We start from the raw sequence: 68,703 nt of genomic DNA, 5'->3' as shown, positions 1-68,703 counted from the left end.
TGGGCATCTGAGATCACCAGCCCCAGGCCCCACCTCTGTCCATTGTCTTCTCTCCAGGTAAACAGGGTCGTAAACCAGGTTGCCTGGGCCTCCTCTCCTCTCCGCCCTCCTCTGGCCCCTCAGGCTGGAACCGGCTGGTCAGGTCACCGGGGTCCCTGCAGCCCATTGTCCTCCCACTGGCCAGAACCAGCTGCAACTCCAGAGCTGGGCCTCCGGGTCACCAGGTCACCGGTCGCTGGGGTCTCCATCCTCCAGGGCATTGGCTGGGGTCCCACGTTCCCTCTCCAGTCCTGTGCAACAACAAACTCCCTCTCCCCTCCCCTCGTTAAACCAGTAACACCCAGGGAAACTGAGTCCCACCCCCTCTGCATGCAAACCATTGGAAACCCACAGAGAAAACAAGAACACCCCCACACACACACTTCGTCACACAGGGCCCCAATCTCGGCTTGGGTCTGGGCAGTATCCGGCACAGGGGGGGACCCTGGACTCGATTGGGGTCTGTGTGGTGCGTAGCACAATGGGGGCCCTGGTCTTGTGCGAGGTTGGGGCAGTACCCAGGGGGTCTGGCCAGTGCCTGGTGCAAAGCGGGCTCCAGTCTTGTTTGGAGTCTGGGCCGGGCCCCCATCTCTCAGCTGATCCCTAGGACCAGAGGCAAACCCCAGATGCTCCCATCCCAGGCACCCCCCTACAAGGAGAGACAGTGTCATCCAGTGGTTAGTGCACTCACCTCGGACACAAGAGACCCAGGTTCAACTCCCTGCTCTGCCCCAGACCCCTTGGGTAAATCACCCAGCCGCTCTGTGCCTCAGTTTCCCTGCCCTGTCTCCCAGGGGAGTGCGGGGATGAAGCGGCAAGGACGGGGCTAGCGAGTCCTGGTCCAGGCAGGGGGGAACACGCTGAGTTGTGCCCAGCCCCTTGGGGAGCTCTCCTCCACTGCCTGCCCCCTCCTTGAACTGCACTCATGGGCGGAGATTGGGGGGCAGGTGCATTAGCCACTTTTTGTATTTCCACACGCCCATGCAGTGAATAACGCTGGATCCTAAAGTCTGGATCCTAAATCCAGGATCCTACTGAGATGGGGCTGCCTCCGACCTTCACTGGGCGTTCTGCAGGCAAGTCCCTCCTGACCCCAGCGTGGGGGTGGGAGGAGAAAAGCAGTGAGCAAAGGAGGGAGGGGGAAGAGGCGGGGCAGGGGTGGGGCTTTGGGGGGGAGAGGTGGGGCAGGGGAGGTTCCAGCACTCCTGTTGGAGTGTCCAGTTTTTAAATATTACTAAGTTGGCAACTCTAACAGACAAGCCCTTAGAATCCAGGAGGCTCACACCCACGAACCATCCCAAACCAGAGAGAGACAAAGCAGGCTGCTCCCTAAGGCAGTGAGGCACAGCTCACCGCCTCACCTTTCTCTAGGCTGGCTCTCCACAGACTGACTCAGGCCATGTCCATCCTTCCAGTGCCCCCAAGCCTGCCAGCTGCCAGCATGACTGGGAAACCCTAGCATTGTTTGGGGAATTATGACATTTTGAAACGTGAGTGTTACTGAAATACGTGGTGAGGTTGGGAACACCCACAACCAGCCGTTCAGGTACAACAATGGAACAGCCAGACAGTGTTGAGGGAATCCACACTCCCAAGGACGACCCAGGAACTGGATACGATGAAGACGTCTCAGGGAGAGTGGAGGCTGCTTGTCTCACATCACAGCAAAAGCTCTTTCCAGCCAGCTGGAGGAACCTGTAAAGGGGGGAAGTGACGTCATCCCCTGTCCTCCCTCCCCCCAACCCAACACCTGGGACCACGTCTGGAAGACAAAGACTGACCGGGGGAGGTGGTCCGGGCTGCAAAGGAGAATCCCAGCCTGTGTATCAAGGAACCATCCCGTCAGGGGGACACGGCCCCATTCAAACCCTGGCTGGTTTCTAGAACTCAGACTGCGATTTTCCTTTCATTTCGTAGGTGACCGGCTTGGCTCTGCTCACTCACCGCTTATAGCCAGTGAACATCTGGAACGATGCTGCCTTTGGTGGGACACTTCTGAGACATTCGACAGACATTTAGAAACATCATTCACAGACGAACAGCTATTTCCCACCAGGTTAGAGTCCCCCTCCCCCGGGTCATAGCACAATGGGTTAAACTGCTCCTAGTAATACAACATCCCAACATTGTTACAAACTGGACTTTCAAGAGGATACAGTTTCTGCCGTTCTTCCCTTGCGTTTGTGTCTTCGAGCCTAAGTGTGGCAACCCTCTCAGCAGCCAGCCGCTCCATACGCCCCCTACGAGCCCTCTCCTCTCTCGCGGCAGCCTCCTTCTGTCTGTTAGCAGCTTCTCTTTCCAGTTTAGCATTTCTTTCCTTCTCTGTCTTTCTTTCTCCAGCTGGGCCAAGGCTTGCTTCTCTCTCGTTTGCCTTTCTGCCAGTTTCGGATCACGTTCAGACTGCAGGCTGTCGCTCAGGGCTTGCAGCTTCATTGCTTCTGCTGATGCTTTCCGGCTCACGGTCACTGATCTTTAACCAACAAAACTCTCAATCCCAAAATTCAAATGTGGATAGCGCGGGGTTCTGAGCCAAAGCTTAACTGACCTGGTTCTGGGGATCCGGCCGACTACGCCACTGGAACGATGCTGCCTTTGGTGGGACACAACGGAGAGTGTCAATTCAGGACAAATTGCTCAGAGCAGGGCACTCACAGCCCCAGGCTGGGGTCTTTTGCACACCAAACCCACCAGAGAGGACTTTGGTTTTACCCCACTGGCTAACCACAAGTCACACAAGCCATTCCCTCAGACACTCCAGTGTCCCAGTATCCCCACTAGTGCCACTCGTTATGGGAATGAATGGCTCTGAAAACCAATACCCCAGTAAAAGAATAAAGGTTCTCCCGATCCCAAAGGACCAAGCCCCAGGCCCAGGTCAATATATAAGTCAGATTTTACCCACAAATCACGCTGCTGCCAATCCTTTAGAATCTAAAATCTAAAGGTTTATTCATAAAAGAAAGAAATACAGATGAGAGCTAAAACTGATTAAATGGATCAATTACATCCAGTAATGGCAAAGTTCTGGGTTCAGGCTTGTAGCAGCGATGGAATAAACTGCAGGTTCAAATCATGTCTCTGCAACATCCCCCGCTGGGATGGGCCCTTCAGTCCTTTGTTCAGAGCTTCAGTTTGTAGCAAAGTCCCTCCAGAGACCAGAAGCAGGATTGAAGACAAGATGGAGGGGTTTCCAGGGCCTTTTATATTCTCTGCCCCTGGAAGGACGCCCCTTTGTTCTTACTGTGGAAAATCACAGCAGCAAGATGGAGTCTGGAGTCACATGGGCAAGTCACATGTCCATGCATGACTCAGCTTGCAGGCCAATGCCATTGTTTCCATGCTTTATTGAACATTCCCAGGAGGACTTCTTCTGTGGATTGGGGTCTCCCGAGGTCCATTGTCCGTGAAGTGTTTCTTGATTGGACACTCAATTTGCAAATTCCTTTCTCAAGAACCCGACCAAATGCTTCACTGATGCTATATAGAATCAAACACACTGAGATACAAAAACCACGAGGAGTCCTTGTGGCACCTCAGGGCCTGGCTACACGTGCAGATGTAGAGCGCTGGGAGTTACACCCGCCCTCGTAGAGCGCAGTAGGGACAGCGCTGCAGTCGGTGCACACTGACAGCGCACTGGCCTGGCCACAGTTTCGACACTTGCAGCGGCATTGGGAGCGGTGCATTATGGGTAGCTATCCCAGCATGCAAGTGACTGCAACGTGCTTTTCAAATGGGGAGGGTGGGGGGGTGGAGTGTGACAAGCAGGGCCGATGAGGGGGGGAAGCTGGTAAAAATTACCGGGGCCCGGTGGTCCGGAAGGGGGCCCAGGGCCCATCTTCCCCCCCCTCTTTGGCCCTGTTTAGCCAGTCCACCCTTGCTGGGGGGGCCGAAAAAATTCCGGGCCCGGCTTCCCCAGCTCCCCCCATCCCTCTCGTCAGTCCTGTTTAGTCGGTCCGCCCTTGCTGTGAGACCTGAAAAAAAAATTTCACTGGGGCCCGAACCCGCTCTCGGCGGCCCTGGGGGGAGGGTGTGTGTATGTGAGGGGAGAGAGAGTGGGTTTTTGGGGGGCTGAGAGCATGTCAGCATGCTGTCTGGTAAGTTCAGACAGCAGCAGACCTCCCCCTCCCCGCCTCTCTCTCTCAAACAGCATTCCACAGTAATGGGTGCTTTGTCTCGCAGCAGATAAGCAGCCGGCTGCCAGAAACGGAGCTTTGAAAGGGCATTTCCGCAGTCCTGCAGTGATTCCCAAACAATGACAAGAGTGGCCACTTGACTTAAGGGGATTATGGGACGTTTCCAGAAGCCGATCAGAGCGCAGTAATGCAACACCCCGTTCACACTGATGCCCGGGCATTGTAGCCAAGGCGCAGCAAACGTTATTCCACTTGCTGAGGTGCAGTACCACCAGCGCTCTACGTGCCTTGCCAGTGTGGACGGGGAGTGAGCCAGGGCGCCCGGGGCTGCTTTAATGCGCTGGAACTCGCAAGTGTAGCCAAGCCCTTAGAGACGAATGAATGTATTTGGCCATAAGCTTTCGTGGGCTAAAACCCACTTCATCAGATGCATGGAGTGGACGATACAGTAGGGAGGTATAAATACACAGCACATGAAAAGATGGGAGTTGCCTTACCAAGTGGGGGGTCAGTGCTAACGAGCCAATTCAATTAAGGTGGAAGTGGGCTATTCTCAACAGTTGACAAGAAGAAGGAGTGAGTATCAGCAGCGGGAAATTAGTTTTTATAGTGACCCAGCCACTCCCAGGCTTTATTCAGGCCCAATTTGATGGTGTCCAGTTTGCAAATTAATTCCAGTTCTGCAGTTTCTCATTGGAGTCTGGTTTTTAAGTTCTTTTGTTGAAGAATGGCCACTTTTAAGTCTCCTATTGAATGTCCAGGGAGATTGAAGTGTTCTCCGACTGGTTTTTGAATGTTACAATTTTTTATGTCTGATTTGTATCCTTTTATTCTTTTGCGGAGGGACTGTCCGGTTTGGCCAATGTACATGGCAGAGGGGCATTGCTGGCACATGATGGCATATATCACATTGGTAGATGTGCAGGTGAACGAGCCCCGGATGGTGTAGCTGATGTGGTTAGGTTCTCTGATGGTGTCCCTCGAATAGATATGTGGACAGAGTTGGCACCGGAATTTGTTGCAGGGTTTGCTTCCTGGCTTAGTGTTTTTGTTGTGTGGTGTGTAGTTGCTGGTGAGTATTTGCTTCAGGCGGGGGGGGCTGTCTGTAAGCGAGGACTGGCCTGTCTCGGGGAGAGAGAATTTGGGGCGGGGAAGGGCTCTTGCATCTAGCAGAGGAAGGCAGGGCAAGGGGCGAGCGCGGTGTCGTGCCATGGGTACTGGGCTCTAGAACTGGTTATGTTTGGGCTAGGTACAGTGTGTGTTTTATACTAAGTGTTAGAATAATGAATAGGATAGTGGATACTAGCATTAGCCATTTCCTTTTCATTCATGCCTTGCAAGTAACAGACAGGAAACTGAGGCACAAACTCAAACACTAACGGAGAAAGTTTTGGCATTAGTTCAGGAAACGGGGGTCAAAGTAGCCTGAGACAAGGCTCCATTGGTGCTACCTCAGGTTACACACCTGGGCGCAGTCGTTGGACAAGAAGGAGACAGGTAGATCAGAGGAAGGTCAGGGCACTGGTAGAAATGCAGGCCCCTACCGACGCCCACTCTTTAAGAGTTCTGCTAGGGGGATTCCATTTCCTTAGCCCAGCCATTTATACATACGCTGAAATCACTCACCCCTTGTGGCGATGACTAAAGGAAAAGGCCAAATGGGAGTGGGGAGAGGAGCAGGACGCTGCTTTAAGGTTTTAAAGCAAAAGGCTCTCGCAGCTCCAGCCCTCCGCTTTCCCGAGGAATCACAACCTCTTGTTGATCGCTCGGCTGCCAGCAATACGGCCTTGGCTGCTTCGCTATTGCAAAATATCGAGCGGGAAAACTGGAGCCGGTAGCGTCTGAATCCAGGAAATTGCGAGGAGCTGAGATAAATGTTGACCCCTGTGAACACGAATGTCTGGCAGCCGCCTGGGCAGTGCAAACTTTCGAGCCCCTCACAGGGACACCTCCCATCACTGTTCAGGGCACCCACACGCCACTGAACTACATTTCGTCAGGTAAACTGATGGGAGGGAAAGTCTCTAATGCCCGACTGGCACAATGGCCACTGATCCTAATTAACAGAGGGGTAACACGGAAACTGTATCTCAACCAGACGGGCTCACCCATGCGTTGATTGAGAAAGGAAACAAGCCCCTGTCCGGAGGTCACTCTGGAACAGAGAATTGCTCCAGTGGAGGCAGCTTCACTAGAGGAGTTAGACACCGTAGGGCAAGAGACGCACGTCTGGTTTACTGATGGGAGTGGGAAAAGGTGGGTAAAATATGCAGCAATCCATGAAGATCAGGAGATTATTCAGGGCCAGCTGGATCATGGGTCAGCCCGACATGCTGACTCACACGCAATTGATCAGGTTTTAAGGCAATATGAACTTTCCCCACGGCCCGCGTATATTGACACCGATAGCGATTTTTGCGTCAAGGGGATGCAGTTCTGGGTGCAGGACTGGAGAAGGGATGGGTGGAAAGCGGCGGAACTCACTGCATATCATTGGGATGATGTTTTTACAGGCTGGTCACCCACTTCCAAAGGCATATTGTCCACTAAGCTTCATCCATTGTTAATTGGATTGGTACTATCCTCGACTTGCCTAACTGGGATGTTTTGTAGGCGCTGTTGGACAAAAAGAATGTTTGTTAAGTTACAACCACAAGCGGTTTGGGGCCATCGAAAGAGAACACCCACTGTGGAGTAACCGGTCATAAACGGACACAGCAAAAGCCATAGATGTCAACGATGAAGAAGGTCCATAGGAACAGGGTGCTCTGGCACGGGGCTTTGGGTTCGTCTTGCCAACAACTCCAGGAGCATCGGCTCGCGACCGACAGAGCCCGGCTCCCCTCTGCGACCAATGTGGCTGGCCACTAGATTGATCCAGACTCTGGACTGGTAACTATAACATCGACTGGCGGGAGGGACTCTGTGTGTGTGTGTGTGTGTGTGTGTGTGTGTGAGAGAGAGAGAGAGAGAGAGAGTGAAAACCATATGCTAACTGCTGTATTCTCAATAAATGCGGCGTGTTGCCTTTTCCCCTATAAAAAGATCTCGTGTGCTTTTGGTAAGCATGGCAGCGGGGACGTTAACGCCAGGCACAGGTTGGGATAAGGCCCCGTTGTAACGAGCTCCCGCGGGCTGGGCTGGGTTCGCCCCCCGTTGTGTCCTCTCTGGCAGCTGCGTTAGTGGAACACAAGTCCCTGAGCTCCGGGCCGGGGGAGACTCACCGGGGCTCTGCGGGAGGGGAAATTAGCCAAGAACCTTGTGGAATTAAAATGCAGGTAAGATTCAGAAGAACAACCTCCCCCCAGGAAATTCCCCACCCGCGGGAAAGCTCTGGAAAGCTGGCCAGGCGGAGGGTGAGGTCCCGGCTCCGTGCAAGCCAGCCAGGTGAACAAACTGACGGAGGTGAGGTCCCCGGCTCGGGGCCGGCCAGGTGAACCGACGGGGGTGAGATCCCCAACTCGGGGCCGGCCAGGTGAACCGACGGGGGTGAGGTCCCCGGCTCGGGGCCAGCCAGATGAACCGACGGGGGTGAGATCCCCAACTCGGGGCCGACCAGGTGAACCGACGGGGGTGAGGTCCCCAGCTCGGGGCCAGCCAGATGAACCAACGGGGGTGAGGTCCCGAACTCGGGTCCGGCCAGGTGAACCAACGGGGATGAGGTCCCCAGCTCAGGGCCAGCCAGGTGAACCAACGGGGATGAGGTCCCCAGCTCAGGGCCAGCCAGGTGAACCGACAGGGATGAGGTCCCCAACTCGGGGCCGGCCAGGTGAACCAACCGGGGTGAGGTCCCCAGCTCGGGGCCGGCCAGGTGAACCAACGGGGGTGAGGTCCCCAGCTCAGGGCCAGCCAGGTGAACCGACAGGGATGAGGTCCCCAACTCGGGGCAGGCTGGACAGGTGTGTGGCGTGAGTTTCTGGGGGTCTAATGGATTAGATAAGAGCTGTAGTAAAAGAAAAAAAGAAAGACAGTTCCCCACACTGAGCCTTAAGGTGGCTCTGTGTAATTAAACTGTCACTTTCCTAAGGGTACATAAAAACTCTGTGAGCACAAAAGAAACAGTTACACCGTATGTAACAATTGATCTGGCTAATGTTCTAGAAGTTAAACTATGGAAGGAACGTGCATTTTTTCCCAGGACATGTGCAGTGTATAGTGTAGAAGGGGTAAAAGAAACGCGAAAACATTACAAACTTGGTCTGGTGTATAAAAAGGGGAAACTGAGGCACAAACTCACTAATGGAGAAAGGTTTGGCATTAGTTCAGGAAACAGGGTTCAAAGTAGCCTGAGACAAGGCTCCATTGATGCTACCTCAGGTTACACACCGGGGCGCAGTCGTTGGACAAGAAGGGAGATCAGAGGAAGGTCAGGACGCTGCTTTAAGGTTTTAAAGCAAAAGGCTCTCGCAGCTCCAGCCCTCCGCTTTCCCAAGGAATCACAACCTCTTGTTATTCGCTTGGATGCCAGCAATACGGCCTTGGCTGCTTCGCTATTGCAAAATAATGAGCGGGAAAACTGGAGCCGGTAGCGTCTGAATCCAGGAAATCGCGAGGAGCCCCTCACAGGGACAGCTCCCATCACGGACTCTCTGTGTGTGTGTGTGTGTGTGTGTGTGTGTGTGTGTGTGTGTGTGTGTGTGACTGAAAACCATATGCTGACTGCTGTATTCTCAATAAATGCGGCGTGTTGCCTTTTCCCCTATAAAAAGATCTCGTGTGCTTTTTGTAAGCATGGCAGCGGGGGCATCAACGCCAGGCACAGCCCAGTCAGGGGTAAGGCCCCGTTGTAACGAGCTCCCGCGGGCTGGGGTGGGTTCGCCCCCCATTGTATCTTCTCTGGCAGCTGCGTTAGTGGAACACAAGTCCCTGAGCTCCGGGCCGGGGGAGACTCACCGGGGCTCTGCGGGGGGGAAATTCGCCAAGAACCTTGTGGAATTAAAATGCAGCTAAGATTCAGAAGAACAAAAAAAACCCTAGCGAAATTCCCCACCCGCAGGAAAGCTCTGGAAAGCCGGCCAGGCGGAGGGTGAGGTCCTGGCTCGGGGCAGGCCGGCCAGGTGAACCGACGGAGGGTGAGGTCCTGGCTCGGGGCAGGCCGGCCAGGTGAACCGACGGAGGGTGAGGTCCTGGCTCGGGGCAGGCCGGCCAGGTGAACCGACGGAGGGTGAGGTCCTGGCTCGGGGCAGGCCGGCCAGGTGAACCGACGGAGGGTGAGGTCCTGGCTCGGGGCAGGCCGGCCAGGTGAACCAACAGGGGTGAGGTCCCGGCTCCGGACAGGCCGGCCAGATGAACCGACGGGGGTGAGGTCCCAGCTCTGGGCAGGCTGGCCAGGTGACTGTATGGAGGGTGAGGTCCCGGTTCAGGACAGGCCGGCCAGGTGAACTGACGGGGGTGAGGTCCCCGGCTTGGGGCAGGCTGGCCAGAACCACCAACGGGGGTGAGGTCCCGGCTCAGGGCAGGCCAGCCTGGCGGAGGGTGAGGTCCCGGCTCCGGACTGGCCGGCCAGGCTCTGGTAGCCCTGGGACCTGCCTCCGGGGCACCCTGTGGCCGGCAGTGTGGTACCCGGGACCCACAGGGCCTCCCGCCTGGTGAGCTGCAGGCGGTGGAGGGGGTGGGATCAGGTGTCCCCGTCCCCTCAGCAGGCAGGTGCCCGGCGGAGTTTGGTGGCAATCGAAGCGTCTCAGGGGGCTGTTCCCAGGGGACTCTCTGGGGCGTGATCCCCCCGGCGACGCCCTTCTCCGCTCTGCTTTCAGGCACCCGGAATTACACCTACGCCGTGCGCGGCTGTGCCACGAAAAGCACCTGTGCCAGCAAGGTGGGGGGGTACAAGCTGCCGGGGTGTCGCGGAGTGCGGGGGAGTCAGGGCCCTGCACCCCTCTTCCTGGGATTCACCCTGACTCTCAGCCAGCCAGTAACACAGAAGGTTTATTAGATGACCGGAACACCGTCTCAAGCAGAGCGTGTAGGTACAACCAGAACCCCTCAGTCAGGTCCTTCTGGGGGGTTCAGGGAGCTTAGACCCCAGCTTGGGGTTCCCTGTGTTGCACCACCCAGCCCAAACTGAAACTAAAAATCCTCCAGCCACTTTCTCCCCCCTCCCCTCTGCCCCTCCTCTCCTTTGTTCAGTCTCCCGGGCAGGTGTCACTTCTCCCAACCCCCCTCTTGGCTCAGGTAACTTCCTTCAAGGGAAGTCCCCCATCCCCAATGCAACCCCCCTGCAACCTTCCCAGGTCAAATCCACCCCGCTCCCTGCCCCGCTCCCTGCTCCGTCACACGGGGGTCTTCACCGACATCGTGATAACGTCCGAATGCAGCCCGGCCCCCACCCCCGGCCCCAAGCAGAGCACTTAGCCCCCAGCGCCGCCACCAGGCCCCAGCCCAGCCGCAGTCTGGGGCACACGGAGCCCGGCTGGGGATCGCTCCTGTTGCCGTCGCTCTCGGCACAATCCAGGATCGGGATCCAGCGTCGGGCACGAGCCACAAACTGCTGGGGGGGGGGAGGGCGGCAATTTATTTCCTGTGAGAACGTCCCTGAATAAAGCATCACCAGCGGGTGAGGGGGGAAAAGACGTGTGATTTTTTAACACTGTTGCAAAACTGGCACAACAGGGCCCCAATCTCGGCAGGGGTCTGGGCAGCGCCTGGCACAGGGGGGACCCTGGACTCGATTGGGGTCTGGGCAGCACCCAGCACAGGGGGGACCCTGGACTCGATTGGGGTCTGTGTGGTGCGTAGCACAATGGGGGCCCTGGTCTTGTGCGAGGTCTGGGCAGTGCCCAGGGGGTCTGGTCAGTGCCTGGTGCGAAGGGGGCTCCAGTCTTGTTTGGGGTCTGGGCCGCGCCCCCATCTCTCAGTTGAACCCTAGGACCAGAGGCAAACCCCAGACGCTCCCACCCCGGGCACCCCCTAAGAGGAGAGGCAGTGCTCTGCAGTGGTTAGTGCACTCACCTCGGATGCAAGAGACCCAGGTTCAATTCCCTGCTCTGCCCCAGACCCCTTGGGTAAATCACCCAGCCGCTCTGTGCCTCAGTTTCCCCATGTAGACAACGGGGCTAGCAGCCCTGCCCTGCCTCCCAGGGGTGTGTGGGGATGAAGCGGCAAGGATGGGGCTGGCGGGTTGTGGTCCAGGAGGGGGGGACACGCTGAGCTCTGCCCAGCCCCTTGGGGAGCTCTCCTCCACAGCCTGCCCGCCCCTCCTTGAACTGCACCCATGGGCAGAGATGAAGGGGCAGGGGCATTGCCCCCCAAACTGGACACGTCGCAGAGGTGATGTAGGGGGATGGGAGCACCCCCTCCCTTAGCCCTGCTCCCTCCCTGCGGAGCAGCGTGGGGGGAGTGGGGAAGCCAGGCCTGGTGCTGTGCGCCTGCCGGTCCGTGTGCCCAGGGGGGCTGCCTAAGGGCGGGTCGGAGAGCCGCTTCCTTCCCCCATCACTCCTCAGCCACGGGGGGGGGGGGAGTGTCACTGTATGGAGAGCTGCCCCCCTCCCCCAACCCCTTCAATTCAGATCCTCCCCCACACGCACCCCGAACCTGCCCCACTGAGTACCCCACACACAGACCCTCCGGCGAGCCCCGTGCAGAACTGGGGAAATCAGGACTCACTCCACTGGGGCCCGTTCCCCCATGTAAATCAGGAGTCTCTCCACTGGGGCCCGGTCCCCTGTGTAAATCAGGAGTCTCTCCACTGGGGCCCGGTCCCCCGTGTAAATCAGGAGTCTCTCCACTGGGGCCCATTCCCCTATGTAAATCAGGAGTCACTCCACTGGGGCCCGTTCCCTTGCGTAAATCAGGAGTCACTCCACTGGGGCCCGGTCCCCCGTGTAAATCAGGAGTCTCTCCACTGGGGCCCGTTCCCCGTGTAAATCAGGAGTCACCCACTGGGGCCCGTTCCCCCGTGTAAATCAGGAGTCACTCCACTGGGGCCCGTTCCCTTGCGTAAATCAGGAGTCACCCACTGGGGCCCGTTCCCCCGTGTAAATCAGGAGTCTCTCCACTGGGGCCCGTTCCCCGTGTAAATCAGGAGTCACTCCACTGGGGCCCGGTCCCCCGTGTAAATCAGGAGTCTCTCCACTGGGGCCCATTCCCCTATGTAAATCAGGAGTCACTCCACTGGGGCCCGGTCCCCCGTGTAAATCAGGAGTCTCTCCACTGGGGCCCGGTCCCCCGTGTAAATCAGGAGTCTCTCCACTGGGGCCCATTCCCCTATGTAAATCAGGAGTCTCTCCACTGGGGCCCGGTCCCCCGTGTAAATCAGGAGTCTCTCCACTGGGGCCCGGTCCCCCGTGTAAATCAGGAGTCTCTCCACTGGGGCCCATTCCCCTATGTAAATCAGGAGTCACTCCACTGGGGCCCGTTCCCTTGCGTAAATCAGGAGTCACCCACTGGGGCCCGTTCCCCCTTGTAAATCAGGAGTCTCTCCACTGGGGCCCGTTCCCTTGCGTAAATCAGGAGTCACTCCACTGGGGCCCGTTCCCCGTGTAAATCAGGAGTCACCCACTGGGGCCCGTTCCCCCGTGTAAATCAGGAGTCACCCCCCTGGAGTCCCTGGGCCCATTCCCCTCACTTCCCCCAGGGTAAATCAGGAGTCACTCAGCGAGGCTGCTCCTGTTCACACCAGCTCCGGGGGCCGCCCTTCAGCAGGGGGAGGACGGGGGAGGGCTTTGGAGAAGTGCCCCGGCCTGGCATGGTGCCCGCCTGCCGCACCATCTATTTAACCAGCCCGCCCCTGCCCACTCCCCAGCCAGCAGCTAACCCCGGCATCTCCACGCCCAGGGACAGAGCTGCAAACCCACCCCCGAGCCCTCTGCTGCCCAGGTGAGAATTCCCTCTCCAGCCGACCCCGCCGTCCCTGCCCCGCGCCAGCCCCTGCCCCTGCCCCTGCCCCAGCCCCTGCCCCTGCCCCAGCCCCTGCCCCTGCCCAGCTGGATTAAACCCAGTGCTTAGGGCAGGGGGAAGCCAGGCGGCGGGTGCCAGGGCCTCTGTCTAACCGGGGGACCACTGGGCAGAGTGGGAAGAGACTGGCTCTGGGGTTGTCCTTGATCCATGGCTGGGCTCAGCGGGCGACGCTGCCAACCCTGCTCGCTCGGGCGGGCACTCCCCAGAGACTGCTGCACAATGCCACGGCCCCCTACAGAATATCGGGGCTTCCTAGTGCAGGGGAGGGGGGTTCTCCCAGAGCTCAGGAGAGAACCCAGGAGTCCTGGATCCCAGCCCCCCTCCCCGCTCTAACCACTGGATCCGAATCCCCTCCCAGAGCTGAGGAGAGAACCCAGGAGTCCTGACTTCTGGCTTCCCTGCTCTAACCACTGGATCCGAATCCCCTCCCAGAGCTGAGGAGAGAACCCAGGAGTCCTGACTTCTGGCTCCCCTGCTCTAACCACTGGATACGAATCCCCTCCCAGAGCTGGGGAGGGAAACCAGGAGTCCTGGCTCCCAACCCACGGCCCTCGCTCTAACCACTAGACCCCACTCCCCTCCCAGAGTTGGGGGCAGAAAAGCAGACTTTGCTCTGTGATCTCTCCTGCGTTCCAGGTTAAGTGGCTCTGACACCAGCCCCCTGCTCTCTCCAGAGCCATGGACGTTCGTCTTGTCTTGTGTCTCCTCTGGGCTCTCCTAGCTACGGCCAACGGTGTGTGGTGTGAGTTTCTGGGGGTCTAATGGATTAAAGTGGGGGTGGGGAGAGCCAGGACGCCTGGGTTCTATCCCAACTCCTGGAGGGGGAGTGGGGTATAATGGGTTCTATCCCCAGATCTGCCAGTGAGCAAGTCCCTGCTCCGTGCCTCAGTTTCCTCCACCACTCTGTCTAGTTGACCGTAATCTCTTTGGGGAGGATCTGTTTTTCAAGGTGGGTCTGTGCAGCACCTGGCACGACGGGGAGCTGATCTCAGACGCGGTCTGTGCAGCTCTTAGGAAAGCATCACGTGGATTGTTCCCCTGAGAAAATCACCATGGGAAACGTTCCCATTTTCCAGACAGGGACGTTCCTGGTCTGGCTGCTGGAGGGAGTCAGCAGAAATGGCTCTGCCTCCGCTCTCGAAATAACTCCCAGGGGGGCCAGCCCAGCCGAAAGGGTCCCTGGGGGCCTGAGAACCTGGCTCACGGGATTTGAGCTGCCCCGGTGCCAGAAAATGACCTGCCATGCCAGTAAATGGTGGGCAAGGCTACAACTCAGGAGAAATTCCTTTCACAGCACGTCCTTCCAGCTGTTACCGGAGACTCCCCGGGGACAGCAGCCGCGAAGAGAGGAGCTGTAGCAGTGGGGCAGATGCTTGCATCGCTGTTCATGAAGAGAACAGCTACGGTACGTGCCGTGGCGCCGTGACCCAGAGCAAGGCGCGGGCTCTCGAGGCTGCACATCGTGAAGCAGCAGATTAGAGCAAAATCGCGGCGTTCAGCTAAAACCAAACAGCAGCTCTCAGGCCTTCATAGTCAGTGTGACAGACGCAGCGACATGCCTGGGTCTGCTCAGAGCCTGAGCCGATTGCCAAGAAGAGAGAAAATTTCCCCAGGCATCTCAATGGGGTTTTAACTCCCAGCCCCTTGGCCCTAGGGGGACTCTGTCAACTCCCCCCCCCCGCACCCAGCTAGGGACCCTGCATGAGGGGCAGAGTACAACAGGCCTGCCCTCCCCCGCCCCCCCAAAGTAGAGAGCCCCAACTGCCAGGCTAAGGCCCGTGGGATCCCACCCCTGCCACCAGTTTGCACACACCGTCACTCCGGGTAGGGGGGTTGGATCAAACACTGAGGCAGAGCCATGTGGGGTGGGGTGTGTGGCCTTAATCCAGCTGTAGGGAGCTGGCGGGAGTTTGGGGTTCGGGCGCTATCTTGCTTTCACCCCTTGACAGCCGTTCCTTCCCCTCCCCACCAGGGGGCGAGGTGCACAGGGGCATCTCACAGTTATGCGTCCTCAGCCGGTTGAGCCTGGAGGGTGACCTGGACTTCGAATTCGGGGGCGGCGTCTACGTGAGGATCCACTCTGAGATCTGCAGAGAGACCAACTGCAACACGGGGGAGATAAGGGAACGTACGTACCCGGCCTGTGCCCGCCCCCACCCTGGCACCTCTCACCTGCCCTGCCCTTTCCCTCCGCTGCCCTGCACCCTTGGAGATCAGGGACTCATTGCACCGGGCGCTGCCCAGCCCCCCCGACCGAGATCAGGGCCCCCCATCATGTCGGGCGCTGCCCAGACACATAAGGACACACAGCTCCTGTCCCAACGAGCTTCCAATCTGAATGGACCCAGGCAGGATCATTCTTACCATGTTCCCGTTGGGGAAACTGAGGCCCAGGAAAGTCCAAGCTCCCCCGGCCAGTCAGCGGCAGAGGTGGGAGGAAGAGAACCCAGGCGTCCTGACATCCAACCCTGTGCCTTCACCGCAGTCTACCCGCCCTGGAAACGCCGAGATACAAGGAGCTGCGTCCCGCTTCAGCCCCGATTCTGATTCCCCGCTCTTTGTCCACAGGCTCCAGACTCAGCACCTTGCCCAACGGAAGACAGTGCCCGTCGTGCTTTGCCATGGGATCCCCCCGCTGCCTCCAGAACGACATCCTGCACTGCCAGGGGGGCGCCAACCAGTGCGTCGACGTCGTTGGGATGCTGTCAGAAAGTGAGTTCCCCATAGGCCCCCCCCAGGCCAAACCTGCTCAGGAGATGCCCGGGCATGCCAGCGGGCACTGGACCAAGCACCCCCCCCCCACGAGTGGGGCAGGCTGCAGGGCGCGTGGGCGGGGCTGGGGGGAGAAACAGCCTGTGTTCAAAATCTGCAAACGAAAAAGGGGTCCAGCGGGTGGATGGTTCAGAACGACTTCATCTTCTCCCCCTTTTCTTCTTCCGCTCTTCCCGCCTTCCCCCTCCGTCCTTGGGGTCGCTGCCCCGTGGCAGGGGAAGCCCCAGCACCCGGACCCCGCTGCAGCCCTGGGACTGCGGGAGTCTCACTCCCTGTGGGGCCGTGACGCGGGGACAGAGCTGCTCCGGTCATGGGGCCACAGTGGGGGCGGGGACAGAAAGGAGCAAACGAGTTGTGGGGTAGGTGGAATATGGGGGAGGGGAACCTGGGGGAACAGAGGCAAGGCCCAGGGTAAGGGGCAGAAAGGGATGGAGCTGTGGGCAGGGCCGCAGGCAGAAGGGGCGGAGCAGGGGCAGGGCCGCAGGTGGACGGGGTGGGGAGAACCCCCCCCCACCCACTTGCTCTGGCCCAGGGTCCCAGGAAACCTTAATCCACCTCTGACGTCTTTTCTTGTTTGTTCTCCCCTTTCTTTTCCTTCTGTCCGTCTCTTTCCTCTTGTCGTCTCTCCTTCCTGTCCGTTTCCTCCTCCTTCCCCCTTCCTGACTTCTCCCTTTGGGAATCCCCCCCCCCCTTTTCCTGGGGCTTTTTGAAATGGCCCCATCCAACCGGAATTGTCGCCTTTCCTCGTCTGTCTCTCCCCCCCCCCCCGCTCCGGCCAGTCGTCTGTCTCCTGCTAGTGTCTCTTCTTTACCCTGAGACTGGCAGATCTGGGGGGCACGGGCCGTCTCTCAGCTGCTTTGCCAGCGCCTGGTGCAGTGAGTCTCTGTCCCCCCTGTGCCAGGAGCTCTGTGCCCCCCGTCAAGGTTCCCCCCCACTCTGAACTGTGGGGTACAGATGTGGGGACCCACATGAAAGACCCCTTAAGCTTATATTCTAGCAGCTTAGGTTAAAAACATCCTGAAGGCACAAATTCCTTCCCTTGTCCTTGGACGGTATCGCTGCCACCACCAAATGATTTAAACAAACATTCAGGGTAGGGTCACTTGGAATCCCTATCCCCCCAAAATATCCCCCCAAGCCTCTTCACCCCCTTTCCTGGGGAGGCTTGAGAATAATGTGAGTACCAACCAGACCCTTTGTCTCTAGGACACTGAAAATCAAACAGGTTCTTAAAAGAAGAACTTTATTTAAAGAAAAAGTAAAAGAGCCACACCTGCCAAATCAAGATGGAAGGTAACTTTACAGGATAATAAAAAGATTTAAAACACAGATGATTCCCCCCTGGACTCAACTTCACAGTTACAAAAACAGGAATAAAACTACCTCTTAACATAGGAAAAATTCACAAGCTAAAACAAAAGATAATTTAACACATTTCCTTGCCCTGCTTACAACTTTTGTAATCTTAGATGAATCGTTCCAGGTATGTTTTCAGGAGATGTTGTCCCTGCCTGGTCTCTCTCTCAGTCCAGAGAGGGAACAAAACAAAAAGAGCACAAACAAATCCCCCCTCCACCCCCAGATTTGAAAGTATCTTCTTTCCCCATTGGCCCTTCTGGTCAGGTGCCAACCAGGTTAGTTGAGCTTCTTAACCCCTTACAGGTAAAGGGATTTAGTACAGCTGCCAAGGAGGGTTTTTATGTTACCGTATCTATGTTTATGACACCCCCAATGCCAGGGGCTCTGTGCGCCTCCCTCCCATGCCGGATAATAACAACAATTTCTCTGGGCAGGAGGCATCGAAATCCCTTTTGCGGGAAGAGGATGTGCCACCAAGGATGTGGCCAAGATCAAACCCGGGTTCCCCCTGGTGTCGGGCGTATACATCTATCAAATCAAGAAGATCCAGTTAAGCCCGGCCCCCTGGGTGGAGACTGTGGATGGCTTCTGATGCCCTGCTGAGCTGCATCCCAGTGACACGGACCCGCTTCGAGCTATTCCCTCCCACCCCTTCCCAGGCCTGTCCGTGGCTTCACCCCCAGCTGTGACTCAGTTTACCCCCACCCCAGGCGGGGAATAACGGTGCTGAGCTGCCTTCATAAAGCGCTTTGAGACCCATCAGTGCAGGGCCCAAGCCAGAGACCCATTATGGGCTTTGCACTGAGCGTGACGGGCTTAAAAACAGGCCTGAGTATTAGAGACCCATTAGCAGCTTCTCCCCAGAGAGCGCTCTGAGGGGTAGAACCCAGGAGTCCTGGCTCCCAGCCCCCACTTCTCTAACCCACCAGCCCCCACTCCCCTCCCAGAGCTGGGGAGAGAACCCAGGCATCCTGCCACCCCTCTACCCTCTGTTCTCACCTTTTGAATTTCCACACACTAATGCATTGAATAAAGCTGCATCATAAATCCAAATTCCCTGCAGAGCACATGAGTCTGTACCGCTGCCCCGTCCGCACCGGACCCAGGAGTCCTGGCCCCCACCCCCACCTCCCAGAGACTAACAGGGAATCTTGAGTCACTCGACGTTATTGCCGAGGGCAGCTCTACACTAAACACCTGGGGCGATGGGTCGCATCCTGCATCGCTCCGGGGTGTGAAACATCCACACGCTGGGGGCTGTAAGGAAGCTGACCTCGCCCCGGTGTAGCCAGCGCTGGGTCGATGGGGAGAAATCAGACGTCCCAGCTCTCAGGAAGATGGACTAACTCCGGCAACGGACACACCCGCCCCTCGGTGTAGTCGTGTCTACACTGAAGCGCTACAATGGCGCAGTGTGGCCGCGTTTCAAGTGGACACTAGGGTGGCCAGGTGCCTGGTTTTCAACTGGAAAGTCCAGTCCAGTCGAAAAGGGAACCTGACAGTGTCCGGTCAGATCTACTGACTGGACAGCCAAAGTCTGCTTATGGGGGAGGTGGGGAGGCGCTGGGTCATCGCCCGCACCAGCCCCTACTGAGCCGGGGCTGCCTCCGACCTTCACTGGGCGGCTGCAGCTCCCAGCCCCGGTTCTGCAGGTGAGTCTCTCCTGACCCCAGCCGGGGGGTGGGAGGGGAAAAGCAGTGAGCAAAGCAGGGAGGGGGGAAGAGGAGTGGATGGGGTGGAGCCTCGGGAAGAGGCGGGGCAGGGGTGGGGCTTTGGGGGGAAGAGGCAGGGCAGGGTCGGTTCCAGCACTCCTGCTGGAGTGTCTGGTTTTTTAATATTACCAACTTGACAACCCTAACAGACAACCCCTTAGAATCCAGGAGGCTCACACCCAAGAACCGTCCCAAACCAGAGAGAGACAAAGCAGGCTGCTCCATAAGGCTGAGAGGCCCAGCTCGCCCCCTCCCTATTCTCTAGGCTGGCTCTCCACAGACTGACTCAGGCCACGTCCATCCTTTCAGTGCCCCTGATCCTGCCAGCATAACGAGAAAACCACCGGAGCATTTCAAGGAGGGCTTGTCACTGTAACCCTGTTTCCAACCAGCCCCAAAAGGGGGAATGGAAGGAACGTTGGACAGGTGAGCTCCAGCCTCCACGCCCCTGGGTGCAGGTCCGGGCGGAGTGTGAAAGGGACAGCAAAGAAACAGTTGTCTGGAAAAAGCGAGCTATTCCGCTGGGTAGGAAAGAGAGAAAATGGGGCAAAAGACCAGCTTGGCTTAACCACGAGATCTCGCATGATCTAAAAACTAAAAAGGAGTCATGTAAAAAATGGAAACTAGGACAGATTACAAAGGATGAATATAGGCAAACAACACACTGCTCAGTGAGGAGGGAGAACAAGTTAAAAATCACTTAGAAAAATTAGATGCCTGCAAGTCACCAAGGCCTGATGAAAGGCATCCTTAATTACTTGCTCCATTCTCTTCCCTGGCACAGAAGTTAAACTAACTGGTCTGTAGTTTCCTGGGTTGTTTTCATTTCCCTTTTTATAGATGGGCACTAGATTTGCCCTTTTCCAGTCTTCTGGAATCTCTCCCGTCTCCCATGATTTTCCAAAGATAATAGCTAGAGGCTCAGATACCTCCTCTATTAGCTCCTTGAGTATTCTAGGATGCATTTCATCAGGCCCTGGTGACTTGCAGGCATCTAACTTTTCTAAGTGATTTTTAACTTGTTCTGTTTTTATTTTATCTGCTAAACCTACCCCCTTCCCATTAGCATTCACTATGTTAGGCATTCCTTCAGACTTCTCGGTGAAGACCGAAACAAAGAAGTCATTAAGCATCTCTGCCATTTCCAAGTTTCCTTTTACTGTTTCTCCCTCTTCACTAAGCAGTGGGCCTACCCTGTCTTTGGTCTTCCTCTTGCTTCTAATGTATTGATAAAAAGTCTTCTTGTTTCTCTTTATTCCCGTAGCTAGTTTGAGCTCGTTTTGTGCCTTTGCCTTTCTAATCTTGCCCCTGCATTCCTGTGTTGTTTGCCTATATTCATCCTTTGTAATCTGTCCTAGTTTCCATTTTTTATATGACTCCTTTTTATTTTTTAGATCGTGCAAGATCTCGTGGTTTAGCCAAGGTGGTCTTTTGCCACATTTTCTATCTTTCCTAACCAGCGGAATAGCTTGCTTTTGGGCCCTTAATAGTGTCCCTTTGAAAAACTGCCAACTCTCCTCAGTTGTTTTTCCCCTCAGTCTTGATTCCCAGGGAGATTTTAAGAGTAGGTTAGATAAATGTCTATCAGGGATGGTCTAGACAGTATTTGGTCCTGCCATGAGGGCAGGGGACTGGACTCAATGACCTCTCGAGGTCCCTTCCAGTCCTAGAATCTATGAATCAGCTCTCTGAACTTACCAAAATCCGCCTTCCTGAAATCCATTGTCTCTATTTTGCTGTTCTCCCTTCTACCCTTCCTTAGAATTGCAAACTCTATGATTTCATGATCACTTTCACCCAAGCTGTCTTCTACTTTCAAATTCTCAACGAGTTCCTCCCTATTTGTTAAAATCAAGTCTAGAACAGCTTCCCCCCCTAGTAGCTTTTTCAACCTTCTGAAATAAAAAGTTGTCTGCAATGCAGTCCAGGAATTTGTTGGATAGTCTGTGCCCCGCTGTGTTATTTTCCCAACATATAGCCGGATAGTTGAAGTCCCCCATCACCACCAAATCTTGGGCTTTGGATGATTTTGTTATTTGTTTAAAAAAAGCCTCATCCACCTCTTCCACCTGGTTAGGTGGCCTGTAGTAGACTCCTAGCATGACATCTCCCTTGTTTTTTACCCCTTTTAGCCTAACCCAGAGACTCTCAACACTTCCGTCTCCTATGTCCATCTCTACCTCAGTCCAAGTGTGTACATTTTTAATGTATAAGGCAACACCTCCTCCCTTTTCCCCCGTCTATCCTTCCTGAGCAAGCTGTACCCATCCACACCAACATTCCAATCATGTGTATTATCCCACCAAGTTTCAGTGATGCCAACAATGTCATAGTTGTATTTATTTATTAGCACTTCCAGTTCTTCCTGCTTATTCCCCATACTTCTCGCATTTGTATATAGGCATCTAAGATACTGGTTCGATCTTGCCTCCCAGTTTTGCCCTGACCCTCCTTTCTCTCTGCCAATATAGCCCACACTCCCTCTCGTTTCCGACCCATCTCTCAGGTCTCCATGTTTCCCACTTACCTGTGGGCTTTGCTCACCTGTCCCCGTCGAACCTAGTTTGAAGACCTCCTCACTAGGTTAGTCAGTCTGTGTCCAAATAGGGTCTTTCCCCTCCTCGAAAGGTGAATGCCATCTCTGCCTAGCAGTCCTTCCTCAAATAGCATCCCGTGGTCAAGGAAGCCAAAGCCCTCCTGGTGACACCATCTTCGCAGCCAGGCATTCACCTCCATGATGCATCTGTCTCTGCCCGGGCCCCTACCTTTGACAGGAAGAATTGAAGAGAATACCACCTGCGCTCCAAACTCCTTCACCCGTACTCCCAGAGCCCTGTAGTCACTCTTGATCCGCTCAGTGTCACACCGCGCAGTATCATTTGTGCCCACATGGATGAGTAGCATGGGGTAGTAGTCAGAGGGCTGGATAATCCTCGACAATGCCTCCGTAACGTCTCGGATACGGGCCCCCGGCAGGCAGCATACCTCCCGAGATGAAATGTCAGGGCGACAGATGGGCACCTCCGTCCCCCTCAGCAGAGAGTCTCCGACCATCACTACCCTACGTTTCCTATTCGCAGTGGTGGCAGCAGACCTCCCAGCCTTAGGGGTACGAGGCTTCTCCTCCTTTACTGTAGGGGGTGATTCCTTCTCTCCTGTATCAAGAAGAGCAGAACGGTTTCCTATTACCACGGCGGGAGGGTTCAGAGCAGGGGTGGAGCACTGCCTGCTGCCAGAAGTAACCAGCTGCCGGTGTCCACCCTGAGCCACCTCCTCCTCCATCAGTGGTGTGTCAGCAGTCCTGTGTACTGGGACAGCTCTTAGGGGGCTTATTACTTTACCCTCTTACTTCCCTGGTCCTTTTCGCATGAGCAACAATACCCAAAGGCACAAACAATTCGATGTTTATTGGGGTGAACTTTCAGCAAGCATGATTCCAGCTTCATTCCTCAGTGTTCCCCTTCCCAGCTCTGACACCACAGAGCCATCCCTGTTCCCATTCCCCCCTTAGCAAAACATGATCCCAATTCCCCCACCCCAAGTCCCTGTTCCCATTCCCCCCCGCTTACTTCCTGATTGACTGCAGACTATATAGTAAAACTTGAGTTCTGCTCAGCTAGACCTTAACCAATCATTTTACTGAAATTTAACTAACCAATCCTAACATGGTTATTTAACCAATTATATTCCACCACCTTAATTGGTTTACACCCAACAAAATTAATTATACAGCAGACAGAAACAATCACAGAACCAGACAGAGACCATGCAAATAAACATACAAAACAATACAGAAGTGAGGATTTTACAAGTAACAGAGGGGTGATCCATCATCTACAGCCAAGCACTGAGGTACAACCGCATCTGCTCCAACCCCTCAGACAGAGACCAACACCTACAAGATCTTTACCAAGCATTCTCAAAACTACGATACCCACACAAGGAAATAAGGAAACAAATCAACAGATCCAGACATGTACCCAGAAGCCTCCTGCTACAAGACAGGCCCAAAAAAGAAACCAACAGAACTCCACTGGCCATCACCTACAGTCCTCAGCTTAAACCTCTCCAACGCATCATCAGTGATCTACAACCCATCCTGGACAATGATCCCTCACTTTCACAGACCTTGGGAGGCAGGCCAGTCCTCGCCCACAGACAACCCGCCAACCTTAAGCATATTCTCACAAGCAACCACGCACCGCACCGTGACAACTCTAACTCAGGAACCAACCCATGCAACAAACCTCGATGCCAACTCTGCCCACATATCTACACCAGCAACACCATCACAGGTCCTAACCAGATCAGCTACAACATCACCGGCTCATTCACCTGCACGTCCACCAATGTGATATATGCCATCATGTGCCAGCAATGCCCCTCTGCCATGTACATTGGCCAAACTGGACAGTCACTACACAAGAGGATAAATGGACACAAGTCAGATATCAGGAATGGCAATATACAAAAACCTGTAGGAGAACACTTCAACCTCCCTGGCCACACAATAGCAGATGTAAAGGTAGCCATCTTACAGCAAAAAAACTTCAGGACCAGACTCCAAAGAGAAACTGCTGAGCTCCAGTTCATTTGCAAATTTGACACCATCAGATCAGGATTAAACAAAGACTGAGAATGGCTATCCAACTACAGAAGCAGTTTCTCCTCACTTGGCGTTCACACCTCAACTGCTAGCAGAGCACCTCACTCTCCCTGATTGAACTAACCTCGTTATCTCCACACTGATTTATACCTGCCTCTGGAAATTTCCATTACTTGCATCTGAAGAAGTGAGGTTCTTACCCACGAAAGCTTATGCTCCCAATACTTCTGTTGGTCTTAAAGGTGCCACAGGACCCTCTGTTGCTTTTTACAGGATTTTACAACTACATCTATACAGACATAAGGGTTTTCCAGCTGTGTCTATTGATAAGTGAGTTCTTACCAGACAGAAAACTATCAAACTAAATTTCCTTTTACATCTTCTAGGCTCTTCCCTTTCTCTGGAGGTGACAGGACTATCAGGACAGGATTGTATCCTAACAGCCCAATAGCCCCTTGTTTCCATGTGGCTGGTTTGGGATGTGAGGATGTGACCGTTCACTTCTTAGCTTATGGCTTCCTCTGCTGCTTAGACAAAGGCCTTACTTAGCTGAAGAACAGAGCCTCAGACTGTCTCTTTCACAGAGAGGGATTTTGATTCTCTCTTTTATGCCTCTATGTAACCCTTCTGCCCGGCTGAGTTGGCAGCAACAAGGGCCGGGTTCTGTATCTAGGGGTTCTGTTTCAATAACGTAATGCAAAACCGGCTCGAGCCCCCACCCAGTGACCTGGGACAATTACATACCACCCCCTGGGCACCTCTAAGAGACAATACTTCCCCTCTCGCAAGCACGGAGTCTGAGTGTGACAGAAAATGTTTAATAACATGAGGTAAATGACATCAGCATTAAATTGGAAAAACACCACAAACAGGATTCATAACACAAACCATGAGCAAAAAACCCACCCCAGCAAATTGGGCTGTGTCCTTTCCCTTTGGTTCTTGAATCCAGCAACCCAAAAATCACCCAGAGTCCCCAAAGTCCAACAGACCCCAAAGTCTCTTGGGTCCAGCAACCCCCCAAAGTCCCAAAAGTCCAACAGACCCCAAAGTCTCTTGGGTCCAGCAACCCCCCAAAGTCCCAAAAGTCCAACAGACCCCAAAGTCTCTGTCCCTGGTCAGTGCAGCCCCAGAGTAAAAGGGGGGGCACACAGGGTGTTAAGGAGCACCTTTTCTCTCCATGGGGTTCTGCCACAGCCTACACCACAAGCCAGTCCACTTCCTGCACTCCGTTCCTTGGGCCGCTCCAACCATCCCTGCACCAGTCACTGCTCCGCCAGCCACTTAGCAATATAGCTTCAGGCTCCCCCACTAGTTAACACAGCCTCAGTGGTCTCAGCTCTTTTGTGATTTCAGCTCTTAGCAATTTCAGCTCATAGGGGAGCCCCAGTGCTAGTGCACCATTGGCCCAAAGTGAATTCAGCTCAGCAGTCTGTAACTAGACTCCTAATGGAATCAAAGTTAGCTCTGACATTCACCAGTGGAGAGAGGAGATGGTGCAATTGGTGTTTCAAACCCTCAAAGTGAACCCACACCATTGGGTACAAATACCTACCCCCATCTGCTCTCTACTCACTAAAAAAAGAACAGGAGTACTTGTGGCACCTTAGAGACTAACAAATTTATTAGAGCATAAGCTTTCGTGGGCTACAGCCCGCTTCTTCGGATGCATATAGAATGGAACATATATTGAGGAGATATATATACACACATACAGAGAGCATGAACAGGTGGGAGTTGTCTTACCAACTCTGAGAGGCCAATTAATTAAGAGAAAAAAATCTTTTGAAGTGATAATCAAGCTAGCCCAGTACAGACAGTTTGATAAGAAGTGTGAGAATACTTACAAGGGGAGATAGAGTCAATGTTTGTAATGGCTCAGCCATTCCCAGTCCTTATTCAATCCTGAGTTGATTGTGTCTAGTTTGCATATCAATTCTAGCTCTGCAGTCTCTCGTTGGAGTCTGTTTTTGAAGTTTTTCTGTTGTAATATAGCCACCCGCAGGTCTGTCACTGAATGACCAGACAGGTTAAAGTGTTCTCCCACTGGTTTTTGAGTATTTTGATTCCTGATGTCAGATTTGTGTCTATTAATTCTTTTGCGTAGAGACTGTCCGGTTTGGCCAATGTACATGGCAGAGGGGCATTGCTGGCACATGATGGCATATATCACCAGACGAGTACCCAGAAGTCACCTCCTACAAGACAGGCCCAACAAAGAAAATAACAGAACACCACTAGCTGTCACCTTCGGCCCCCAACTAAAACCTCTCCAGTGCATCATCAGAGATCTACAACCTATCCTGAAAGATGATCCTTTACTCTCACAGATCTTGGGAGACAGACCTGTCCTCGCTTATAGACAACCCCCCAACCTAAAGCAAATACTCACCAGCAACCACACATCACTGAACAAAACCACTGACCCAGGAACCTATCCTTGTAACAAACCCCGATGCCAACTCTGTCCACATATCTATTCAAGTGACATCATCATAGGACCTAATCACATCAGCCATACCATCAGGGGCTCGTTCACCTGCACATCTACCAATGTGATAGGATACCAGTGGGGAGAGGAGCAGGACGCTGCTTTAAGGTTTTAAAGCAAAAGGCTCTCGCAGCTCCAGCTTTCCCGAGGAATTACAACCTCTTGTTATTCGCTCGGCTGCCAGCAATACGGCCTTGGCTGTTCGCTATTGCAAAATAATGAGCGGGAAAACTGGCGCCGGTAGCGTCTGAATCCAGGAAATCGCGGGGAGCTGAGATAAATGTTGACCCCTGTGAACGCGAATGTCCGGCAGCCGCCTGGGCAGTGCAAACTTTCGAGCCATCCCATCTGGACAATGGGGCTAGCAGCCCTGCCCTGTCTCCCAGGGGTCTGCGGGGAGGAAGCAGCAAGGATGGGGCTGGTGAGTTCTGGTCCAGGCGGGGGGGACACGCTGAGCTGTGCCCAGCCCCTTGGGGAGCTCTCCTCCACAGCCTGCCCGCCCCTCCTTGAACTGCACCCATGGGCAGAGATGCCCCCAAACTGGACACGTCGCAGAGGTGACGCGGGGGGAGGGGGGCGCCCGTATTTCTCCCTTAGCCCTGCTCCCTCCCTGTGGAGCAGCGTGGGGGGAGTGGGGAAGCCAGGCCTGGTGCTCTGCGCCTGCTGGTCCGTGTGCCCGGGGAGCTGCCTAAGGGCGGGTCGAAGAGCCGCTTCCTTCCCCCATCTCTCCTCTGCCGCGGGGGAGGGGGGGGTCACTGTATGGGGAGCTGCCCCCCTCCTCCCAACCCCCTTCAATTCAGATCCTCCCCCACACACACCCCGAACCTGCCCCACTGAGCCCTACACACACAGACCCTCCGGCGAGCCCCGTGCGGAACTGGGGAAATCAGGAGTCACCCCACTGGGGCCCGTTCCCTCGTGTAAATCAGGATTCACTCCACTGGAGCCCGTTCCCTCGTATAAATCAGGAGTCACCCCACTGGGGCCCGTTCCTCCATGTAAATCAGGAGTCACCCCACTGGGGCCCGTTCCCCCGTGTAAATCAGGAGTCACTCCACTGGGGCCCGTTCCCTCGTGTAAATCAGGAATCACTCCACTGGGGCCCGTTCCCCCATGTAAATCAGGAGTCACTCCACTGGGGCCCATCCCCTCGTGTAAATTAGGAGTCACTCCACTGCGGCCCATTCCCCCGTGTAAATCAGGAGTCACTCCCCTGGAGTCCCTGGGCTCATTCCCCTCACTTCCCCCAGGGTAAATCAGGAGTAACTCAACTGCCCGAGTGGGGCAGGCTGCAGGGCGCGTGGGCGGGGCTGGGGGGAGAAACAGCCTGTGTTCAAATCTGCAAACGAAAAAGGGGTCCAGGGGATGGATGGTTCAGAACGACTTCATCTTCTCCCCTTTTCTTCTTCCGCTCTTCCCGCCTTCCCCCTCCGTCCTTGGGGTCGCTGCCCCGTGGCGGGGGAAGCCCCAGCGCCTGGACCCCACTGCGGCCCTGGGACTGCAGGAGTCCCACTCCGTGTGGGGGCCGTGGCGCGGGGACAGAGCTGCTCCGGTCATGGGGGCCACAGTGGGGGCGGGGACAGAAAGGAGCAAACGAGTTGTGGGGCGGGTGGAATGTGGGGGAGGAGACCTGGGTCGAACAGGGGCAGGGCCCTGATGAATGGGCAGAAAGGGATGGGGGCTGTGGGCGGGGCCACAGGTGAGAAGGGGCGGAGCAGGGGCGGGACTACAGGCAGAAGGGGGCAGGAGCACAGACAGAAGGGGCGGAACGGGGGTAGGACTGCAGGCGGAAGGGTCCCTTGTTTCCTCGTCCTCCCATCCCGGTCTCCGGCCAGTTGTCTGTCTCCTGCTGGCGTCTCTTATTTTATACTGAGACTGGAAGATCTGGGGGGCAGCTGCTAGGCCAGCACCTGGTGCAGTGGGAATCTGTGCCCCCCATGCCAGGGCTCTGCCTGTGCCCCCCCATGCCAGGGCTCTGTGCCCCCCATGCCAGGGGCTCTGTGCCCCCCCCCATGCCAGGGCTCTGTGCCCACCCACGCCAGCGGCTCTGTGCACACCCCCCCCCATGCTGGATAATAATGCCAATTTCTCTGGGCAGTGGGCATCGACCTCAAAATCCCTTTCGCAGCCAGAGGATGCGCCACCAGGATGTGGCCAAGATCAAAGCCGGAGACGTCCTGTTGTCGGGTGTATTCACCTATCAAATAACGGCCATCCAGTTACGCCCGGCCACCCGACTGGAGACCGTGGACGGCTTCTGACACCCTGCTGAGCTCCATCCCACTGGCACGCCCCCGCTTCGAGCTATTCCCTCCCGCCCCCCAGGCCTGTCTGGGGCTGGCCCCCCCAGTTGTGACTCAGTTTCACACACACACAGGAGCACTGCCAGCTTTTCTGCCACCCTAGGTGGCAGAAGGTCCCACCACCGAAATACCACCTCGGTCGCCGCCCCCCAAATTGTAGTGCTCTAGGCGACCGCCTAGGTCACCTAATGGGTTGCGCTGGCCCTGCACACACACACACACACACACACACACACACAGTGCCAAGACACCTTCGTAAAGCGCTTTGAGACCCATCGGTGCAGGGCCCAAGCCAGAGACCCATTATGGGATTTGCACTGAGCGCGACGGGCTTAAAAACAGGCCTGAGTATTAGAGACCCATTAGCAGCTTCTCCCCAGAGAGTGCTCCGAGGGGTAGAACCCAGGAGTCCTGGCTCCCAGCCCCCACTGCTCTAACCCACCAGCCCCCACTCCCTTCCCAGAGCTGGGGAGAGAACCCAGGAGTCCTGGCTCCCAGCCCCCCTGCTATAACCACTAGTCGCCACTCCCCTCCCAGAGCCAGAGAGAGAACCCAGGAGTCCTGGCTCCCAGCCCCCCTGCTCTAACCACTAGTCCCCACTCCCTCCCAGATCCAAGAACAGAACCCAGGCATCCAGCCACCCCTCCACCCTCTGTTCTCACCTTTTGTATTTCCACACGCTAATGCATTGAATAAAGCTGCATCATAAATCCAAATTCCCTGCACAGCACATGTGTCTGTACCGCTGCCCCCGTCCATGCCAGACCCAGGAGTCCTGGCCCCCACCCCCACCTCCCAGAGACTAACAGAGACTCTTGAGTCACTCGACATTAATGCCTAGGGCACCGCTACACTAAACACCTGGGGCGACCCAGCTGCATCGCTCCGCGGTTTGAAACATCTACCCGCTGGGGGCCGTAAGGAAGCCGACCTAGCCCCGGTGTAGCCAGCACTGGGTCGACAGGGACATGGACTAACTCTGGCAACGGACGCACCCCGCCCCTCGGCGTAGTCGTGTCTACACTGAAGCGCTACAATGGCTCAGTGGCCGTGTTTCAAGTGGACACTAGAGTGGCCAGGTGCCTGGTTTTCGACCGGAAAGTCCAGTCCAGTCGAAAAGGGGACCTGACAATGTCCGGTCAGTAGATCTGACCGGACAGCCAAAGTCTGCAGGTCGGGGAGGTGGGGAGGTGCTGGGTCATCGCCCGCACCAGCCCCTACTGAGCTGGGGCTGCCTCCGACCTTCACTGGGCGGCTGCAGCTCCCAGCCCTGGTTCTGCAGGTGAATCCTTCCTGACCCCAGCCGGGGAGTGGGAGGGGAAAAGCAGTGAGCAAAGCGGGGAGGGGGGAAGAGGAGTGGACCGGGTGGGGCTTTGGGGGGAAGAGGCAGGGCAGGGGAGGTTCCAGCACTCCTGCTGGAGTGTCCGGTTTTTAAATATTACTAGGTTGGCAACTCTAACAGACAACCCCTTAGAATCCAGGACGCTCACACCCAAGAACCATCCCAAACCAGAGAGAGACAAAGCAGGCTGCTCCCTAAGGCAGCGAGGCCCAGCTCACCCCCTCACCTTTCTCTAGGCTGTCTCTCCACAGACTGACTCAGGCCACGTCCATCCTTTCAGTGCCCCTGATCCTGCCAGCATGACCGGGAAACCCCTGGAGGATTTCAGGGATGGCTTGTTACTGTACCCCTGTTCAGGGCCGTCCTTAGGATTTATGGTGCCCTAGGCGGGATTATTAAACTGGTGCCCCTGTGCCTGACTGGCTCTTAACAACACAAACATAAGCTTACAGTATTGGAAAACTTGCCACCTGCATGTTATTAAACCCAGTTTAACTTAATTAAGCACACTGTAATGCTGATGGACTAGCACTAAAGAAGTAGCGCTGTAGAAAAAATTCTGATTTGACAGAATGATGCAAATAATATAATTTTTTTAATCTGTCAACATTTGATTGGAAATGTATATGAAGAGGTATTGAAACAAGGATTTGTTTTTAATTAAAAGCAATCTTTCTGGCTTTTTTTGGCTGCAAAATCAGTAATAATGTCATTGTATGACAAAGACAAAGTGATGTCTTGTTCGATTGCGGGAATAGCAAGACCAGTCAAGCGTTCCTGACTCATTGTAGAACGGAGAGAGTTTTTAATGAGCTTTAGTTTTGAGAAACTCCGTTCTCCTGATGCGACTGTTACAGGAATTGTCGGTAGAATACGAGTGGCAATGTGCACATTAGGATATATGTCAACAAGTTTGCTGGTATGAATAAACTGTACAATGTCCATCACCGATTTTGCATGTGGCAACATTGGTGACAGTGTCCTCAATTCTTCGTACACTTCAAGTCCATTTAAATCAAAACTATCTCCGTGCTTCAGGAGGCTCTCTAGGTTCTTGCGCTGTGACCTTGAGCTAGTGTGAAGACACCTCACAAGGTGCTCCGCCCGGACTGAGACACAATAGAGTCGGAAACCCAGGTCATTTTTACAAAGCCACTTTTTAGTTTTAAATGTATAGTGGGCATCAGTCTTAATGTTAGTTACAACTCTATATCAACCTTCTACTGTAAATAGATTAATGGCATTATCCAGTTTAATAAGCTGGGTTTCCAAGCAGTGGGGAAATATAACCCCTAGTTTTACTCCTAGGTAAAGCACAAAGTGACCAAACTGAAGTCAGCACAGAATCATCTCATCTAGATGAAGGTAGCACAGAAATGTTACCGAAGTCCTATTGTGCCTCATTTTTGTTTGGAAAGACATTAGTAATAGCAGCACATTTTGGGCACTGCCAGAAATACAGGATAAATCACTGCCTCTAACGTTCCATCAAAAACGGACATTTTCACAGCTCTTGCGTGATCTGCTGCACAGACTCTTCACAAGGAAGTGTCCCTGGCCTTTTTAACTCGTATTAACCATGTATTTACTTTATGAAAGTTGGACAAAACATTGTGAAAATGTAAGACATTGGCTGCCCAATCTCTGGGCTGGCAAAAGCTATACTGACTCACTGGGAAAAAAAGCAAGAGAATCTTAGTACAACATATGGTCACTCTATACCAGGGGTCGGCCACCTTTCAGAAGTGGTGTGCCAAGTTCACTGTCATTTAAGGTTTCCCATGCCAGTAATACATTTTAACGTTTGTAGAAGGTCTCTCTCTATGTCTATATTATAGAAATAAACTATTGTTGTATTTAAAGTAAAGAAGGTTTTTAAAATATTTAAGAAGCTTCATTTAAAATCAAATTAAAATGCAGATCTTATCAATTTAGTGTGATCCTTGCCTGGGGGGGATCCTTGTCTGGGGTTCCAGCCACCAGCCCCGCTCAGCCCAGGCCAGCAGCAGGCGCTGAGTGGGGCCGGCGGCTGGGACCCCGGCTGGCAATGGGGCAGCAGCTGGAACCCCAGAGCGGCGGTGGGCTGAGCCGCTCAGCCCACCGCGCCATGCCATCAAAAATCAGCTTGTGTGCCACCTTTGGCGCGTGTGCCGTAGGTTGCCGACCCCTGCTCTATGCACTAGTAAGGGGATGAGCATATTACAGTTGTTGGAGGCTCTATTTAGCAGTAACAGGGCTATAGGAAAGTCAGTCAACATTTTTTGTTTCTCTGATGAAAACTGGCCCACTCCCTGCCCTAAACCCAACTTGTCACAAATAATTGTCAACAACTTAATTTTCTGTTTTTGGCTCAGATATTGATTTAAAAAAATATATTGAAATTGAATTCAGGGATTGTTAGCCAGCATTTTTGGCAAACAACGTTGTTCAATGACAATCTAAACGGCAACACAGTCCCGCTTTCATGCTTGGCTCACCCCCCCAGCCTGCTGGTCCAACAGCTGCAGTAGAGGAGGAGAGAGGTGGAAAACTGCAGGACCCCAAAATCCACCTCTTGGGGTGTAGAGTGGCAACAGCAGCAGCAAACCCTCAGGTCCGATCACACGCCAATGGGCCCCACCGCCAGCCCCATGGACCATGGTGAAGTTAGCCCAGCATCTGATCTCAGGGACGGGGCACCCCTGGAGCCACCGCAGCTCATCCTGCCCTGCGCAGCTCCCCCCGGATGGGATGGATCGCTGCCAGCCCCGGGGAGAGACGCGCTCCCCAGCTAGGGTGACCGGATCCAGATGTCCTGATTTTATAGGGCCAGTCCCGATATTTGGGGCATTGTCTTATATAGGCACCAATTACCCCCACCTAGGGTGACCAGACAGCAAGTGTGAAAAATCAGGACGGGGGGGGGGGGGGGTAATAGGAGCCTATACAAGAAAAAGACCCAAAAATTGGGACTGTCCCTATGAAAGTGGGACATCTGCTCACCCTATCCCAACCCCCTGTCCTGATTTTTCACACATGCTATCTTAGGGTTACTATACGTCTGGATTTTCCCGGACATGTCCGGCTTTGGGGGGCTCAAATCCCCGTCCGGGGGGAAATCCCCAAAAGCCGGGCATGTCCGGGAAAATCGGGAGGGAGGGAGGGCTCGGCCGGGGCTTCTTTGGCCGGGGCTGGTGCGGGGCCGGGCCGGGGTCGCGGGGCCAGGGGCATGGTGCCGGGCCGGGAGCCGGGCCGGGCGCGCGGTGCCGGGCCGGGCTGGGCGCGGGGCCGGGCGGGGAGCCGGGGGCGCGGTGCCGGGCCGGGGGCCGGGCCGGGCCCGTGGGGCCGGGAGCCGGTCTGGGCCCGCGGGGCCGGGCCGCCGGGGGGTGCGCTGGGCCGCGGGGCCGGGAGCCGGGGGGCCGGGCCGGGAGCCGGGCCGGGGTCGCGGGGCCGGGGGGTCGGGGGGTGCGCCGGGCCGCCGGGGGCCGGCAGTGCTGGGCGGGCCGGGGTTGGTCGGCCGGGGGCCGGGGCCAGCACCCCAGGCCCCGAGCTGACCCAGGCTGGAGCCGCCGGGGGGGCCAGCCTGGGCCACGCCTCCTCCCCCCACACACCCCCTTACCTGCTTCAGGCTTCCCGCGAATTAAATGTTCGCGGGACGCAGGGGAGGGGGCGGAGACTTTGGAGAGGGGGCGGAGTTGGGGCGTGGGCGTGGGTGGGGCTGGGGGGGGGGGCCGGGGCCCCGTGGAGTGTCCTCCTTTCGGAGGCACAAAATATGGTAACCCTATGCTATCTGGCTATCCCCAGCCCAGCCACGCGTGACCCCTCCAATCCTGGCTGGCTGCCGAGGAAGTGAGTTACTTTCACTTTCATTCCTCAGCAGGCAGCCAGCTAGCCTCCCCCCACCCCCACCCCGAACCCCTCACCCAACCCAGCCCTGCCGGAGGGGAGGGGAGAGAGAGAGAAGGGTGCTCCTTGCGGGGGGGAGAAAAGGGGAGTGCTCCGTGGGGTGTGGGGGGGAGAAGAATGGACGTTATGGGGGACAACCAGGGGCGGCTCCAGGCCCCAGCGCAGCAAGCGCCTGCCTGGGGTGCTGTCTGCCGGTCGCCCTGCGGGAGGTCCCCCGGTCCCGAGAGGCACCCCTGCTCTTACACACCCCAAATACTCTGTCCAGCACCTCCCAAATACCATCTCCCAGTACCCACACCCCCCTCCAGCACCCCAAAATACCCCCTCGCCCCACAGCAGTGTCCTCTATTACGGAACTTGAATTACAGGTGGGGTCACCCTAGATACAGTTGAATTTTAAAGGCAGGTGTTTCTGTTCTACCCCATGGAGTGACCGCAATGGGGCCAGGCTCTGGAAGTCTCAATGAGCTACAATCCCAGCTGGGTCCCCAGAGAGAGTTCCAGAAGGGCGGGGTGATTCTCTGCACAGCCTGGGCAGAGGCAGCGTTGCCCTTTTCTCTCCCCTCATTCCGAAGGCTTGGCCCGGATCCATGACACAAGGTTATGTGAGCTGGGTACATGCTGGGAAAAGCTCTGAGGCCCCCCCCTCAGGCCGGTGCAGAGAGGGGAGCAGAGCCCGGAGGCCTCCAGCCTGGCTCTCTCTCTCCTTCCCCTCTCCACCTACTACCTTGTGTACCCCGCTGCGGCTGGGCTGAATCTCGCCCCAGGGGGCCCAGCCGAGGGACACCCCGTCTATCTCTCGCTGTCCCGGGGGTCTCTCTCAGAGTCAGGGTCACCGTCCACTGACAGAAGAGGTGCCTGGAGGTTGCGGGGAGTCTCGCTTGCTCAAGTGGAGATGACTCCGTCTAAGGCAGAGTGGCGCCTGCCGACATTCCCCGCTCCGGCGGGGTCTGTCCGCCAGCTACCTCGTCCCTGGAGCGCAGGTCTCCCTCTGCCCCACACGGAGGGAGCCCTCATTGCTCAGTGTATAACAGGGGGGTCACTTAGCCTCCTGTACAACACGAGCAAGAGCTTTGTGTCCAGCAAGTATAAATGGGAATGGTTCCCCCCGGGCTTTGTCTGTGGGTCCGGAAGCCCGGGAGGGCGCCGCCCCTCACTCCCAGACTGGGGTGGCCGCATGGCCGGAGTGAGACTGCTGTCTAGCCCTGTCCACACAGGGGACACGGGGGCTAGGGTGACCAGATGACCCGATTTTATAGGGACAGTCCCGATTTTGGGGTCTTTTTCTTATCTAGGCTCCTATTACCCCCCAGCCCCGTCCCGATTTTTCACACTTGCTGTCTGCTCACCCTAACGGGGGCACACATCAGAGCTCCTCCCCTATGATATAGGAGCATAAACCCCATGGACTCTCGCCCTCGGTTTTACAATTGTACTTCTTTTTTCTTTCTTTTTGGGTGTGTGTTTTTTCTTAATAGTTATATTTTTACCTTTTTAATATATTTTACTTGTATCTCCTTTTTATTTTATTGTTTATATATATATATATATTAAGTTTCTTTTAATTTTATTTCCCCTTTTATGGTTTGTATGTATTTTACAATTCTTTTATTTTTCAGTTTTTATTATTTTACTTTTGTTAAGTCTGTTAATATTTTTGTATTTTATTCATTATTACCATTTTAAATTTAGTTTGCACTTTTTATAAATGTATTATTTTTTCTAGTTTTTATTCTATTTGATGTGACTCGTATACTGTTGTCCAATCATTTGGGCTCCTATCTTCTCTCACTCCAGTGAGGATCTTCAGCCTCTCACCCCATCATGGTAGTCATGCGCCGCCCCAGCCAAGTCTCTTTGTCCCCTGACTCCAGCCAGACCCTCCACCACCACCATTCCCGCCCATGGTGCTGAAGTGCGCACCCCCTGGCTTGAAGTGGTTTCCATCCTATGTTTACAGATTGGGTCACTGACTCTCAGCACCCCACTATAAAAATTGTTCCAGCACTTCTGATCCAGCCTGGTCCCTTGTCCCAGGAGTCAGCTGACTGGTGTGGGGGCCAAAGGGCTGAGCTGGGTTTTACAGTTCAGTCAACATAACCAAATAAAGCATGTTTGTAAGCCTCTGTGAAAAAGTGGTAGCCTAAGGGAAGTTAGGCACCAACTTCTTTTAGAGCATAAAGTGCTATAGAAAGTTAACAGATTTTGCTCTTTTTTTTTTTTTTTTTTTGACAAATAGGCATTCATTACGAGGCATTTTAATCCAGAACGTTGTGTAATACATTTACACTACATGACAGACCTGTATTTCCTGCACCGCTCAGAAGCAGGGCAAAGGCTGGGGGGAGTCGGGGTAACGGAGGAGCTGAGGGAGAGGGAGGGGGCCTGGGACTGAACCTGGAGGGTGTTGGGGGGGAGATTTTTCTTTGGCGGGGGGATTGTTCAGGAGTTGGGGAGCCTCCCCCATGCAGACCCTGCCTGACCCCAAGCCTCTCCCGTTCAGTCAGGCACGTCTGCCCCTGTCCCCGCACCCCCCATCCCCATGTGTCCCTGCAGCCCCCGTCCCCAGGCTCAACGCTGTCCCCCCACTAGCTCCTGAGCCCCCGTATGTGACCCCCAGCACCCCTGGGTGCTGCACTCTGTCCTAGCCTGGCTCCGCGGGCAGGGGCTGGGATAGGGTGACCAGACAGCAAGTGTGAAAAATCAGGACGGGGGTGGGGGGTAATAGGAGCCTATATAAGAAAAAGACCCAAACATCGGGACTGTCCCTATAAAATCGGGACATCTGGTCACCCTAGGCTGGGATGCACTCTGCTCCGGGGGGGATTCTCCGGCACCGAGCAGAGAATTTTGCATTTTCCTGCCCCAGATGCGCTGCAGTTCCGCATTGCGCCCACCAGGGGCCGCTGTGGCCCTAGAACGACCGGCATGAACGCAGCTGGCTGTGCTGGCGCCAGAGCGGCCTCTGGTGGGCAAAAGGTGGAACTGCAGCCCTGCTGGGGCAGAATGGATTTTACGCAGGAAAATACAAAATGATGCGGGACAGGAATTCTGCGCGTTCCCCCAGGAGTGACACAGAAGGGTTATGGAAGCCGAGGATGCCAGGCCAGCAGCCGCACAGCAGAGAGCCCTGGAACGGAAAGCCAAAGGATTTGAGGAGAAAGAGGGAGAAAACCCCAATTGGACTTGCTAGAAAAGCGGAGCCGGAAACGCCCCCACACCACTGATTCCCACCGCTCCAAAAATCCACAAATGGGAACAATTGTGTCCTGCAGACAACGAAGCAGGTGATATTGCTGAATACTTCATTACCTTTGAGAGGCTTTGTGTGATTCATCAGATTCCTGAAGACAAGATGATCCCCACGTTGGTTGCAAAGTGAACTGGTAACGCGCTGGCTGTGTTCAGTAAGATGCCAACTGAGGAGGATTTAGATTATTGTAAATGTAAAGAAAATGTTTTGAAATGAGTTCAGATGACCCCTGAAATTTAGAAATGTTTGACCTTGTTGTTCAGGAGCATTTCCTGAGCATATGTAAAAGAGGCTCGAAAGGATGTGATTTTGAAACCCGAGGTCGGTGCCCCGGCCCGCACCCAAACCCACCGGGTGCATTTCTCTCGCTGCTGGACCCATCGGCCCTGTGAGAGCACCGCTGCCCGAGAAGCGCCTGGCATCCCAGAGATTCCCACGGGAGGCCGGCCATCTCAGCGGCAGTCGTTAAAGAGTTAACGTCTGACCCACCCAGCGGGACCAGGAGCAAGGGTGAAAAATCGGGACAGGTAATAGGATCCGAGACAAAGCCCCGAATAGCGGGACGTCTGGTCACCCGAGACCCACCCCCCAATTTCCTGCAGTGGGGAACGTTCAAATAGATTTTTGTAAACACTGATATTATCCGTCAGAACGATAAACCCCCCAATTCTGTATCTAGATCGACAGGCTAATCTCCTGTGTGTGTCCCCATCTGTCCCCGGTCCCTGCTGCCCCCTGCTGGAGGGGGGAGCCCCGTGTGTCTGTCGGTTCCTCTCCGCCGGAGGGAGCCGAGCGAAGTTGCTGGAACAGCCCGGGTCGGGGCTGCAGACCCTCTCCTGGCCCCGCGCCCCCACCGGTCTTTCTAGAAACACGGTCCTCGCTGGCCCCTGGCCCAAGGGGGCGGCCCGCCCGGCTGCCCAGCCAATCGCAGGTCCTGTGCCCCCGCCAGCGGATCCATGGAAAAGTGGGGGAGGGGAAAGGGGTTACAAGTTTAAAGAAATGTTTGACCTTGTTGCTCAGGAAATGTGTAAAGACGACGTGAGACAGCGTCTGTGGAACAAAAAGGTGAAAACTGGGGCTGAACTGGCATCTCTAGCCGATGACTTTGAACAATCCCAGAGGCATCTACTGTGAATAAACCACAGACCGAAGGGTTTAAATTGGAGGGAAACAGGTTCCTGTTTTACCCCTGGGGAAAAGGAGGGTGGCTGGGAGGCTGGGCGCTCACCTCCCCAAAACCATTCCTCTAATTCCCGTCCCAAATTTCCTCTGAAAACAGAAGACGCTATCCCTGTAATTCCACTCAGCAGTGCTGATTTTCATCTGCCGGGGGTGCAAACAATCAGGTGCGTAAGCCACTGCCAACTATTGAGGGACGATCCATTATTTTGCTTATTGCCAGGAATAGTTATTCAGGAGATGTTTGTAGCGACTTGGTTTAGCTAAGGCAACGCTGGAAGGGAGCAGGAGGGGTGAACCGGACACCCTGTGTCTGTGCCCTTTTCTTGATGTGTGGGGTTGGGTGTCTGTCAAAACCGGGCGTCTGGAAATATTTCTGCCTCCCAGATGAACAGCTGGAAACTGCAACACCACATCCTGTTTTGACATTCGTTGTTCAGCAGTCGAGTCCGTTGGATCAGCTCGGCCACACTTTGAACTGACACGGCTGTGTAGCTTTGGGGTATGTGACGAAGTGGGGGGGTTTCTTGTTTTCTGTGGAGTTTCAATGGTTTGCATGCAGAGGGGGTGGGACTCAGTTTCCCTGGGTGTTACTGGTTTAACGAGGGGAGGGGAGAGGGAGTGTGTTTTGCAGAGGACCAGGGAGAGGACTTGGGGACCCAGCCGATGGCCGGGAGGATGGATACCCCAGCGACCGGTGACCTGGCGACCTGGTGACCCAGAGGCCCAGCTGAGGGGACAATGGGCTGCAGAGTGAGGACCCAGTGACCTGACCAGCCGGTTCCAGCCAAAGGACAGAAGCAAGGAGAGGAGGCCCCGGTTTACGACCCTGTTTCCCTGGAGAGAAGACAATGGACAGAGGCGGGGCCTGGGGCCGGGGATCTCAGATGCCCAGCTGCGAGCAGGGGGGCTCGGGGCTGGAGAGGGGGAGCAGGCAGAGCCCACCTGGATGCAGGGAGACTGGGATGTGTTGGGCTGAGGGAGGCCAGGCCTGAGGGTCAGAGAGTTTCCTGTGCTGGGTTCAACGCTCAATAAACCCTCCTGTTTCATGCTGGCTGAGAGTCGCTCTGGGCTAGAGAACAGGGCGGGGGGGGCATCAACCCCTTCGGGGGTGGAGGTCCCGGGGGTCCAGAGCGAGGGGACTCCCTGAGGGGGCCCACGGCAGAGACAGACGTGCTAAGGCTCAGAGAGGTGTGGCTCCAGGAGGTGGAGGGGCCTGACCCCAAGAGAGAGTGGACCCCTGAGAAGGGCTGTCGCACTGAAAGGGGCACCCCCCACGGACCGCACGGGGCCAAGAGTGGGCGCGATCTGTGAGTCCGTGACAGGGTAGAAAAGGGGATTTGTGGGGGTGGGTCAAGCGGGTCGTGTCGTGGCCACCCTGCGATCTCCAGCCCCAGGCGGAAATCTGCGGGGGACTCACGCGAATACCGCTCCAGACTCCTGAGGGGTAGTGATCAGCCTGGGGGGGGTTGGGGGGGCTGGAGACTTGGAGGACAGGCGCTCCGGCGGGAGTGCTAGAGGCGAGGAAAGCAAAGGCATGAAGTGAAAGCAGGTGCTTTCGGTTGGTTCGTGTCAGCCGAAGCTTCATCTCCCTTGATCTGTCCTGAGACCACCTCGTGGAGCGTAAAGTTACCGAGAGCTTGGGGGGCTCGGGGGACCCCAGGTGTCCCCCCCACCCGCATGCCCGGTCACCAGGGGAAGAGCCACAAACCCAACCCCGAACCCTCCACAGCCTGAAGGGAGAATTCCCTCACCGGCCACCAGCCCTGGCTCTGTGCCAGCCCCTGCCCCTGCCCCTGCCCCTGCCCCATGGAGCAGGATGAAACCCAGTGCTCATGGCAGGAGAAAGCCACGTGCCAGCTACCAGAGCATCTCGCTAGCTGGGCAGCACGGGAGGGGCCTGGCTCTGGGAATTCCCACATTCCATGGCTGGGCTCAGTGGGTGAGGCGGGTAACCCTGCCCGGGGCACTCCCCAGAGACAGCTGCACAATGCTGGGGCCCCCTACAGAATATCAGGGCTTCCCAGTGTGGGGGGTAATCCCAGAGCTGGGGAGAGAACCCAGGAGTCCTGGCTCCCAGCCCCCCTGCTCCAACCACTAGACCCCACTCCCCTCCCAGAGCCGGGGAGAGAACCCAGGAGTCCTGGCTCCCAGCCCCCCTGCTTGGAGCCATTAGACCCCACTCCCCTCCCAGAGCCAGGGAGAGAAACCAGGAGTCCTGACTCCCAGCCCCCCCTGCTCCAACCACTAGACCCCACTCCCCTCCCAGAGCTGGGGAGAGAACCCAGGAGTCCTGGCTCCCAACCTCCCTCTCCCCCACCCCTCCCCGCTCTAACCACTAGACTTCACTCCCCTCCCAGAGCTGGGGGCAGAAAAGCAGACTCTGCCCTGTGATGTTTCCTGTGTTCCAGGCTAGGCGGCTCCATCGTGGCTCCCACACCAGCCCCCCGCCCTCTCCAGAGCCATGGACGTTCGTCTCATCTTCTGCCTCATCTGGGCTCTCCTAGCTACACCTAATGCTGGGTGGCGTGAGTTTCCTGGGATCTAATGAGTTAGAGAAGGGGAGCTGGGAGCCAGTACTCTGGGTTCTAGCCCAGCTCAGGGAGGGGGAGTGGGGTATAATGGGTTCTGGCCCCAGCTCTGTGAGTGAGCAAGTCCCTACTCGGTGCCTCAGTTTCCCCCACCACTCTGTCTATTTGACCATAAACTCTTTGGGAAAGAACTCTTTCTCATGGTGGGTCTGTGCCGCGCTTGGCACGGTGGGGGGTGGGCCGCAGTCTCCACCAGGGTTTGTGCAGCGCCTGGCACAACGGGGGGGCTGATCTCAGACGCGGTCTGTGCAGCTCTTAGGAAAGCATCACGTGGATTTTTCCCCTGAGAAAACACCATGGGAAACGTTCCCATTTTCCAGCCAGGGACGTTCCTGGTCTGGCTGCTGGAGGGAGTCAGCAGAAATGGCTCTGCCTCCGCATGGAAACTTTTTAAAGACACCATAAGAGAGGCTCAACTTAAATGTGTGCCCCAAATTAAAAAACATAGTAAGAGAACCAAAAACGAGCCACCGTGTTTAAACAACAAACAGTGAGAGGCCAAAAGGCATCCTTTAAAAAGTGGAAGTTAAATCCTAGTGAGGAAAATAGAAAAGACATAAACTCTGGCAACTGAAGTGTAAAAGTATAATTCGCAAGACCGAAAAAGAGTTTGAAGAACAGCTAGCCACAGACTCCAAAAGTAACAGCAAAAACTTTTTAAATACATCAGAAGCAGGAAGCTGCTAAACAACCAGTGGGGCCACTGGACGGCCGAGAGGCTAAAGGGGCACTCAAAGATGATAAGGCCATTGCAGAGAAACTAGATGAATTCTTTGCATCAGTCTTCACTGTTGAGGATGTGAGGGAGATTCCCACCCCTGAGCCATTCTTTTTGGGTGACAGATCTGAGGAACTGTCCCAGATTGAGGTGCCATTAGAGGAGGTTTTGGAACAAATTGATAAACTGAACAGTAATAAGTCACCAGGACCTGATGGGATTCACCCAAGAGTTCTGAAGGAACTCAAACGGGAAATTGCAGGACTACTAACTGTCATCTGTAACCTATCATTTAAACCAGCTTCTGTACCAAATGACAGGAGGATAGCTAATGTGATGCCAATTTTTTAAAAGGACTCCAGAGGTGACCCTGGCAACTACAGGCCAGTAAGCCTCACTTCAGTACCAGGCAAATTGGTTGAAACTATCGTAAAGAACAGAATGGTCAGACACAGAGATGAACCTAATTTGTTGGGAAATAATCAACATGGTTTTTGTAAAGGGAAATCATGCCTCACACATCTACTAGAATTCTTTGAGGGGGTCAACAAGCATGTGGACAAGCGGGATCCAGTGGACATAGTGTACTTAGATTTTCAGAAAGCCTTTGACAAGGTCCCTCCCCAAAGGCTCTTATGCAAAGTAAGCAGTCATGGGATAAGAGGGAAGGTTCTCTCATGGATTGGTAACTGGTTAAAAGATAGGACCTAGGGGTCACAGTGGACGAGAAGCTGGATATGAGTCAACAGTGTGCCCTTGTTGCCAAGAAGGCTAACGGCATTTTGGGCTGTATAAGTAGGAGCATTGCCAGCAGATCGAGGGACGTGATCGTTCCCCTCTATTCGACATTGGTGAGGCCTCATCTGGAATATTGGGTCCAGTTTTGGGCCCCACACTACAAGAAGGATGTGGAAAAATTGGAAAGAGTCCAGCGGAGGGCAACAAAAATGATTAGGGGGCTGGAGCACATGATTTATGAGGAGAGGCTGAGGGACCTGGGATTGTTTAGTCTGCAGAAGAGAAGAATGAGGGGGGATTTGATAGCTGCTTTCAACTACCTGAAGGGGGGTTCCAAAGAGGATGGATCTAGACTGTTCTCAGTGGTACCTGATGACAGACCAAGGAATAATGGTCTCAAGTTGCAGTGGGGGAGGTTTAGGTTGGATATTAGGAAACACTTTTTCACTAGGAGGGTTGTGAAGCACTGGAATGGGTTACTTAGGGAGGTGGTGGAATCTCCTTCCTTAGAGGTTTTTAAGGCCCGGCTTGACAAAGCCCTGGCTGGGATGATTTAGTTGGGGATTGGTCCTGCTTTGAGCAGGGGGTTGGACTAGATACCTCCTGAGGTCCCTTCCAACCCTGATATTCAATGATTCTATGATAGGAAACAAAGGGTAGGAATAAATGGTCAGTTTTCAGAATGGAGAGGGGTAACTAGTGGTGTCCCCAGGTGTCTGTACTAGGACCAGTGCTGTTCAACATATTCATAAATTATCTGGAAAAAGGGGTAAACAGTGAGGTGGCAAAATTTGCAGATGACACAAAACTACTCAAGAGAGTTAAGTCCCAGGCAGACTGTGAAGAGCTACAAAAGGATCTCTCAAAACTGGGTCACTGGGCAACAAAATGGCAGATGAAATTCAATGTTGATAAATGCAAAGTAATGCACATTGGAAACCATAATCCTAACGATACCTATAAAACGATGGGGTCTAAATTAGCTGTTACCACTCAAGAAAGATCTTGGACTCACTGTGGATAGTTCTCTGAAAACATCCACTCAATGTGCAGCGGCAGTCAAAATAGCGAACAGAATGTTGGGAATCATCAAGAAAGGGATAGAGAATAAGACAGAAAATGTCATATTGCCCCTGTATAAATCCATGTTACGCCCACACCTTGAACACTGTGTGCAGATGTGGTCACCCCATCTCAAAAAAGATCAATTGGAATTGGAAAAGGGCAACAAAAATTATTAGGGATATGGAACGGCTGCTGTATGAGGAGAGATGAATAAGACTGGGACTTTTCAGCTTGGAAAAGAGACGACTAAGGGGGGATATGATACAGGTCTATAAAATCATGAGTGGTGTGGAGAAAGTAAATAAGGAAGTGTTATTTACTCCTTCTCATAAGACAAGAACAAGGGGCCACTAAATGAAATTAATAGGTCGCAGGTTTAAAACAAACACAAGAAAGTATTTCTTCACACAACGCACTGTCAACCTCTGGAACTCCTGGCCAGAAGGTGTTGTGAAGGCCAAGACTATAACGGGGTTCAAACGGGAGCTAGATAAATTCATGGAGGATAGGTCCATTAATGGCTATTAGCCAGGCTGGACAGGGATGGTGTCCCTAGCTCTGTTTGCCAGCAGCTGGGAATGGGCAACAGGGGATGGATCACTTGATGATTCCCTGTTCTGTTCATTCCCTCTGGGGCACCTGTCACTGGCCACTGTTGGAAGACAGGATACTGGGCTAGATGGACCTTTGGTCTGACCCAGTCTGGCCGTTCTTATGTTCTTATGTTCTCTGCCCCCGAAATAACTCGCAGGGGGGCCAGCCAAGCCAAAAGGTTCCCTGGGGGCCTGAGAACTCGGCTCAGGGGAGCTGAGCCACCCCAGAGGTCAGGAAACGACCTGGCGAGCCAGTAAATGGTGGCCAAGGAGTGGACGAGGAATTGTTTGCCAGAAATCAGGAGGAATTCCTTTCTAGCTTTCATAGCGCGGCCTTCCAGCTGTTACCAGAGCGTCCCTGGGAAAAGCAGCGTAGCCAAGAGCTGTAACTGGAATGAGAATTCTTGCCTCACGGTTCAGGAAGTGAACACCCTTGGTAAGTGCCGTGGTGCCGTGACACAGAGCAAGGCGCGGGCTCTCTAGGCCGCACATCCTGAAGCAGGATGTGACTGACATGGTGATGCTGCCTGGGTCTGCTGAGAGCCTGAGCCAATTGCCAGAATGAGCGAAAACTGCCCCAGGCATTTCAATGGGGTTTTAACTCCCAGCTCCCTGGCCCTGGGGGAGACCCTATGAACCCTTCTGCCCCCAGCCAGGGGGCTCTGTATGAGGGTCAGAGCACAACTGGCTCTCCCCCAAAGTAGAGAGCCCCAACTGCCAGGCTAAGGCCTGTGGGATCCCACCACTGCCACCAGTTTGAACACACCCTCACTCCAGGTAGGGGGTTGGATCAAACACTGAGGCAGAGCCAGGTGGGGTGGGGTGTGTGGCCTTAATCCAGCTGTAGGGAGTGGGCGGGAGGTTGGGGATTCAGGCGCTATCTTGCTTTCACTCCTTGACATCCGTTACTCCCCTCCCCACTAGGGGGCGTGGTGAACACGGGCATCCTCCAGGCATGTAGCAACAACAACAACATGCAAATCCAGGTGGACAACCTGGACTTCGAGTTCGGGGAAGGCGTCTATGTGAGGGTCCACTCCGAGATGTGCAGAGAGACCAACTGCAACACGGGGGAGATAAGGGAACGTACGTACCCGGCCTGCGCCCGCCCCCACCCTGGCACCTCTCACCTGCCCTGCCCTTTCCCTCCGCTGCCCTGCACCCTTAGAGATCAGGGACCCATTGCACTCCCCTCCCAGAGCCAGGGACAGAACCCAGGCGTCCTAGTTCCCAGCCCCCGCCTGCTCTGAGCCACTAGCCCCCCCACTCCCCTCCCAGAGCTGGGAGAGAACCCAGGCATCCTGCCACCCCTCCACCCTTTGTTTTAACCTTTCATATTTCCACACGCCAACGCACTGAATAAAGCTGGATCCTAAATCCAAATTCCCTGCGAAGCACCTGTGTCTGTACTGCTGCCCCCGTTCGCGCCGGACCCAGGAGTCCTGGCCCCGGCCTCCCCCCAGAGACTGACGGGGACTCACGTCAAACGAGGTTCTTGCCGAGGGCGGCTCTGCGCTAAACACCCGGCTGCATCGCTCCAGAGTGTGAAACATCCACACGCTGGGGGCCGTAAGGAAGCCGACCTAGCCCCGGTGTAGCCAGCGCTGGGTCGACGGGGAGAAATCAGACTTCCCAGCTCCCACCTCTCGGGGAGATGGACTAACTTCGGCAACAGACACACCCCGCCCTTTGGCGTAGTCGTGTCTACCATAGGCATCGGCTTCCTCTGTACCCACAGGGGGGTGCTCAACCCCCCCCCCCCCAGCCCCAGGCCCCACTCTCACTCCACCCCTTCCTCCAAGCTCCCACCTCGCCCCCTCTCCTAGGCATGCCCCATCCCTGCTCCTCCCCCTCCCTCCCAGCACCCCCTGCACACCACTGAACAGCTGTTCCGCGGCCTGCAGGAGGGACTTCAGGAGGGGAAAAGCAGTGAGCACAGGAGGGAGGGGGAAAGAGGTGCGGATGGGGTGGAGCCTTAGGGGAAGAGGCGGGGCAGGAGTGCGGCTTCGGGGGGGAAGAGGCGGGGCAGGGGAGGTTTATTGATTCCTCTGCAGCTGGCGGGAGCAGCCTGATTCCAGTGGTGGGGGTGGCTGAGATCAGCTCCTGCATTGCAGCTGGAGACAACAACATCTCAGGAGGGGAGGGGTGTAGCACCTGGCAGTGAAACAACTGTCCAGGCTGTTAGCGGTGAGCCTTACCCAGCTGAACAGAGAATAGATCCCACTCTAGAGAGCACAGAGAGATGTGTCTTAGGGGGGACCCTAGAGGAGGAAACTGGGGGAGGAATAGTGGGAACTGTGTAACTCACCTCCCAGACGGGAGCTGTCACACAACTCCTGTTGGAGTGTCTGGTTTTTAAATATTATCAAGTTGGCAATCCTAACAGACAACCCCTTAGAATCCAGGACACTCACACCCAAGAACCGTCCCAAACCAGAGAGAGACAAAGCAGGCTGCTCCCTAAGGCAGAGAGGCCCAGCTCGCCCCCTCCCTTTTCTCTAGGCTGGCTCTCCGCAGACTGACTCAGAGCATGTCCGTCCTTCCAGTGCCCCCGATCCTGCCAGCAGGACCGGGAAACCCCCAGAGCATTTCAAGGAGGGCTTGTCACTGTACCCCTGTTTCCAACCAGCCCCAAAAGGGGGGAATGGAAGGAGTGTTGGACAGGCAAACTCCAGCCTCCACGCCCCTGGGTGCTTGTCTGGTTGGGGTGCATGGGCTGTAATAGCAGGGATCACACAGAGACCAGACAGAACTCGGGTGGGGGGAATCAAATCAGTATCTTAAATGTCTGTATAGTAATGCGAGACGTATGGGGAATAAGCAGGAAGAACTCATAATGCTGGTCAATAAAGGTGATGTCATAGCAGGGGTCTACAACAGACCACCTAACCAGAAAGAAGAGGTGGATGAGGAGTTTTTCAAACAACTAACAAAATCATCCAGAGCACAGGACTTGGTGGTGATGGGGGATTTCAACTCCCCAGACATCTGTTGGGAAAATAACATTGCAGGGCACCGATTATCCAATAAGTTCATGGAATGTCTTGGAGACAAGTTTTTATTTCAAAAGGTCGAGAAAGCTACTAGGGGGAGGCTGTTGTAGATTTGATTTTGACAAACAGGGAGGAACTGGTTGAGAATTTGAAAGTGGAAGGCAGCTTGGATGAAAGTGATCATGAAATGTCAGAGTTCATGATTCTAAGGGATGGTAGGAGGGAGAACAGCACAATAAAGACAATGGATTTCAAGGCGGCAGACTTTAGCAAACTCAGGGAGTTGGTAGGTAAGATCCCATGGGGAGCAAGTCTAAGGGGAAAAACAATAGAAGACAGTTGGCAGTTTTTCAGAGAGACGTTATTAAGGGCACAAGAGCGAACTATCTCACCGCGTAGGAAAGACAGGAAGGATGGCAAGAGACCAGCCTGGCTTAGCCAGGAGATCTTCAATGATCTAAAACTCAAAAAAGAGTCTTACAAAAAGTGGAAACAAGGTCAAATTATAAAGGATGAATATAAACAAATAACACACGTATGTCAGGACAAAATTAGAAAGGTCAAGGCACAAAACGAGATCAAACTAGCTAGAGACATAAAAGGAAACAAGAAAACATTCTACAAATACATTAGAAGCAAGAGGAAGACCAAGGACAGGGTGGGCCCGTTACTAAATGAAGAGGGAAAGACAATAATTGAAAATGTGGAAATGGCAGAGGTGCTTAATGACTTCTTTGTTTCGGTTTTCACCAAGAAGGTTGCCATAGTGAATGCCAGTGAAAATGGGGTCAGTTCAGATGCTAAAATAGGGAAAGAACACGTTAAAAGGTACTTGGACATGTTAGAAGTCTTCAAGTCACCAGAGCCTGATGAAATGTGTCCTAGAACACTCAAGGAGCTGACCGGGGAGATATCTGAACCATTAGCAATTATCTTTGAAAAGTCATGGAAGAGAGGAGAGATTCCAGAAGACTGGAAATGGCAAATCTAGCGCCCGTCTATAAAAAGGGAAACAAGGGCAACCCAGGCAATTACAGACCAATCAACTTAACTTCTGTACCAGGTAAGATAATGGAGCAAATAATTAAGGAATCACTTTGCAAACACCTAGAAGATAATAAGGTGATAAGTAACAGCCAGCATGGATTTGTCAAGAACAAATTGTGTCAAACCAACCTGATAGCTTTCCTTGACAGGGTAACAAGCCTTGTGGATGAGGGGGAAGTGGTAGATGTGTATAGCTAGACTCTAGTAAAGCTTTTGGTACAGTTTTGCATGACCTTCTCATAAACAAATTAGGGAAATACAATCTAGATGGAGCTACTACAAGATGGGTGCAAAATTGGTGGGAAAACAGTTCCCAGAGAATAGTTATCAGTGGTTCACAGTCAGGCTGGAAGGACATAATGATTGGGGTCCTGCAGGGATCGGTTCTGGGTCTGGTTCTGTTCAATATCTTCAGCAATGATTTAGATCATGGCATAGAGAGTTCACTGATAGAGTTTGCGGACGATACCAAGCTGGGAGGGGTCGCAAGTTGTAGATAAATCTCTAATAATTTTTATATGACTTTACATTGTGCCTTTTCGTATAACCTTGTGGTGGGTCTACCCATGTGTGACCTCTGTTTTTATGGGACTTCATATTAAAGCCTTATTTAAAAACTTTGCATTGCCCTTGGTATAATATTATAGCCCCTAAGGATAGAATAAGATAGAAGAAAAATTTTTTTTTGCTAGGAGTAGAACAAGAGCTCTCCCCCCCCCCCCCCCCACGCTGAATCAATTGCCCTGTTGAATGAATGAGGTGTGAATGAGCAAGGCATGGAAGGCAGCACCTCCAGACAGCCTCAACTGTTGGAGAGGGGCTGGGAGCCAGACCCAAGAACAATAAAACGTGTCAAGTGGGCTCATTAAAGACAAGCAGACATACCGACGGCCTCGGGGGTTAGAAGCAAGCACCTTCTTTTGGAAACACCCTCTTTGCAGCATCGGGACAACACTCAAAAGAAAGCAGCACAAAGGACCAATGGACACAGACACAGAGTTTGAATCTGGTATAGATTTGCATAAGAGGAAAGCTGCTATAAAAGTGAGGTGTCTTGCAGAGGACCCCGGGTCTCGTCTTGTCAACATTGGAGCATCGATCCGGATCGGCAGAAGCCCGGCTCCACCCCCTCCCCCATCTAACTCACCTGGCCAGTGAAGTTAAGGGGAGCAACTAATTGGTAACAACAAGACGGAGTGTGTTTGTGTGTGTGTGTGTGTAAGTGTAATATATTATATGCATATAATACAGTGTTAATGAATACATGTATTACTAATAAATGTGGCGTTTTGTCTTATTCCCCCTGAAAAGATCCTGTGCAGTACTTTAAGTACAACATTTTGGTGGAGAATGCGAACGGGGGAGCAAGCATAGAATCCACAGTTATTATAAAACTGGTGTGCACACCGCCAGCTTTAGCAAGCCTGGCACTAGAGGAAAAAGAGTGTAAACTTTCAGTTAATTAACCAAACTCTGAAGGATATAGGAGTTTAGGTTTAAATTGTGTTGTAGAGGTACATACACCCTCAGACGTAGCAAGACTGAGCTAAAAAGGAGAACTTAGTGTTTCTCACTCTGATCTGGGAAAGGATTTGTATAATTAGTGTATGAACCCTCGGTGGTAGCAGACAGAGTAATACAGAGGGAAACTTGGTGTCTCTTCCTCTGGCCCAGAGAGGATTAAGTTGTTCCTTCAGGAGTTAAAAAGGGAAAATTGCTATTTGTAAGTCACTCCTTTAGGAATTGGAGGTTATAGTATTCTATAGTATAGAATTTTCTGTTTGCGTATTTTGGAAAAAGGAAGTAGGGACGGAAAAGCAGCAAGAGTGAAAACAGTGAAAGCCTTGGGAAGCTGGAGCTGTTCGGATTGCAGGCAGCAGAAAAAGAAAAGAACACAGGTGAATTTTGGCACTAAAGCCGGCAGAGGCTGCCAGAGAGGAGGCTGCACACGGTACTCCTGGGGGAATTCTGTGCCAAAAAATTTAAAAATTCTGCACCCAATATTTGAAAATTCTACAAAATTCTGCATATTTTATTTGTCAAAATAACACAATATAATCTCGCCAGTTTCAATTATTTTGATAATTTATTTTAAAATATCTTTGTCTGCAAGTATGTCTAAAACAATACAGACCAAGAAAAAAAATGCTGGTATTTTTTTGGGGGGGGGGAATAGATTCCCTACTATGCATATAAATATAGAATGTGTGTAATTCATTTAAACTACAACACAGACCTGTATTTTCTGCACCTGTCAGAAGCAGAGCAAAGGCTGTGGGGCGTCAGGGGTAACAGAGGAGCTGAGGAAGAGGGAAGTTAGGTATTGGGGGAGAAGTATGGAACAAGTTTTGTATTTTCCTGCAATCTGCCCCCAAAGTGTTGCAGTTCCACCTTTTTCCCACCAGAGGCCGCTGTGACACCAGAACAACCGGCTGGGTTCAGGCTGACGCCTGTTCTGGTGTCACAACGGCCTCTGGTGGGCAAAAGGCAGAACTGCAACACTAGATTTTACACAGGAAAATACAAAATGATGCGGGACAGGAATTCTGCGCGTTCCCCCAGGAGTGACACAGAAGGGTTATGGAAGCCGAGGATGCCAGGCCAGCAGCCGCACACCAGAGAGCCCTGGAACGGAAAGCCAAAGAATTTGAGAAAGAGGAAATACCAATTGGACTTGCTAGAAAAGCGGAGCCAGAACCCCCCCTCATGCCACCGATTCCCACCTCTCCAAAAATCCACAAATGGGAACAATTGTGTCCTGCACACAACGAAGCAGGTGATATTGCTGAATACTTCATTACCTTTGAGAGGCTTTGTGTGATTCATCAGATTCCTGAAGACCAGATGATCCCCACGTTGGTTGCAAAGTGAACTGGTAACGCGCTGGCTGTGTTCAGTAAGATGCCAACTGAGGAGGATTTAGATTATTGTAAATGTAAAGACATTGTTTTGGAATGAGTTCAGATGACCCCTGAAACCTACAGAGAGAAATTTAGACAGATTGGCTGGGAAAGTGGGGGAGGGGAAAGGGGTTACAAGCTTTAAAGAAATGTTTGACCTTGTTGCTCAGGAAATGTGTAAAGACGACGTGAGACAGCGTCTGTGGGACAAAAAGGTGAAAACTGGGGCTGAACTGGCATCTCTAGCCGATGACTGAACAATCCCGGGCATCTACTGTGAATAAACCACAGACCGAGGGGGTTAAATTGATGGGAAACAGGTTCCTGTTTTACCCCTGGGAAAAGGAGGGTGGCTGGGAGGCTGGGCGCTCACCTCCCCAGAACCATTCCTCTAAATCCTTGTCCCAAATCTCCTGTGAAAACAGAAGAGCCCAGAAGACGCTATCCCTGTAATTCCACTCAGCGGTGCTGATTTTCTAATCTGCCTTCACCCACCCCCGGTTCAGCCCCAGCCCCCACTCCACCCCTTCCCGTCCCATCTCTTCCCACCCCCGTTCTGCCACCTCCCCTGAGCGTGCCCTGCCCTCACTCCTCCCCCCACCCAGCACCTCCTGCAGCTGATCTGTGGCGGGCGGGAGGCACTGGGAGGGAGGGGGAGGTTCTGATCAGCAGGGCAGTGGGCAGGCAGGAGGCACTGGGGGGAGGTGGGGAGCTGGCAGGGATCACCTTGGGTGGGAAGATACAGGTGCAGAAATGTCTGTGATCAGGCAGAGTATAGTAGAAGGGGGGGGGACATACTGCCAGGACAGATGGCAGAGCTGGTATTAGTAGGAGGCTACAAAATCCTTGTGCCTTTGGCCAAAGAGCACATATAGAAACGGAGGGGATAGAAACGGTATGATCAGTGGGAGTGGTGGACAATAACCCCATTGATATGCTAATCAGTAACGATTTCTTCCTTGTCTCTCGGGCTGTTAGGGGTCGGCCTGCCCCAAGGAGGAGCGTTCTGCTGGGACAGCAGAGGGAAAGGGCAAGGTCCCGGGAACTGCTGAACGAATGAGAGGGAGTCTCATTGATTCCTCTGCAGCTGGGGGGAGCAGCCTGCTTCCAGTGGTGGGGGTGGTTGAGACCAGCTCCTGCCCTGCAGCTGGAGCCAACAACACCTCAGGAGGGGAGGGGTGTAGCACCGGGCAGTCAAACAGCTGTCCCGGCTGTTAGCGGTGAGCCCTCCCCAGCTGAACAGAGAATAGACCCCTCTCTAGGGAGCACAGAGGTGTGTGTCTTAGAGGGGGGCCCAGAGGAGGAAACTGGGGAAGGAACAGTGGGAACTGTGTAACTGACTTCCCGGAGGGGAGCTGTCACACAATTCAGGGATAGAGAGAGGGGTGACGGAGGGTACCCCACTCCGGGTACCAGGTTTTCAGGAGGCTGTTCCTGATGGCTTGTGAAAACGAACTCTGGGCTTGTCTACACTGGTAACGCTAAAGCCCTGTCACGGAAGCGCTTTAACGTGGCTTGTGTAGTCACGGCAGAGCGCTGGGAAAACCACCTCCACTAGGGGCGTAGCTCCCGGCGCCGGTGCACTGTCTACACTGGCACGTTACAGTGCTGAAACTTGCTGCGCTCAAGGGGGTGTTTTTTCACACCCCCCGAGTGAGAAAGTTGCAGCGCTGTAAAGTGCCCGGGGAGACAAGCCCTCTGTCTCCTACCGACAGAGGGGAGGAAGACACAGTGGAAGAGCTGCTGGGGGAAATGCCTCTTAGCCCAGAGAGCACCGCTCACAACCCTCTGGGAGATGGGGCCGGGGAAGGTCCCAGTGCTGGGGGTGAGGATCACAGGGTCACCCACAAGGCGGGTGGATTTTTTGCCTGGGCATAACCCTGGGTTGAGAAGCAGCTCCACAGAGGGCCAGCCAACATGCCAAGCCCCCTGACATCCTGACGCAGCAGCCCCTGGAGTGCCAAACCCCCAAAGACATGGTGGGCCTGAGCTCCCCACTGAAGGGAAATACAAACCAGGAACTGAACACATGTGAAGGTTCAGTAGGAACTGAAAGACACAATGGGTATTGAACAAACAATAAACTATACTGGCTAAACAGAAGACGTGGTATGAGAAAGCTACTTGGGAACGCCCACCTGTAAGAAAAGATAAGGTGTTACTGTTAAATCTCACAGTAAAACATTCGATGTTAATGGTAAATCTTACACCAAGGAATTTGGTGCTGATGGTAAGTCCTATGGAAAGGTGCAACGTGCATGATTTTGGGGAAAAGCTTTTGGACACGCTAGGACTGTAAATAAGAACACGCCCTGGTGCAGAGACCCTCTGGAAATACAACTTCTCAGCTGATACCTGTAAGCAGACTTGAGGCTTGGCACAGCAGAAAAACCATAATAAACCTGGCGGGGTGGAAGGGGAAACCGAGGCACACCGCCTCATGGCATTGATGGCTAAATGTCAAGATACCTACACTCTAGAAAACATTCCTGTCTCCACTGAGTTAACCCCCGTTGGAAAGGCACAATGGTCAGTTAACAATGCTGCACAGATACAAGGAGATGTTTTCTAGCAACCCAGAGGAGGCACACCGGCTAGCTTCTGAGATCACTAAACTGAGCCACAAAGTGGTAACAGGGACACAGAAGTTTGCAAGAGCTCGTGTGGGTAACACTACAATGTACAGCAACGCTTGGAAGTTGTACGCTAAGACCAAAAGAGAAACCCGGGCCCAAGGCCTCTGTATTAATCAGTGACTAACGCTCCTGCAGGAAACTAAGGGGGGAGGTGTGACACTCTGCACCCGAGAGCAACACCCTGGGGTGTTAGATTCTGGTGACAGGATTATGATGTGTCTTGTACACAGTCTGCCTTGTGCGGGATCATTGTCAAAGTCTGGATGTGTGGCACACTAATACCCTGTTGGATTGGATGGGCTGGCATTGAATGGGGAGCTATGGTGTTTTGCTGGGTGAGTGTTACTGAAATATGGGGTGAGGTGGGGAACACCCACAACCAGCCGTTCAGGTACAACAGTGGAGCAGCTGGACATTGCTGAAGGAATCCACACGCCCAAGGACGACCCCGGGAACTGGATACAATGGAGACCTCTGGGAGGGAGCAGAGAGACAATGGAGGCTGCTTGACTCACATCATAGCCATAGGTACCAACTTCTCTTGGCGCCGGTGGGAGCTCGCGCCCCCCCCCCCCGCCCCTGGCCCTGCCCCAACTCCATCCCTGCTCTGCCCCCTCCCATCCCTGCCCTGCCCCCACTCCAACCCCTTCCCCAAAGTCCCTGTTCCAACTCCACCCCCTCTCTGCCCCATTGGACCCCTTCCCCAAATCCCCGCCCCAGCCCCGCCTCCTCCCCTGAGCACACCGCGTTCCCGCTCCCCCCTCCCTCTCACAGCTTGTTACGCCGCGAAACAGCTGTTTTGCGGCGGCAAGCCTGGGAGGAGAAGCAGGGACGCGGCACGCTCAGGGGAGGAGGCGGAGGCGGAGGTGAGCTGGGGAGGGGGAGCGCGGCGGGGAGCTGCCGGTGGGTGCAGAGCACCCACCAATTTTTCCCTGTGGGTGCTCCAGCCCCGGAGCACCCACGGAGTCGGCGCCTACGGTCACAGCAAAAGCTCTCTCCAGCCAGCTGGTGGAACCTGTAAAGGGGGGAAGTGACGTCATCCCCTGTCCTCCCTCCCCCCCAACCCAACACCTGGGAACACGTCTGGAGGACAAAGACTGACCGGGGGAGGGGGTCCCGGGCTGCAAAGGAGAATCCCAGCCTGTGTATCAAGGAACGATCCCGTCAGGGGGACACGGCCCCATTCAAACCCTGGCTGGTTTCTAGAACTCAGACTGCGATTTTCCTTTCATTTCGTAGGTGACCAGCTTGGCTCTGCTCGCTCCCTGCGTACAGCCACCGAACAGCTCTGTCTGCGTCAGTCCACTCGCTTTATACTTTACCGAAACCGGTGGGGTTTGCGTGCGGTGCCTGGGGAATCTGCTCCGTGCACGTCCATGTTCCCTTGTAGAAGTGGCGGCCTGGCTCATACCCTCACACTGCTCAGGGTCTGCCCAGGACAGGACGGTCCAGCCCTGGGGTCCCAGGCTGGGGAGCTGGGGGGGAACTGGCTGCAGCCTCTCGATCGTTGGCTCATGAGTGGCCGGGAGACGCATTCATGTAACTGGGCTGGGAGTGTCCCTGCCTGGGGATGGCTGTGAGAGCAGGACCTGGAGCGGTTCGCAGCTCGTCACAGTGCAAGGGGGCGGCCAGGCTGGTAAACCCGAGAGCTGGGCAGTAAAACCCAGTTCCAGGTGGCACCCCAGGGAGCCCGTCACCCGCGGGTCTAGGAGTCCCGTAGCAAAGCCCTCGGGGTCAGGGCATTGTCTCAGTTTGTGAAGGATTCCAATGGAACCCAGGCGTCCTCTCTCCCTGCCCTGCCCCCACCTAGCCCCCCAGCCTCATTCCCACTCCGCTCCCCGAGCTCGGGGCCCCAGTTGTGCTGAGAGGCAGCCGCTGCCTCAAATGGCTTCCAGTCTAACCGGACATCGGGGAGCTCCAGATGGGGAAACCGAGGCAGACAAGCCGCCCAACTGGACTGACAGCGCCACCCCTCTCTGTCAGTCAGGTAGGTACCCCTCGCCAGCCAGCCATGACGGGGGCCTAACCGCAGCCCCTCTCCTGTCCTCCAGAGAGACTCCCGAGGACAAGGGCCTGCACCTGTCTTGGGCAAACCCAGGGGAGACACAATCGTTCTGATTCGCAGCCTCTCTGGAATAATCTCCCCTCCCCCAAGCTCCCTGTGCCCCATTGGCTGGAGCAATAAAGAACGTTATATTGGCTTCCCTAACACCAGAGTTTTTGTGCAGAGGCCCCCGAGCCCCCGCCAGCTGCCGCGGTGCGTCTGGAGCAGGTTGTTAACGGGCCTGGGGAATAAAGCGGAGGTTGGCCAGCGGTGAGAAGAGACTAGAGATGCCCAAACGTCCGTGCTGGCTGGTGGCTCGGAGCACGGGGTTAGGGGTCAGGGCTCCTGGATTCTATTCTGGACTCTGCTTGGGGAAATCACGTTCCACTCCCACCCCCATGCCTCAGTTTCCCCTCCTGTTCATTGTCAACTCACATCATGAGCCTTTGGAGGCAGGGGGTGTGTATCTGGGCCATGCCTGGCAAGACAGGGGCCCTGCCATCTGTCTCTCCCTCCATCCCCACATGCACCCCTCTCCTACCCATCCCTTCATGCACCCCATCTGACCCTACAGAGCCCTCTGCTGGTGGGGCCTCCAGACCCACAGGTCTGGGACTTAACAGCCCAGTGAGAAGAACAGAGCAGCTCCTCCCTTCACAGCAACGGGCTCAGGCTCTCAGCAGACTCAGGCAAACATAAGTCACACGCATTTTTTCACTTTTCTCCTCAACCACAAAGGCTAGAAATTTCCTTCTTATTTTTTTTTAAAGGAAAGCTGTGATTCTGACCCATCCCCAGGAGCCGGGGGCCCAGGCAGGGATGTACCATAAAAACCTAGCCATATATGACACCTGGACTTTTACCCATCACTATTGTACTAACTATAAAACACCCCATAAAGGCAGCGTCTTTCACTCACTGCCCCATGTCACGTAGTCAGCCCTGCCTCTGTTTACCCAGCTGTTCCCCTTTGATTTCCCCACTCCACAGCAATTCAGCCCCTGCACACAAATAACCCCACCCCCATTCCCTGGAGCGCTGGAGCCTGCAGAGGCCCCAGGTTTGAGCCCGTCCTTGTACTTTGCCCATCACAGCACTGGGAGATGGTGGGGATGGACGCATTAAAGACTGGGAGGCGCCCGGTGATGGGCAGCCACATGAGGTATTTTCATTCCCCGTGTTTCCTGGATCCCGTCTGGTGATTTCCCACGTCCCGGCACCACTCCCTGCTCTGTGCATAAAACCTCCTGGCGAGGGAGCCGGCGGCATCAGAGACCCACGCACCATGCCCGCCCCACGCGTCCTCTGCCTGCTCGCCGCGCTCCTGGCTGCGGCTGAAGCCCAGACAACAGCAAGTACGTCTCTGGCTTGTGGGGGAGCCGTGGCACCAGCATGTCCCCGAGACGCAGGGACCATCCCAGCGGGACAGCCGCTCTGGGAAGTGGGGAGACGGAGGAGTGTGTGCGGGGATGGTTGGGTCATTGGATAGAAGGGAGTGGGGGTTTGGACGGATGGATGGATGGGGGTGGCAGGGAGATGGATGGATGGGGCATGTGGTGAGGGAGGGAGAGATGGATGGATGGACAGATGGATAGTCATACAGGGGGATGGATGGAGGGATGGATGGGTGGATGGACAGGCATGTAGGGGGGGTGGATGGAGGGAGGGGCGTGTAAGGGACAGATGGATGGAGAGATGGATAGAGGGATGGGTGGGCCTGTGGGGGGGAAGAGTGAATGTGTAGGGGATGGATAAATGGATGGGTGTGCAGGGGGATGGATGGGGGAAATGAACGGGCATGAAGGGGAATGGAGGGATGGGTGGATGGAGGTGTAGGGGGACAGATGGATGGGTGTGTAGGGGGATGGATGGATGGACAGGCATCAAGGGGGGGTGGAGAGAGATGGAATTATGGATGGATGGGTTTATGGGGGGAAGGCGAGTGTGTAGGACGACGGATGGATGAATGGATGGGCGTGTAGGGGATGGATGGATGGACAGATGGATGGGTATGTAGGAGGACGGATGGATGGGTATGTAGGAGGACGGACGGATGGATAGGCATGTGGGAGGAAGAGCGGGCATGTAGGAGGATGAATGGATGGACGGATGGATGGGTGTGAGGGGTGATGGATGAACGGACGGATGGACAGGCATGTTGGGGGAAGGGTGGACGGAGAAATCAGACTTTCCCCAGTTTCCATCTACATTCAGTGGGGTTGTGCCCATGGACAAGGGGAGGGGAAGGGGGCTCAGGGGGAGCAGGGGTCACTGGGGCTGGTGAGGGGCAGCCCAGAGCCGGGGGAGCCGGTCGGGGGAAGCAGAAGCCCTGGGTTGACTCAGGGAGGGGCGGGGGGTGGGGCGGGGTGAGGGAGTGATTCCGGACTGCGCCAGGAGGGGGCAGTTTAACACGTCACTGCCGGGCAAAGGACAAAGCAGTTTTCAGTGGAGGGGTGGGAGGGTGTCACCCCCTGGCAGGGACCCCTTTAGTGCCCTGGTCCCCACGGACCCACAGGTCCACCAGGCCGGCTCGTGGCCTGACTGGGCCTTTGGCACCAGTGATCCGTCTCCCTGCAGCAAATCCAGCCCAGGGAGGTTGGTCCTGTCCCGGGGGAGTCTGCGGCACCCCCCAGCAGCCTTTGCCGAGCAATGTGGCTCGTTATCAGCCGCCCAGTCTGAGCGCCTTAGAGGGAAACGTTCAGAGAGGGCTCACCCGTGCCAGCCTGGTGCCCTTGGACTTTGCCCCCTTTTCCCTGGCACTGTGGGTCTCTCCAGAGGGCAGCTCACCTCCCAGCCCCCTTCCCCTTTCTTCCCTAGCTCCGGGCTTTCTCCTACTGAGAGCTGGGGGAGGGGGAATCTCCTTTCTCTTCGCACTGTCCTGGCCAATCGGTCCCACTGTCTCTCCCGAGCCACCGTTGCCGAGGGTTGGTGCCAACCGGCCTCAAGCAACCTGTTCCTCCCGCCCCAGACAGCTGGATGGCCCAAACACCACAAGTCTCCTGCCCTCGCCCTTTTTAGCCCTCTCCGTGCCCTACAGAGGGAAACTGAGGCACACGGTGGCATGGTAGAAATAGCCGCTAAATTCCCACTTTGTTGCATCCCTCTGCACCCCAAACTGCTGCAGATACCGGCCGGTGCCCCCTGCTGCTGCCGGCCCCGATCCCAGGCAGTGGCTCCAGGCGCTGCTCCCCCGGGTGCTATTAGAGCGAGGGGAGAGCTGTCTGCGTGAGCTGGGAGTGAGCTGCTGGCTAAGTCTACCCTTAGCTTTAATGGGCCAGCGTGGGAGAGAGCCGCCGAAGGGCGTAGCTCCGAGTGCCGGGAGCCTGTCTCCACCGGCACTTTACCGCATTGAAACTTGTTGCGATTTTTCACACCCCGGAGCGAGAAACTTTCAGCGCAGTAATTTGTCAGGGGTGACAAGCCCTAAAAGTGGCACCGCGCCCAGTGGCCGGGAGCCTGGCGTGTCCTGGGGTGGCTAGCCCACACTGCCCACATCAACGCTGCTACTTTTCGCCTGCTAGCTCATCGTGGGCGTATCCCGGGGGGGTACCGCGCGGTCTGGGTGTGCCGGCCAGCGGGGGGGAGTGAGATCAAACCAGCCAAGGCCCCTTTCATGAGCCCTAGGCCTGTGGGGACCAGACGGGAAAGGGGGGATGGCGGCACCAGAAATTAAAATGGAAACGCTGATTTTTTTCCCTCCTCACCAGATCCTAGGTCCTGTTACCAATGCAGGGAAAATTCTGTGAGTAGTTGCCCTGTTCTGGCCCAGCCCTGCCCCGCCGGTCAAAGCTCCTGCCTCAGTGTCTGGGAAGCAAACACGCTGGTCAAAGGTGGGTGGTGCTGACTCTCCACCATCGGTCTCGTTTGCTGGCGGCGGGGGTGGCAGGGCGAGCGCGCCGAGTGCTTAACGCATCTGGGCTCCAGTCCCCTCTCTGCCAGCTGCCCTGTGTGATCTGGGACACACCACTTAGGCCCAGCACTTCAAAGAGTTAGGTACTGCTGAGGATCTGTGCCTCAGTTTCCCCCATCTGTTCAACGGGGGTGACAGCCCTGCCCTACCACACAGGGGGGCTGTGAGGATAATACATTAAAGATGACGAGGGGTTCAGATACCATGGTGACGGGCGGCAGATAAGTATGTAGCTAGACGTGCTGAGGAGGGTGGTTAACAAGGTCCCCAGGGAAGCGGTGGATGCGCCGTCCCTCGGCATCTCCCAGGCCAGGCCGGCTGCCCTCCTGGAAGATGCTTTCATCAACCACACGTGACCGGGCCCTGTTGGCCTGGGACGCCAGGAAAAGGGGTGAGGCAGCTCCCAGGAATCGCCCGCCCTCGGGGCGCTGGTTTCATCTGTAAATAATTTTTGTAACTGTTTTGCTTCTAACCAGGAGCTACGGAAAAAACAGGCCATTCTTTCTCCTGTGTATCCTCCACCAGCCCCAGGAACATCTCCCTCTTCTTCGGGAATGGGGTGTACGTGAAGATTCAATCCCAGAACTGCTCTACGAACAGCTGCAATACCGCATTCGCTCCTGTCTGTACGTCTCTGCATCTCTCCCTGCTTCTTCCCAGCGTCAAACTGGTTCGGAAAAGGGTTCTTTCCTGGAGAAGGGTGGAGTCCCGTGTAGCACCTGGTGCCATGGGGGGGAATCCTGATCTCCGGGGGGGAGGGGTGCAGTGCCTGGCACAATGGGGGGCCCCCAGTAGCAGGCTGGGGGGGATCTATGCAGTGCCCAGTGCAATCAGGGCCCCTGCTCTGGGGCAGGGGGCGTACAGCACCCGACGGGGGACCCTGATCTCGAGCCGGGGAAAGAGGGGGGCTCTGTGCAGCTGTTGGCACAAGGGGGTCCCTGATCTCAGTTATTGCCGTGCTAGAAATAAATGGTGGTAAAGTAGAGAAGGCATCCGTCCCCAGCCCAGCCCTGTCAACCCCCACCGACCTGCTCTCTGGGGGTCTTGCAGGGCCGATCATCAACACCGTCTACACGGGAGGCCGGTGCCCGATCTGCTTTGCCCCGGGTCGGAGCAGCTGTTCCAGCAAGGAGACCCTGCAGTGCGAGGGCCGCGCCAGCCAGTGCATTTCCATCAGCGGGCAGATCTCGGAAGGTGAGTGCGTGTCCCGGATCCTTCCGGCCCTGGCTCTCCGAGCCCATCGACACTAGGACAAAGGGCGGCCCGGGGCCCGGATTCCCCGCAGCCCCCCGGCAGTGCCCGCTTTAACTGGCTACGGCTCCGGCCCAGCTCCGTGCGAGGCTCAGCCCCGGGGTCCCTATGGGGCCAACGCCCTTTGCAAGCGAGTTCGGGGCCACACTCCCCTGTTCCAAAGCCAGACAGCTTCCCCCTCTCCCTGCGGACACGGCTCGGACTCGTGTTTAAACCCAAACCCCGCTCTGTCCACACACAGAGCCCCCTGCCTGTACCTGTCCAGTTCAGCCGGGAGAGTCCACGCCTCTACCCACAGTGCGGCAGTGGTGGATTAGCCAATGGGTCATCAGGGCCTGTTCCCGGTGGCCTCAGCCCCCTGGAAAATAGGCACCCCCATGTCCCAACCCTGGTCCCTGGCCTGGGGACTGGAGGAGATCTCGCTCCCTGCCGCAGCCTCAGGTGCGCTGGCGGGGGGACAGATCTTCTCCGGTCTTGGGGCCGCGGGGGGCGGAGCAAACAGTGGCAATGGGGTGGGTGGAATGGGACAGGACTGTGGGTGGAACCGGAGCAGGGCCGTGGGGGAAGGGGCAGAACAGGGGTGGGACCGCAGGCAGAAGGGGGGATGAGCCCCCCCCACACTTGCCCCCACTTGCTCTGGCCCACAACCCCACAAAATCTGCCTCTGCAGCGTGGCCGAGGTTAAAGCTTGTTGTCAGCTCGGCTAGCCGGCCCCAGCTGTCCCGCAGTCCCCAGGGCCCACCCAGCCCAGCCCTCCCGGCCTCCCGCTGGCCTCCCATGAGCCTGAAGTAGCAACCGCCGACGACAGAAGAACAAGAGATGTCCACCATGCGGCGTGCGGCCAGCTGCTCCCCAACGCTGGGCAGCTGAGCTCTCACCGCTGTGACCTGCCCCGGGGCCCCGGCTGCTGTCACATGGATGCCGTCTCTCCCCCTGCCAGGCGTTACAAAGTAATGCCCGGTTGGTGGGGTTTTCTTCTGTCCGGGGCAGTTACCTGGCTAGGTGGCTGCCACGCTGTCTGGCGCGGCTCGCGACCGTGAGCGCCTATCTCAGGGCAGACTGACAGACACAGGACAGACCCCCCGAGCGGATGGCGTGTTCTCCGATTAGATGTCACCAAGCTGGATTTCCTGGCTCAGCACGGAGTCCCAGCCCGACCCCTGAGACGCTCCAGTCCTGTCTTGTCACCCAGCCAAACTGCACTTAGTGATCAACAGTCACTTACACCTCAGCAGCTTGCTCCCAGTCACTTATCCCAGCTCAGCTGGTACTTCAGATCTCACATCAAAGGCAACGCTGGGAGTTAACTCGGTCATAAGCCACGAAAGGGTTTTTAGCTAGTAAAAGGAGGTGAGAGCTCTGGGGAGGTTATAGCAGGTACAATATACGCCCAGGTGAGTCACAGTCTGTAACTCCTGCCAGGTTCCCAGGTGTCACTCGGGGCTGCCCCCGGGGAATCTCCGTCTTTTCGCCCAGCTATTCCGCCCCGTTAGCCGCCAAGCCGGCCAGACGCAGGGGCTTTTCCGGAAGCCAAACTTCACAGAACAAGCCGCCAGGGTCCCCACCCACATGGACTCTTCCTTCGATGGCGCAGAGCGAGGAACGCGCTTCGAGTCTTTAACTGCCCGTCCTCACACGCAGTGGCCACTTGCTTTGGAATTAACCCGTCTCTGTTGGTTACAGGGTAGACATGGTGGAAACGCTTGCAGAGAAGTGCAAACAATGCCAGTAATGCCCCATTCGTTTTCATGAAGTTTCCACACCAAATACGCTCTTCTACCATTCACCAGCACTTTGACCTACATTAACACACCAGTAAAGTGGCCTGGGGCTCTGACATGAGCTAGCACCTGGTCTGATACTCCCTTCGAAGCAACTCAGACAGGCTCACTGCCTATGTCACTAGGCATTAGCTAATGGGAGTTAAGAACTTGCCTTTTTCCCCCCCAGGGCCAAGAGAACTCCAGGCAGGCCCAAACCCACAGCCCCCAGGGGGTGACGCATGCCCTTTCTGGCTCAACAAACTGTTGACTCTGAAGCCTACTAATTACCATTGGCATCTTGGTGCCACTCAGCACTAAAGATGTATGGCAGGGGGGTTCCAGGCTGCGGCGGGGGGAGGTTATGTTGGTTCAGCGGCGCCGGGATGCCCCGTGTCTGATCAGCGTCTCTTTCTCTGCGCAGATGACATCACGATACCCTTTGCAGCCAAAGGCTGTGCCACACCACACGCCTGCGAACTCACAAAGGGAGAGATTCTGGATTCAGGAGTGTTCACCTACAAAATAACACAGACTGAGTGTTACACGCCCAGCGGCGCTCAGCGGATGCTGGGTCCCTTCGGCCTGGGCAGCATCTTGCCCAGTCTGGCTGGGCTCCTGGCGGTGAAATTCCTCTCTTAACGCCCCCTCTGTGTCGCCCCCCCCCAGGGGGATCCATCCAGCAGCTGAATGATGCCCTCATGGTCTGTGTGTCTCTCTTCTCTCCCCCACCCACCAGTGCCTCAGTTTCCCCATCTGTGTCCAAAGGATAACGATGCTGAACTGCTTTTGCAAAGATCCAGGGAGTCAGGGCCCAACCCAAAGCCCACTGCAGCCAGAGTGGGAGGAGGGGGCGGGGAGTCTCTGGACAGACTGTGATGTGCTGTGTTACAGCGCTGAGTCTTATTGGTCTTATTGTATTCCACAGCAGCCCCCGAGATTCCAGCCTGGGGACAGAACCCAGGAGTCTGGGTTCCCAGCCGCCACTGCTCTAACCACCAGCCCCCACTCCCCTCCTAGAGCCAGAGAGAGAACCCAGGAGTCTGGGCTCCCAGCTCTAACTCACCAGCCCCCACTCCCCTCCCAGAACCAGGGAGAGAACCCAGGCGTCCTGGCTCCCAGCTCTAACTCACCAGCCCCCACTCCCCTCCCAGAACCAGGGAGAGAACCCAGGCATCCTGGCTCCCAGCCGCCACTGCTCTAACCACTAGACCCCACTCCCCTCCCAGAGCCGGGGAGAGAACCCAGGAGCCCTGACACCTGGCCCTCCCTGATTTAACACGATGTATTTCCAGAAGTCAATGCACTGAATAAAGCTGGATCCTAAACTTAAATTCCCCAGAGAACCTGTGTTTGTTTGGACAAGTTGCCCCACTACAGCCCCCCTCTGCATTGAACCCAGGCGTCCTGGCACACGCACCCCCGGTCTCTGGGAGCTGGGATATTGGATTATGCTTGGTGCAAGCTTAATCCAATATCCCTCAGCTCTCAGGCGGGGAGGGGGAAGGGGGCTCCTTTGTTCTTTCTCCTCCCGTGCAAAAGGCGTCCCCGGGACGCTTCCCAGCGTAGTCTGGACCCATGACCCGCCATGTCCCCCTCAGCCTGGGGCGATTCTCGGTGAGAGCCACCACTCCCCTGCTACTCACACCCAGCCTCCAGCCCAGGGCCAGGCAAACTACGACCCGGGGGCTGCATCCGGCCTGCCAGATGTTTTAATCCGGCCCTCGAGCTCCCGCCGGGGAGTGGGGTCCGGGGCTTGCCCCGCTCCAGTGCTCCAGCTGGGGGGGGAGAGGGGTGGGGGGCTTGCCCTGCGGCGCTCCAGCCAGGGAGGGGGTGGGGGCTTGCCCTGCGGCGCTCCAGCCAGGGAGGGGGTGGGGGCTTGCCCTGCGGTGCTCCAGCCAGGAAGGGGGTGGGGGCTTGCCCTGCGGCGCTCCAGCCTGGGAGGGGGTGGGGGCTTGCCCTGCGGCGCTCCAGCCTGGGGAGGGGGTGGGGGCTTGCCCTGTGGCGCTCCAGCCAGGGAGGGGGTGGGGGCTTGCCCTGCCGCGCTCCAGCCTGGGGAGGGGTGGGGGCCCCGCTCCAGTGCTCCAGCTGGGGGGGAGAGGGGTGGGGGGCTTGCCTGGCCGTGCCTCCACGTAGAAGCCGGAGTGGGGACATGCTGCTGCTTCTGGGAGCTGCTTGAGGTAAGTGCCGCCCGGAGCCTGCACCCCGAACCCTTCCTGCGCCCCAATCCCCTGCCCCAGCCCAGATCCCCCTCCCTCCCTCCCTCTGAACCCCTCAGTCCCAGCCCGGAGCACCCTCCTGCACCCCCAACCCCTCATCCCCAGCCAGAGCCCAGACACGTGCGAACTCCCAGCGCCCTCCTGGCCAGCACAAGCTCCTAGAAGGTCTGTTGCTGATTCCTAGAGGAGACGCCCGGCTCCTGCCAGCCCAAGGGAAGGTCCCAGACACACCCTGCTTTGGATCAGACACTGAGCCGAGCTGGGACCCAGGGAAGGGCAGGTGCTAGGTGGTCACAAGCCATAAAAGGCAGAGCTGGGCAGAGCTGGGCAGTGTGAGGGGTGTGACGGCGCCTCCCTCTGGCCAGATGTGGCACAGCCCCCGGCTCACGGAGCTCGGGGGGATCCCAGGCCTGCCTGCTCCACTGGCTTCCGGCTCAGGGCCCTCCAACGAAATACACGGGGTCAGAAGGGCTCCCACCCACCAGAGCCCTGAACGCCTCCCTGCCTTCCCCCGGGGCTCTGTGTCCCTGCACCTTGGGGGCTTGGAGCCAGTCGCTCCCTCCCCACCGGCAGCCGCTCTGCCCCACGGCTTCCAGCCCCTTTATTCCTCCCAGCCTGGGCCCGTTTTAACCCTTCAGTCTCTGGGACACCACGCGGTGCGTACGCCCCATGACGGTTACAAAGACATCAAAGGTCAAAGGCAGACGACGCCTCCCTTCACAAGCTAAGCGAGTTCAAAGCAAAGGTTCCTCTCCACCTCGCTTTCCTGGCCTGGCTGGCTGGGTGCCACGCAACCAGGACCCCTCCCCGCACAGCTTCATTGGTGCCCAGGCTTGCCAGCGTGAGCCCCGGCACCCCTGCGCCTGGCGGTTCAGAGCCCGGCACCTCTGGGCCTGGCAGTTCAGAGCCCCGGCACCTCTGGGCCTGGCGGTTCAGAGCCCGGCACCTCTGGGCCTGGCAGTTCAGAGCCGGCACCTCTGGGCCTGGCGGTTCAGAGCCGGCACCTCTGGGCCTGGCGGTTCAGAGCCCGGCACCTCCGGGCCTGGCGGTTCAGAGCCCGGCACCTCCGGGGCTGGCGGTTCAGAGCCCGGCACCTCCGGGCCTGGCGGTTCAGAGCCCGGCACCCCTGCGCCTGGCAGTTCAGAGCCCGGCACTTCTGGGCCTGGCGGTTCAGAGCCCGGCACCTCCGGGCCTGGCGGTTCAGAGCCCGGCACCCCTGCGCCTGGCGGTTCAGAGCCCGGCACCTCCGGGCCTGGCGGTTCAGAGCCCGGCACTTCTGGGCCTGGCGGTTCAGAGCCCGGCACCTCCGGGCCTGGCGGTTCAGAGCCCGGCACCCCTGCGCCTGGCGGTTCAGAGCCCGGCACCTCCGGGGCTGGCGGTTCAGAGCCCGGCACCTCTGGGCCTGGCGGTTCAGAGCCCGGCACCTCTGGGCCTGGCGATTCAGAGCCCGGCACCCTTGGCCCTGGCAGTTCAGAGCCCGGCACCTCTGGGCCTGGCGATTCAGAGCCCGGCACCCTTGGCCCTGGCAGTTCAGAGCCCGGCACCTCTGGGCCTGGCGGTTGAGAGCCCGGCACCTCTGGGCCTGGCGATTCAGAGCCCGGCACCCTTGGCCCTGGCGGTTCAGAGCCCGGCACCTCTGGGCCTGGCGATTCAGAGCCCGGCACCCTTGGCCCTGGCGGTTCAGAGCCCCGGCACCTCCGGGCCTGGGAGTTCGTAGCCTGGCACCCTTGGGCCTGGCGGTTCAGAGCCCCGGCACCTCTGGACTCGCTACATCAGTTCTGAATGTAAAACAACGAAGCCCTGCCTGACCCCAGGCCAAGGCTCCTTTCCGCGCTCCTCAGGTGTCGGTGTCATGAGCAGTGAGTCGAGTTGCCAACTTTCTAATTGCTGACAACCGGACCCCCGTGCCGCACTCCATGCTCCGCCTCTTCCCTTGGGGCCCCGCCCCTGCTCCGCCTCTTCCTCCAGGCCCCGCCCCCTCGCTCTTCTCTCGCTCTTCCCCCCATCGCTCGCTGCTTTCTCCCTTCCCCGTTCTGCATAACTGGATCCTCTCCCGCCTGCGCTGGGCGCCCGCTGCTCCCGGGGCTGCAGGCCGATGGGGGCCGGCCTGCACACGCCATGCAGGGAGGAGGCGGCCCCAGTTGAGCAGGTGCTGGTGCAGGTCGACTTTCTGGTCAAAACCCGGGTCCCCGACAACCCAAGCAGTGAGAGAGGGAGGAAGAGATTTGGGGGGTCGTTTTCTCCTCTTCTAGCCTCCTCTCTTGCGCAAGAGCCGGCTGCCGCCGGGGTTCGCGAGACGGAAAGTCTGTTCTCGGTAAAACCGAAGTTTGGTTTTGTCTACACCCTTTCTCCTGGCCACCTAATCAGGTCCGGGTCTGCCTGATTTCATGGACGCCTGGCTGAGGCGTCGGCTCGCTTTTGGCTCCAGGGAACTGGTTTTTTCCTTGCTTCCCAGACTTGGATCCCGTCTTAGGCCATGTCTACGCTACCGCCTGCGTCGGCAAAGCTTACGTCGCTCGGTGGGGTGGGGTGAATGTTCCACCCCCCGAACGACTTAACACCGACATAAGCACTTGTGCGCTCAGCTCTGGGTCAGCAGGAGACCTTCCTCTTGTCTGTCCACTCCAGGCCCCCCACCCACTGCAATTCCCCATCTCATCCCATCCCCTGTCGACAGCTGGGCCAGTGATTCTCAACCTTTTTATGTTTGCCAACTCTGTAACCAAGTGGGATTTGTTCTGAATATTTGGTATGAAGATTGTGCGTGCCTCAGTTTCCCCGGTGTGCTGCATAATTAACTAGGGGGAGGGGAAAGGGGGTTTCTTTGCACAACAATCCAGAGATCCAGTGGGGGCCGGAGCCCTGACAACGGCCTGGCGACCCCGGCCCAGTGCAGGAAGCCAGCCAGTTTTGGCCAGCCGGAGGACAGAGACCCGAGGAGGAGCCAAGGTGTGTGGGCTGCTTGAAGCACATACAAGCTTCTGGACTGGGGTTCTGGGGGGGTCAGAGGAGAGGCCCCCCAGGCTGATGGACTTTGCTGTAACTTTCCGTTCTCTCTGCTGCCCTACGCCATGTTCCAGACAACATCCAAACCCTCCTGTTTTACACCCGCGGGTGGAGGGTCCCTCCAGACTGAGAAGGGGGTGTGCACAATTCCAACCAGGGGGATGCTCTGCGGGACTCAGGGGGGCTCTGAGGTTTGGTTCCAGGAGGGGGAGAAGCCGAGAGGCTCACCCCAGCCCTTTGTCCCCAGGGACTCCCAGCCTGAATGTGGGCTAAAGGGGGGCGGGGCCAGGACTCCTGGGTTCTGTCCCTGGCTTTCAGAGAAGAGTGGGTTAGAGTGTGTGGAGGCTGGGGCTGGGTGTCAGGACTCCTGGGTTCTCTTCCTGCCAGTATCTCTGGTGCACAGAACAGAGGCCGGCTCCTTACCCCACCACTCGCTTTATTCAGCCAATGCACAAAAGGGAACCACAATCCCCCCCAAAGAGAAGCGGAATCCGGTGCCGCGGGGGAGGCGCACTGCAGCCCCCACAACCAGGGCAAGGGAAGGGGGCCCGGCCGGGGCTCACAGCTTCCCGCCGGCCCAGGGAGCTGGGTAGCACTCGGCCCGGCTCAGCACGTCCACCACGCCCTGGGCGTATTTCCTCACCCCCACTCTCTTGACGCAGGCACCAGGGGAGCCGCATCCAGCCGCAGCCTTTGGCAGGGTGATCTCACCTGGACGGGGGGAGAGAGACGTGATCGGGGCTCCCACAGCCTCCCCTGACCCCCATGAGGCTTCTCACATGCTCCCCTCCCAGTAGGACTGCACCGGCTCTGTGGGGGAGTGGGGTCTAGTGGTCAGAGCAGGGGGGGTGGGAATCAGGACTCCTGGGTTCACTCCCCGGCTCTGGGAGGGGAGTGGGGTCTAGTGGCTAGAGCAGAGGTCCCTGGAGCCGGGACTCCTGGGGTTCTAGTTGGCTGACGCTGTCTTGGAATTACCCGCTGTTATTGTCCCAGTGAACTCAACACAATGGTCCTCGGCGCCGGTGCAGGCCAAGGGCTCCATGTCCTCGCAGCGATCTGCCCCCGCGGCGAAGCATGATGGGCACTGCCGGCCGTTGGGGACGGGGCTCACGGTTGGCACTGAGAACAGCCAGACACACCCAGTCAGCCAGGGGTGGGGAGTCCCTGCATGCCGGGCTCGATCCCAGCGCTGGCAGGGAAGTGGGGGCTAGTGGTTACAGCAGGGGGGGCTGGAAGCCAGGACTCCTGGGTTCTCTCGTC

The 68,703-nt window shown here is 55.9% G+C and overlaps 2 protein-coding genes and 3 long non-coding RNA genes across 6 annotated transcripts; 4 read left to right on the top strand and 1 right to left on the bottom strand.

Moving 5' to 3' along the window:
* The first annotated feature begins 12,845 nt into the window (after window positions 1-12,845).
* LOC101936590 (phospholipase A2 inhibitor and Ly6/PLAUR domain-containing protein-like) lies at window positions 12,846-18,254 on the top strand. 2 transcript variants are annotated; one of them, XM_065574031.1, is made up of 6 exons: window positions 12,846-12,989; window positions 13,707-13,803; window positions 14,365-14,475; window positions 15,043-15,198; window positions 15,639-15,782; window positions 17,636-18,254. In XM_065574031.1, exons 2-6 carry the CDS (start codon window positions 13,749-13,751, stop codon window positions 17,791-17,793), a joined length of 624 nt encoding a protein of 207 aa, XP_065430103.1. In that variant the 5' UTR covers window positions 12,846-12,989; window positions 13,707-13,748; the 3' UTR covers window positions 17,794-18,254. The 2 variants fall into 2 exon arrangements, with proteins under 2 accessions (XP_065430103.1, XP_065430102.1); XM_065574030.1 differs by having other exon boundaries at window positions 13,707-13,812.
* Window positions 18,255-25,802: 7,548 nt separating this feature from the next.
* On the top strand, window positions 25,803-29,029 carry LOC135976741 (uncharacterized). The gene is made up of 2 exons (XR_010594040.1): window positions 25,803-26,431; window positions 28,109-29,029. It is a non-coding gene; the product is annotated as an uncharacterized LOC135976741 (long non-coding RNA).
* Window positions 29,030-36,104: 7,075 nt separating this feature from the next.
* On the bottom strand, window positions 36,105-50,736 carry LOC112060786 (uncharacterized). The gene is made up of 3 exons (XR_010594034.1): window positions 50,519-50,736; window positions 36,853-36,959; window positions 36,105-36,670 (listed from the first exon to the last, which is right to left on the bottom strand). It is a non-coding gene; the product is annotated as an uncharacterized LOC112060786 (long non-coding RNA).
* On the top strand, window positions 38,319-45,060 carry LOC135976735 (uncharacterized). The gene is made up of 4 exons (XR_010594032.1): window positions 38,319-38,474; window positions 40,384-40,500; window positions 43,997-44,113; window positions 44,602-45,060. It is a non-coding gene; the product is annotated as an uncharacterized LOC135976735 (long non-coding RNA).
* A 5,846-nt stretch (window positions 50,737-56,582) lies between the features above and the next one.
* LOC112060785 (phospholipase A2 inhibitor and Ly6/PLAUR domain-containing protein-like) lies at window positions 56,583-63,136 on the top strand. The gene is made up of 3 exons (XM_065574635.1): window positions 56,583-56,652; window positions 60,171-60,401; window positions 62,643-63,136. The coding sequence occupies exons 1-3, from the start codon at window positions 56,583-56,585 to the stop codon at window positions 62,858-62,860; spliced, it is 519 nt and encodes a 172-aa protein (XP_065430707.1). The 3' UTR covers window positions 62,861-63,136.
* The last annotated feature ends 5,567 nt before the right edge of the window (window positions 63,137-68,703 follow it).

This window comes from Chrysemys picta, chromosome 20 (genome assembly GCF_011386835.1).
Source record: "Chrysemys picta bellii isolate R12L10 chromosome 20, ASM1138683v2, whole genome shotgun sequence".
In the NCBI taxonomy this organism is placed as follows: domain Eukaryota; kingdom Metazoa; phylum Chordata; order Testudines; family Emydidae; genus Chrysemys; species Chrysemys picta.
The sequence above is the reverse complement of the archived record's forward strand: the minus strand, read 5'-3'. Positions and strand labels throughout refer to the sequence as shown.

Bases quoted from the DNA above. Each gene is read 5' to 3' on its own strand.
- LOC101936590 (XM_065574030.1), top strand. From the start codon at position 13,749: ATGGACGTTCGTCTTGTCTTGTGTCTCCTCTGGGCTCTCCTAGCTACG. The intron at 15,199-15,638 runs GTACGTACCCGG...CTTTGTCCACAG, and splicing joins CACGGGGGAGATAAGGGAAC to GCTCCAGACTCAGCACCTTG. The intron at 15,783-17,635 runs GTGAGTTCCCCA...TTCTCTGGGCAG, and splicing joins CGTTGGGATGCTGTCAGAAA to GAGGCATCGAAATCCCTTTT.
- LOC112060785 (XM_065574635.1), top strand. From the start codon at position 56,583: ATGCCCGCCCCACGCGTCCTCTGCCTGCTCGCCGCGCTCCTGGCTGCG. The intron at 56,653-60,170 runs GTACGTCTCTGG...TTGCCGTGCTAG, and splicing joins TGAAGCCCAGACAACAGCAA to AAATAAATGGTGGTAAAGTA. The intron at 60,402-62,642 runs GTGAGTGCGTGT...TTCTCTGCGCAG, and splicing joins CAGCGGGCAGATCTCGGAAG to ATGACATCACGATACCCTTT.